The 72,089-nt window shown below is 42.3% G+C and overlaps 5 long non-coding RNA genes and 1 pseudogene across 5 annotated transcripts; all 6 read right to left on the bottom strand.

Moving 5' to 3' along the window:
• Window positions 1-3,411: 3,411 nt before the first annotated feature.
• On the bottom strand, window positions 3,412-6,410 carry LOC134126966 (uncharacterized; annotated as a pseudogene).
• Window positions 6,411-24,257: 17,847 nt separating this feature from the next.
• Window positions 24,258-26,162, bottom strand: LOC134126945 (uncharacterized). The gene is made up of 2 exons (XR_009955894.1): window positions 25,991-26,162; window positions 24,258-25,607 (listed from the first exon to the last, which is right to left on the bottom strand). It is a non-coding gene; the product is annotated as an uncharacterized LOC134126945 (long non-coding RNA).
• A 3,474-nt stretch (window positions 26,163-29,636) lies between these two features.
• On the bottom strand, window positions 29,637-31,405 carry LOC134124407 (uncharacterized). The gene is made up of 2 exons (XR_009955855.1): window positions 31,048-31,405; window positions 29,637-30,436 (listed from the first exon to the last, which is right to left on the bottom strand). It is a non-coding gene; the product is annotated as an uncharacterized LOC134124407 (long non-coding RNA).
• Window positions 31,406-40,454: 9,049 nt separating this feature from the next.
• LOC134126766 (uncharacterized) lies at window positions 40,455-43,319 on the bottom strand. Its single transcript, XR_009955884.1, has 4 exons — window positions 43,185-43,319; window positions 42,296-42,367; window positions 41,999-42,197; window positions 40,455-41,230 (listed from the first exon to the last, which is right to left on the bottom strand). It is a non-coding gene; the product is annotated as an uncharacterized LOC134126766 (long non-coding RNA).
• An 11,137-nt stretch (window positions 43,320-54,456) lies between these two features.
• On the bottom strand, window positions 54,457-56,225 carry LOC134124401 (uncharacterized). The gene is made up of 3 exons (XR_009955846.1): window positions 55,933-56,225; window positions 55,558-55,595; window positions 54,457-55,256 (listed from the first exon to the last, which is right to left on the bottom strand). It is a non-coding gene; the product is annotated as an uncharacterized LOC134124401 (long non-coding RNA).
• An 8,532-nt stretch (window positions 56,226-64,757) lies between these two features.
• On the bottom strand, window positions 64,758-65,610 carry LOC134126674 (uncharacterized). Its single transcript, XR_009955880.1, has 2 exons — window positions 65,475-65,610; window positions 64,758-65,293 (listed from the first exon to the last, which is right to left on the bottom strand). It is a non-coding gene; the product is annotated as an uncharacterized LOC134126674 (long non-coding RNA).
• Window positions 65,611-72,089: the final 6,479 nt, after the last annotated feature.

Genomic DNA, 72,089 nt, shown 5'->3' with positions numbered 1-72,089 from the left:
ACGTATGCTGGTTGTTATTGTTCAGTGCTAAATAAAAACCCTCTTGAATGTAGAACACAACTCACGTCTGGCCTCATACCATGACAGGCACATTAATGTTGACAATTAACTTCGTTAGCCTTGTGTTCACCTTTCCTGCCGGTCCGTCTCTGACCGTAGTCGGAGTTTGCAGGGGGAGGCGTTGCTGTCTGCTCCAGGGCCAAAGTACTGTCGGCTAAGTAAACTTTGGGGTTAATTCCCTTCGTCCCGGGGTTGGTGAATAAAAGTCCGCTTTACTTTCTTTGAGGATTTATTAATCTAACACTGAGTAACAAAGTTACAGTACAGACAATTCTCCGGCCGCTACATCCACTCCGTCATCACAACAACAACACAACTTCCTCATGCGCTCTCCCCCTCCGTAGCCCGTGCGTGTAGCTCTTAAAGGGGCCGCACCATTTTCTCTAGTAACATCACCATGACGTATGTTGCAGAATACGTCTATTTAAATCCAGATGTAAATATATTGAACTGTCCGTGTTATTTGTCCAGGTTAGATGTGTCGTAACTCGCAACCAGCTGCCCGGTCCGCCAGCTGAGTGCCTCAGTCTGCTGTTTCATTCTGTTCATGTGCCACGGAGCAGCTTCTGTCCTTAAACTGAAACGATTTTCACAAACCTGCTCTTAAGTGTAGTTGTTTAAGTCAAACACATCAGCAAGGAGCGTAAACTGAATCATTTTGTTCGTTAGATCAGACGACACGCGTTTAAAAAGAGGAGGAAAAAAAAATAATTTCGTCGGGAGTCGATCCCACGACCATAGCATCGGGGGGCCAACACCTTACTCACTGAGCTATTCTTTCAGATGGATTTGAGAATTCGAAAACTCACTGAAATAGGATTGGTCACTCTCCGCCAAAAATACAGGAAATATTCACACTAAAAAAATTATAACTGCCTTCCTGTTTGTTTTAGAGAAAATTCCTCAGAGACTTTTTTAAGTCTCCCTTTAATACATTTGGTAAAAAATCAGCGGACTTGTCGGTCAAACAGGATGCGGGCGGGGCTTCGTCAAAATCTTCCAGGGGGCGCAATGGAGGCAATTGTTCACTTTTGATCCAAAACTGCACATCAGGTCTGTAAAGGTCATCACGTAGGATACTCACAGAGGTTTTCAAGAGTTTTGGAGTGTGCCGAGGCTCAGAAGATGTGCTTGAACTTTCATGCGAATATGGCGACGTCACAGCCACAAAGTTGGTCCAAAACTCCCAATTCTCACTGTGAGCCATCGTCACAGTCTTACGTCTTATATTCCCAGATTTGAAGTTGATCAGATTAAAGGGCTAGGAAATGGACATGTAAATGTAGAAACTTTGCATTGACCTAAGCCAATAGGTGGCGCTATACTTTTTCGAAAATCACTGCATGGCATTACTTAAAGGCCTACACAGGCATCATGAATATACATTTCTAGCCAGAAATATCAATGTTCCTTGGAGTTATACCATTTTACATTTTGGAAAAAAATCTTCCAAAATTGTCCAAACTGCACGCAAGCTCACGCCCAGGTAGTTTTATGAAAACTCTTGATTTTAATAACTTTTGACCCCAAGGGTGTCAGGAACCAGTTGCCAGATTTTGAAATGGATCGGATTTAAACTCTCGGAGGAGTTCGTTCATTTGTAAATGCAAAAATTGAAGGAAATGGCCAAAAATACACAGAATCACCACAGCGCCCCCTAATGTTCAAATATTCTGGGAAAATTTGGGGATGTTCTAGGACTCATTGTGAACATGTCCTCAAAATTTGGTGAAAATGACGGTTAGAAAAAAAAAAAGTTATAGGCCTTTGAATTTTCAGGACACAAACCTATAAACTTCATTGGTCCATAACTTTATTGAAAAATGAGATATCAACATTCTTTCAATAACTTTTGATCGCATCGAGCCAACGATCATTTTGCCGAAGATTTCGTAAGAATCGGACCAAGCGTCTGGGAGGAGTTCGCAAAAACGTGTTTTTCACAAAATTCAAAATGGCGGCCATAAAACGGTAGGCGCATTTGCATACCATAATTTTTTTTGTGTACAGCACATCCAAGAGAACCTGTGTGAAAAGGTTCCAAGTCGATCGGTAAAAGTAAAAAAAAAAATTAACATTGCGGCCACTTTGGGGGGCGCTAGAGAGTTCTTTTTTCTCTCCTCTAATTGCGGGACCCGAATCATACGTCAATTTTGCGCACTTCTGATGCGCGTGCAAAAATTCAAGAGTTTTTGAACATGATAAAGTCCCCAAAAGTGCGTTCGAAGTGGCGAAATAATAACGAAGAAAAATAATAATTCTTGCAATTTCAATAGGGCTTTCGCCCGACTTGCAGTCGGCTCAGGCCCTAATTAAAGCTGCAAGCAGCGATGAACGGGCCTTCGCCTATTCTCGCGCGTCGGGGTGGGGCGGCGGTCGGCCGGGCTCGCGGGTCAAAAAAGACTAAAGAGACTAAACGAATCATTCTCGGGGCTGCCATTCAAACCCGAATCTGCGGCCTCGCGAACGGAATCCACCGACGCCGGGCTGTTGCCCCGCTGCAAAAGACCTGCGGAGTAATTGTTACGGGTCTCGGGCACGATGACCACAATAAGTATCACAGCAACACTTGTCTCGTTCTCCAGTTTGCGTCTGTATAATTGATTCAACACATATACACATCCAGTGCATTTTTATTGTCCTGTATATCTTAGATATCATAAATGCAGTCTCATTTAAGGTTAATTCCCAGAAATATCCACCTGTAATTACCTTAGCTGTTATTACGGCCTACTATAGTTCCCATTGACCAACTACATAAGGGATATTTCCACACCATGTTGACTATGATAAACGTATACAACTCTTATTCACATATGGACATTGCAATTTAGAATGTATATTCATTAACTCAGCATGTACCAAACCATATTGTCATGTAAAAAAACCAAAACATGACCAAACATGACTAAATAAATCACTGCCCTTGCATACTGAACAAATATTGCATTCTGGATTCATTTTAAGTCACATGAGGAGTCTTGTGCATGCCAAGAATCAAACCCTGGTTTACTGCGCCAGGGGCCAACGCTCTGCAGATGACCTATATGGTCCAATACAATTTCACAATCGAAACGTCACTCAAATAGGATTGGTGCCTCTCTTGCAAAAATACAGCGAATTTTAATACTTAAATGACAGCTAAAGGAGAAAATAAAACGCAGTAGGTCACATAAGTTCTGTCGGATGTTCAAGTTGCCCAGAAGGATGAGCGGCGAGCTGTCATCTGGAAGTTGTAACTCTTCCATTCGTTGTAGAAGTAAATAACTTCTTCTCTGGAAGGATAATTTTCCGCTGTGGTCCAGTCAACTTTGCCATGATTGTGACGCCAACCTGTGCCGTGTGCTGGAAGAAAAAAAGAAGGCCAAATTATTACATCGATATGTAATGGAATGCTGTTGTAAGAACACAGGAAGAAGGCTTTTACATTACATGTCATTTAGCTGACGCTTTTATCCAAAGCGACGTACAATAAGTGCATTTCCACATAGAGATACAAACTCAGAAGAACAAGTAACAAGAAAGTACATTTTTCATTAACTAAGCAGTTTCAAAACATGTTAAAGATAAGTGGCATTATAAGTACAATTTAAGTGCTACCATTTGTTAGTGCTACGGTTTGCTAGTGTTTTAGTCAAGGTAGAGTCTAAAAAGGTGTGTCTTGAGTTTTCGACGGAAGATGGAGAGGCTCTCTGCAGTCCTGATGTCATCAGAGAGCTCGTTCCACCATCTGGGAGCCAGGACAGCAAAGAGTCGCGATCTCGTCGAGTGCTTTTCTCTCAGTGAGGGAGGAACAAGCAGCGTGGCAGATGCAGATCGGAGTGTGTGGGTTGGGATGTAGGGTTTAACCATGTCCCGGATGTAGACTGGTCCCGATCCATTCACAGCGTGGTACGTCAGTACCAATGCTTTGAACTGGATGCGGGGAGCCACTAGTAACCAATGAAGAGAACGGAGAAGCGGTGTGGTGTGGGAGTATTTCAGAAGGTTGAAGACCAGTCGAGCTGCTGCATTCTGGATGAGCTGCAGTGGTCGTATGGCGGTAGCAGGGAGACCCGCCAGCAGAGAGTTACAGTAGTCGAGGCGAGAGATGACAAGAGCCTGAATCTGTACCTGCGCCGCCTTCTGAGTGAGAAGGGGTCGTATTCTCCTGATGTTAACGGTGTTCGCCAAAGTTAACAGTCAGGTCCTGAGTGGGCGAGTTTTTTCCAGGGAAGAGAAGTAGTTCAGTCTTGTCGGGGTTGATCTTCAGGTGATGGGCGGACATCCACTGGGAGATGTCAGTCAGACATGCAGAGATCCGTGCCGCCACCTGAGTGTCCGAGTCGGGGAAGGAGAGAATTAGTTGGGTGTCTGTGTTTTACAATTATGCAGACAGAACAAAATATACATAAAGAAATGCTTTCCCACCTCGCTGGAGTTGAAAGCCACGTGTCCAATGTGCCATTCCCATTGATGGTGGCATGACTTTGCACGTGGCATCTGAAAGTATTTGAGCACCAACATGTATTATCAGAATACGATTAGGGCTGTCAACAGATTATAGACAATTAACTAGTTAATCACACATTTTGTAAAACATTTATCTTGATAACAATATTTTTTTCTCTTATATTAACTGTTTACAGTTTAGTAATTTGTTGTTTCAACTCCATAATGAGCTTGACGTGTGTATATTATTTCATTGGAATGAGGGGCATATTAATCATATCATTTAATGTTAGATTCATGCTCATTGTGAAGGAAATGAATATATAACATATTGAAAAGCATTGAAGACGCACATTACATTACGTGTCATTTAGCTGACGCTTTTAAACAACAAAGTAGTTAGTTAGCTGCTGCGAGTAGTAGTGTGTAAATAAAGTGATTCAATCGGGCCAAGTTATTTAGGGCACACGGAAACGTAAACAAAGTGGCGCTAATAGCGTGAAGAGGTGTCTTTTATTCCCGTGAAGCTACCGTAGTTAGCTTTACAGGAACAAAATACGTATGCTAGTTGATGTTCTTCAAGCATAGCATAGGCTGCCCTGGGCTGTGCTAAATAGTGCACAGCAGCCACAGCCGGCAGTAAACTCAAATTAGTGTGACAAATCTGCTCTAAAGTGTAGTTATTTAAGTCAATAACCTCAGCAAATAGAGTAATCTGAACCACTTTGTTCGTTAGATCAGCCGGAGACGCGGAAAAAAAGAGATGTTTGTGACGGGACGTCCCTTAAGCAGCTGTTAGCATGTTTACAGTATCCCCGCTATTTAAGTGGGTAAGACTGAAGAACGCACAAGGAAAAAGTCATCACTCACCTACCAAAGCGTTTCCACTTGGTTTAGTCCGTTTGGATTTAAGCATAGGTGTGTAGTTAGCAAGCTGGCTGACTGGCTGCTCCATCCGGCAGCCGCTAGCTTCTCTCGCTACCCCAGTTAGCTCTCCGTGCCGTCGAACAGATATAACAAGCCCTTAAACAAAACGTACCTAAATGGCTGCACACATCCAAGAGGGAATGAGAACACTTTACTTCAGGAACTATTACTACTGTGAAAGCTACCTTAAAATGATGATCCCGTTGCTGAGTTTTACCGTAAATTAGGACTTCACACACATGGTGGATCTGTGACATGTGTCCGCGTAAAACATGTCCCCCCCGAAACTAACCACGTAAAATTAGTTCCTACCCAAAAAACGAAACAAATATGTCTGTGCACAAACCACACAACAAATAAACAAGTTCATGAAGATATGATACAAACGACACGAATTACATTCACCTCACCAAGGAAAGTAAACTAAATCCCTTTGTTCGTTAGTTCAGCTGAACACGCAGTTAAAAAGAAGAAGAAAAAAAACACTATGGCTCTAACGGGAAGCGAACCCGGATCAAAATATTGAAAGTCCTGTGTCTAACCAACGGAGCTACGTGTCGAGCCGTGATTACGAAATCGAAAAGTGACCTAAAAAAAGAAGATTCACACACATTGCGTCAGGTCAGGGAGGTCGATCTGTGGAGACAATATTTTGAAGCATTGTTCAATAAACACAATTTAAGTCACATCAGGAGTCTAATTAATTATGTTGGGGCGATGTACAAAGTGCAAGAACTGAATAAAGACCAGTCCGCCACCCGACTGCAAACGCCAGCTCACTGACGTCTCCCAGCAGCTCCACATACGGCAGCTGTGCCAGCCGTATGTGGCTGAAACGAGTGTGACACAGCTGCTCTAACGTGTACAGTTATTTAACCTCAGCAAGGAGAGTTACCTGAATCATTTTGTCCGTTAGATCAGCCGGACACGCGTTTAAAAAAAGAAGTAACAAAAAAAAAAGTATGATTTCGTCGGGACTCGATCTCACGACCATAGGATCGGGGGGCGGTCTCTTACCAGGAGAGCTAAATCCTCTGATGGCTTTGAGAATTCGAAAACTCACTCAAATAGGATTGGTCACTCTCCGCCAAAAATTCAGGTAATATTCACACTAAAAAAATTATAACTGCCTTCCTGTTTGTTTTAGAGAAAATTCCTCAGAGACTTTTTTAAGTCTCCCTTTAATACATTTGGTAAAAAATCAGCGGACTTGTCGGTCAAACAGGGTGCGGGCGGGGCTTCGTCAAAATCTTCCAGGGGGCGCAATGGAGGCAATTTTTCACTTTTGATCCAAAACTGCACATCAGGTCTGTAAAGGTCATCACGTAGGATACTCACAGAGGTTTTCAAGAGTTTTGGAGTGTGCCGAGGCTCAGAAGATGTGCTTGAACTTTCATGCGAATATGGCGACGTCACAGCCACAAAGTTGGTCCAAAACTCCCAATTCTCACTGTGAGCCATCGTCACAGTCTTACGTCTTATATTCCCAGATTTGAAGTTGATCAGATTAAAGGGCTGGGAAATGGACATGTAAATGTACAAACTTTGCATTGACCTAAGCCAATAGGTGGCGCTATACTTTTTCGAAAATCACTGCATGGCATTACTTAAAGGCTTACACAAGCATCATGAATATACATTTATAGCCAGAAATATCAATGTTCCTTGGAGTTATACCATTTTACATTTTGGAAAAAAATCGTCCAAAATTGTCCAAACTGCACGCAAGCTCACGCCCAGCTGGTTTTATGAAAACTCTTGATTTTAATAACTTTTGACCCCAAGGCTGTCAGGAACCAGTTGCCAGATTTTTAAATGGATCGGATTTAAACTCTCGGAGGAGTTCGTTCGTTTGTAAATGCAAAAATTGAAGGAAATGGCCAAAAATACACAGAATCACTACAGCGCCCCCTAATGTTCAAATATTCTGGGAAAATTTGGGGATGTTCTAGGACTCATTGTGAACATGTCCTCAAAATTTGGTGAAAATGGGGGTTGGAAAAAAAAAAGTTATAGGACTTTGAACTTTCAGGACACAAACCTACAAACTTCATTGGTCCATAACTTTATTCAAAAATGAGATATCAACATTCTTTCAATAACTTTTGATCGCATCGAGCCAACGATCATTTTGCCGAAGATTTCGTAAGAATCGGATCAAGCGTCTGGGAGGAGTTCGCAAAAACGTGTTTTTCACAAAATTCAAAATGGCGGCCATAAAACGGTAGGCGCATTTGCATACCATAATTTTTTTTGTGTACAGCACATCCAAGAGCACCTGTGTGAAAAGGTTCCAGGTCGATCGGTAAAAGTAAAAAAATCAATTAACATTGCGGCCACTTTGGGGGGCGCTAGAGAGTTCTTTTTTTTCTCCTCTAATTGCGGGACCCCAATCATACGTCAATTTTGCGCACTTCTGATGCGCGTGCAAAAATTCAAGAGTTTTTGAACATGATGAAGTCCCCAAAAGTGCGTTCGAAGTGGCGAAATAATAATAATTAAAGCTGCAAGCAGCGATGAACGGGCCTTCGCCTATTCTCGCACGTCGGGGTGGGGCGGCGGTCGGCCGGGCTCGCGGGTCAAAAAAGACTAAAGAGACTAAACAAATCACTCTCGGGGCTTCCATTCAAACCTGAATCTGCGGCCTCGCGAACGGAATCCACCGACGCCGGGCTGTTGCCCCGCTGCAAAAGACCTGCGGAGTAATTGTTACGGGTCTCGGGCACGATGACCACAATAAGTATCACAGCAACACTTGTCTCGTTCTCCAGTTTGCGTCTGTATAATTGATTCAACACATATACACATCCAGTGCATTTTTCTTGTCCTGTATATCTTAGATATCATAGATGCAGTCTCAATCAAGGTTAATTCCCAGAAATATCCACCTGTAATTACCTTAGCTGTTATTTCTGCCTACTATAGTTCCTATTGACCAACTACATAAGGGATATTTCCACACCATGTTGACTATGATAAACGTATACAACTCTTATTCACATATGGACGTTGCACTTTAGAATGTGTATTGATTAACTCGGCATGTACCAAACCATATTGACAAGTAAAAAAAACAAAATATGACTAAACATGACTGAATAAATCACCGCCCAAAACATGTTAAAGATAAGTGGCATTATAAGTACAATTTAAGTGCTACCATTTGTTAGTGCTACGGTTTGCTAGTGTTTTAGTCAAGGTAGAGTCTAAAAAGGTGTGTCTTGAGTTTTCGACGGAAGATGTAGAGGCTCTCTGCGGTCCTGATGTCATCAGAGAGCTCATTCCACCATCTGGGAGCAGGACAGCAAAGAGTCGCCATCTCGTCGAGTGCTTTTCTCTCAGTGAGGGAGGAACAAGCAGCTTGCCAGATGCAGATCGGAGTGCGTGGGTTGGGATGCAGGGTTTCACCATGTCCCGGATGTAGACTGCTCCCGATCCATTCACAGCGTGGTCCGTCAGTACCAATGCTTTGAACTGCATGCGGGCAGCCACTCGTATCCAAAGAAGAGAGCGGAGAAGTGGTGTGGGAGTATTTTGGAAGGTTGAAGACCAGTCGAGCTGCTGCATTCTGGATGAGCTGCAGTGGTCGAATGGCGGCAGCAGGGAGACCTGCCAGCAGAGAGTTACAGTAGTATTTGGTGTATTATCAGAATACGATTAGGGCTGTCAACAGATTATAGACAATTAACTAGTTAATCACACATTTTGAAAAACATTTATCTTGATTACAATATTTTTTTCTCTTATATTAACTGTTTACAGTTTAGTAATTTGTTGTTTCAACTCCATAATGAGCTTGACGTGTGTATATTATTTCATTGGAATGAGGGGCATATGAATCATATCATTTAATGTTAGATTCATGCTCATTGTGAAGGAAATGAATATATAACATATTGAAAAGCATTGAAGACGCACATTACATTACGTGTCATTTAGCTGACGCTTTTAAACAACAAAGTAGTTAGTTAGCTGCTGCGAGCACGGTTCTACTCAGTGTGTAAATAAAGTGATTCAATCGGGCCAAGTTATTTAGGGCACACGGAAACGTAAACAAAGTGGCGTTAATAGCGTGAAGAGGTGTCTTTTGACGCTGTAAAGCTACCGTAGTTAGCTTAGCTAAAAGACGTATGCTGGGTGAGACTGGAGAACGCACAAGGAAAACGTAATCACTCACCGTCAAAGGCGTTTCCACTTCGTTGAGTACATGTGGACGTAAGCACCGGTGTGTAGTTAGCAAGCTGGCTGACTGGCTGCTCCATCCGGCAGCCGCTAGCTCCACTCGCTATCCCAGTTAGCTGTCCGTGCCGTCGAGCAGATATAACAAGCCCTTAAACAAAACGTACCTCACTGGCTGCACACATCCAAGAGGGAATGAGAACACTTTGCTTACATCCACATAGTAGTAATAGTTCCTGAAGTATAGGTGTGTAGTTAGCAGTTTAAAATACGGAGCGGTGATACTTTGCCTGTTCAACACAAAACCGGAACATGCGCAGACTACGTGCGCGGCTGTGCGCACGTAGTCTGCGCATGTCCGTCAACCAAGAATAGGGAATTCTGGGTGATGAAGTTCTTTAACTTAAAATTTCCCCGTAACATCTATTTACATCACCAAACGTGTTTGCATCTCCACCCGTATGTTGCAGAATACGTGTATTTAAATCCAGATGTAAATATATTGAACTGTCCGTGTTATTTGTCTAGGTTAGATATGTCAAACCCGCGACACGCTGCCAAACGGCTGCGCCGTGAGCCAGCTGTCCTGCATCAGCCTTACCTTCTTCTGTCAGCTGTATGCGCGGCCACGGAGCAGTTTCTGGCCTTAAACTGAAACGAGTTTGACATACCTGCTCTTAAGTGTACAAAGTCCATAACCTCAGCAAGGAGAGTAAACTGAATCATTTTGTTCGTTAGATCAGAAGACACGCGTTTAAAAAGAGGAGGAAAAAAAAAAAATTGATTTCGCCGGGACACGATCTCACGACCATAGGATCGGGGGGGCGGTTTCTTACCAGGAGAGCTAAACCTTCTGATGGGTTTGAGAATTCGAAAACTCACTGAAATAGGATCGGTCACTCTCCGCCAAAAATACAGGAAATATTCACACTAAAAAAATTATAACTGCCTTCCTGTTTGTTTTAGAGAAAATTCCTCAGAGACTTTTTTAAGTCTCCCTTTAATACATTTGGTAAAAAATCAGCGGACTTGTCGGTCAAACAGGGTGCGGGCGGGGCTTCGTCAAAATCTTCCAGGGGGCGCAATGGAGGCAATTTTTCACTTTTGATCCAAAACTGCACATCAGGTCTGTAAAGGTCATCACGTAGGATACTCACAGAGGTTTTCAAGAGTTTTGGAGTGTGCCGAGGCTCAGAAGATGTGCTTGAACTTTCATGCGAATATGGCGACGTCACAGCCACAAAGTTGGTCCAAAACTCCCAATTCTCACTGTGAGCCATCGTCACAGTCTTACGTCTTATATTCCCAGATTTGAAGTTGATCAGATTAAAGGGCTGGGAAATGGACATGTAAATGTACAAACTTTGCATTGACCTAAGCCAATAGGTGGCGCTATACTTTTTCGAAAATCACTGCATGGCATTACTTAAAGGCCTACACAAGCATCATGAATATACATTTATAGCCAGAAATATCAATGTTCCTTGGAGTTATACCATTTTACATTTTGGAAAAAAATCGTCCAAAATTGTCCAAACTGCACGCAAGCTCACGCCCAGGTGGTTTTATGAAAACTCTTGATTTTAATAACTTTTGACCCCAAGGCTGTCAGGAACCAGTTGCCAAATTTTGAAATGGATCGGATTTAAACTCTCGGAGGAGTTCGTTCGTTTGTAAATGCAAAAATTGAAGGAAATGGCCAAAAATACACAGAATCACCACAGCGCCCCCTAATGTTCAAATATTCTGGGAAAATTTGGGGATGTTCTAGGACTCATTGTGAACATGTCCTCAAAATTTGGTGAAAATGACGGTTAGAAAAAAAAAAAGTTATAGGCCTTTGAACTTTCAGGACACAAACCTACAAACTTCATTGGTCCATAACTTTATTGAAAAATGAGATATCAACATTCTTTCAATAACTTTTGATCGCATCGAGCCAACGATCATTTTGCCGAAGATTTCGTAAGAATCGGACCAAGCGTCTGGGAGGAGTTCGCAAAAACGTGTTTTTCACAAAATTCAAAATGGCGGCCATAAAACGGTAGGCGCATTTGCATACCATAATTTTTTTTGTGTACAGCACATCCAAGAGAACCTGTGTGAAAAGGTTCCAAGTCGATCGGTAAAAGTAAAAAAAAAAATTAACATTGCGGCCACTTTGGGGGGCGCTAGAGAGTTCTTTTTTCTCTCCTCTAATTGCGGGACCCGAATCATACGTCAATTTTGCGCACTTCTGATGCGCGTGCAAAAATTCAAGAGTTTTTGAACATGATAAAGTCCCCAAAAGTGCGTTCGAAGTGGCGAAATAATAATAATGAATTCTTGCAATTTCAATAGGGCTTTCGCCCGACTTTCAGTCGGCTCAGGCCCTAATTAAAGCTGCAAGCAGCGATGAACGGGCCTTCGCCTATTCTCGCACGTCGGGGTGGGGCGGCGGTCGGCCGGGCTCGCGGGTCAAAAAAGACTAAAGAGACTAAACAAATCATTCTCGGGGCTGCCATTCAAACCCGAATCTTTGGCCTCGCGAACGGAATCCACCGACGCCGGGCTGTTGCCCCGCTGCAAAAGACCTGCAGAGTAATCATTACGGGTCTCGGGCACGATGACCACGATAACAAAAAGATGCATTCCTGTAAAATAAAGGTAGAGTCTGAAGCGCAAGAATCACAGCAAACGCTCGTCTCGTTCTCCAGTTTGCGTCCGTATAATTGATTCAACACACGTACAGTTTACATCCAGTGCATTTTTCTTGTCCTGTATATCTTATAGACGCAGTCTCAATCAAGGTTAATTCACACCTTGGTTTAGTCGAGGTAGAAGGACGACAGCTAACCCCACCTCTTTTGCTCCATCAAGATATGTTAACTTTTTAACCAAACCCGCTGGATGACGAAGTGGCTGTCTTCCTGAAGAGAGCTTTGCTGAATGAAATAATTAATAATACATTGACTAAGATACACTCTTCCTCCAGGGCTTAATATATTGGTAAGTTCAGTTTGAATCAGTTAAGCCATGTAGAAACTTTGCATTGACCCAAGTCATTAAAATTAAAAAAGTTCCAAGCCATCCAGGCCTATATGTCGTCAAGACAATTGAGTAGTTGTCCAACAGAGTTATCCTTTTTTGTTTTAAGATAAAAACCATAGCTGTTATTACTGCCTAATATAGTTCCAATTGACCAACTACATGAGACATTTCCACACCATATTGACCGTGCAATCTCTTCTTCAAACTCCGTTTGAAAGAAGACCACTGGCTGAAAAACAAAAAATAAAAGAAATGGGACCGGACCAGCCACAAATTAACATCAGACAGCAGGTGAAAGACAAGGAAGCGTCGTACACTAGAGGCTTTTCGCGGACATGGTACACTAGGAAGCCGTGGCTAACCGGCTGTGGAGTAACTAACTCGCTGTTTTGCTTCCCTTGTTTGCTTTTTAAAACCGCAGCGACCGATCGAGTCTGGTGTGAAAACGGTGTTCAGGACATGAAACATTTCATCTCATCTGCTCCTCCAAGCACTCACCATCTCATCTGCTCCTCCAAGCACTCAGCATCTTATCTGCTCCTCCAAGCACTCAGCATCTCCTCTGCTCCTCCAGGCACTCAGCATCTCCTCTGCTCCTCCAGAGATGCTGTTGTGTCCCTGGAGGAGCAGAGGAGATGCTGTTGTGTCTCTGGAGGAGCAGAGGAGATGCTGTTGTGTCCCTGGAGGTGCAGAGGAGATGCTGTTGTGTCCCTGGAGGAGCAGAGGAGATGCTGTTGTGTCTCTGGAGGAGTTTTATGTTTTTTTTGTGTGTCTGTCTTAGAGGTGGTTTGCTGTACGATTTATGTGAACACTGGAGACAATGTAAATAATTTTTATTGACTTGCTCACCATTACAATTGGTAATGCACAGTCTTCTTCATCTAGTGGTTACTCCATGTAATAACAGCGACTATTTGCCTCTTTGTGTATATTGAATATTGACGCAAATTACAGCAATTATAAGTTCACCTTGTATGACTTGGTTTCCTAATATGATGTGTATGACTTGGTATGACCTTGTCTTTGAAAGAACAATATTTGAAATCTACAAGGACATTCTAAATTCATAATAATTACATTAGATGCTATTTGTTTTTAAGTCGTTACTTTGGTGTTAATGTAATAAATAAACGGCAGAAATCTCCCTCAGCCCCCCCTACTTTTTCCATCACCAGCCGCCACTGCTTAACAGTAACCCGTAATATCACAAAACGTGTTTGCATCTCCACCCGTATGTTGCTTCCCAACGGAGCCACCAGCTCACTGTGATTACGCAATACAAAATGGCGGAGAGTGCGATCTTTGGGGACTATATTTTGCAGCATTGTTCAATAAACACAATTGAAGTCACATCAGGAGTCTAATTAATTAAGAAAGGGCGATGTACAAAGTGCAAAACATGAATAGCGGTTACTTTGAACAGAAATACATTACGTTAGAGCTGGCAAACGCCAGGTCACTCACGTCTCCCCCTCCAGCTCCACACATACGGCAGCTGTGCCCAGCAGCCGTATGTGGCTGAAACGAGTGTGACACAGCTGCTCTAAGTGTACAGTTATTTAAAAACCTCAGCAAGGAGAGTTACCTGAATCATTTTGTCCGTTAGATCAGCCGGACACGCGTTTAAAAAAAGAAGTAACAAAAAAAAATATGATTTCGTCGGGACTCGATCTCACGACCATAGGATCGGGGGGCGGTCTCTTACCAGGAGAGCTAAACCCTCTGATGGCTTTGAGAATTCGAAAACTCACTGAAATAGGATTGGTCACTCTCCGCCAAAAATTCAGGTAATATTCACACTAAAAAAATTATAACTGCCTTCCTGTTTGTTTTAGAGAAAATTCCTCAGAGACTTTTTTAAGTCTCCCTTTAATACATTTGGTAAAAAATCAGCGGACTTGTCGGTCAAACAGGGTGCGGGCGGGGCTTCGTCAAAATCTTCCAGGGGGCGCAATGGAGGCAATTTTTCACTTTTGATCCAAAACTGCACATCAGGTCTGTAAAGGTCATCACGTAGGATACTCACAGAGGTTTTCAAGAGTTTTGGAGTGTGCCGAGGCTCAGAAGATGTGCTTGAACTTTCATGCGAATATGGCGACGTCACAGCCACAAAGTTGGTCCAAAACTCCCAATTCTCACTGTGAGCCATCGTCACAGTCTTACGTCTTATATTCCCAGATTTGAAGTTGATCAGATTAAAGGGCTGGGAAATGGACATGTAAATGTACAAACTTTGCATTGACCTAAGCCAATAGGTGGCGCTATACTTTTTCGAAAATCACTGCATGGCATTACTTAAAGGCCTACACAAGCATCATGAATATACATTTATAGCCAGAAATATCAATGTTCCTTGGAGTTATACCATTTTACATTTTGGAAAAAAATCGTCCAAAATTGTCCAAACTGCACGCAAGCTCACGCCCAGGTGGTTTTATGAAAACTCTTGATTTTAATAACTTTTGACCCCAAGGCTGTCAGGAACCAGTTGCCAAATTTTGAAATGGATCGGATTTAAACTCTCGGAGGAGTTCGTTCGTTTGTAAATGCAAAAATTGAAGGAAATGGCCAAAAATACACAGAATCACCACAGCGCCCCCTAATGTTCAAATATTCTGGGAAAATTTGGGGATGTTCTAGGACTCATTGTGAACATGTCCTCAAAATTTGGTGAAAATGACGGTTAGAAAAAAAAAAAGTTATAGGCCTTTGAACTTTCAGGACACAAACCTACAAACTTCATTGGTCCATAACTTTATTGAAAAATGAGATATCAACATTCTTTCAATAACTTTTGATCGCATCGAGCCAACGATCATTTTGCCGAAGATTTCGTAAGAATCGGACCAAGCGTCTGGGAGGAGTTCGCAAAAACGTGTTTTTCACAAAATTCAAAATGGCGGCCATAAAACGGTAGGCGCATTTGCATACCATAATTTTTTTTGTGTACAGCACATCCAAGAGAACCTGTGTGAAAAGGTTCCAAGTCGATCGGTAAAAGTAAAAAAAAAAATTAACATTGCGGCCACTTTGGGGGGCGCTAGAGAGTTCTTTTTTCTCTCCTCTAATTGCGGGACCCGAATCATACGTCAATTTTGCGCACTTCTGATGCGCGTGCAAAAATTCAAGAGTTTTTGAACATGATGAAGTCCCCGAAAGTGCGTTCGAAGTGGCGAAATAATAATAATAATAATAATAATTAAAGCTGCAAGCAGCGATGAACGGGCCTTCGCCTATTCTCGCACGTCGGGGTGGGGCGGCGGTCGGCCGGGCTCGCGGGTCAAAAAAGACTAAAGAGACTAAACAAATCACTCTCGGGGCTTCCATTCAAACCCGAATCTGCGGCCTCGCGAACGGAATCCACCGACGCCGGGCTGTTGCCCCGCTGCAAAAGACCTGCGGAGTAATTGTTACGGGTCTCGGGCACGATGACCACAATAAGTATCACAGCAACACTTGTCTCGTTCTCCAGTTTGCGTCTGTATAATTGATTCAACACATATACACATCCAGTGCATTTTTCTTGTCCTGTATATCTTAGATATCATAGATGCAGTCTCAATCAAGGTTAATTCCCAGAAATATCCACCTGTAATTACCTTAGCTGTTATTTCTGCCTACTATAGTTCCTATTGACCAACTACATAAGGGATATTTCCACACCATGTTGACTATGATAAACGTATACAACTCTTATTCACATATGGACGTTGCACTTTAGAATGTGTATTGATTAACTCGGCATGTACCAAACCATATTGACAAGTAAAAAAAACAAAATATGACTAAACATGACTGAATAAATCACCGCCCAAAACATGTTAAAGATAAGTGGCATTATAAGTACAATTTAAGTGCTACCATTTGTTAGTGCTACGGTTTGCTAGTGTTTTAGTCAAGGTAGAGTCTAAAAAGGTGTGTCTTGAGTTTTCGACGGAAGATGTAGAGGCTCTCTGCGGTCCTGATGTCATCAGAGAGCTCATTCCACCATCTGGGAGCAGGACAGCAAAGAGTCGCCATCTCGTCGAGTGCTTTTCTCTCAGTGAGGGAGGAACAAGCAGCTTGCCAGATGCAGATCGGAGTGCGTGGGTTGGGATGCAGGGTTTCACCATGTCCCGGATGTAGACTGCTCCCGATCCATTCACAGCGTGGTCCGTCAGTACCAATGCTTTGAACTGCATGCGGGCAGCCACTCGTATCCAAAGAAGAGAGCGGAGAAGTGGTGTGGGAGTATTTTGGAAGGTTGAAGACCAGTCGAGCTGCTGCATTCTGGATGAGCTGCAGTGGTCGAATGGCGGCAGCAGGGAGACCTGCCAGCAGAGAGTTACAGTAGTATTTGGTGTATTATCAGAATACGATTAGGGCTGTCAACAGATTATAGACAATTAACTAGTTAATCACACATTTTGAAAAACATTTATCTTGATTACAATATTTTTTTCTCTTATATTAACTGTTTACAGTTTAGTAATTTGTTGTTTCAACTCCATAATGAGCTTGACGTGTGTATATTATTTCATTGGAATGAGGGGCATATGAATCATATCATTTAATGTTAGATTCATGCTCATTGTGAAGGAAATGAATATATAACATATTGAAAAGCATTGAAGACGCACATTACATTACGTGTCATTTAGCTGACGCTTTTAAACAACAAAGTAGTTAGTTAGCTGCTGCGAGCACGGTTCTACTCAGTGTGTAAATAAAGTGATTCAATCGGGCCAAGTTATTTAGGGCACACGGAAACGTAAACAAAGTGGCGTTAATAGCGTGAAGAGGTGTCTTTTGACGCTGTAAAGCTACCGTAGTTAGCTTAGCTAAAAGACGTATGCTGGGTGAGACTGGAGAACGCACAAGGAAAACGTAATCACTCACCGTCAAAGGCGTTTCCACTTCGTTGAGTACATGTGGATGTAAGCACCGGTGTGTAGTTAGCAAGCTGGCTGACTGGCTGCTCCATCCGGCAGCCGCTAGCTCCACTCGCTATCCCAGTTAGCTGTCCGTGCCGTCGAGCAGATATAACAAGCCCTTAAACAAAACGTACCTCACTGGCTGCACACATCCAAGAGGGAATGAGAACACTTTGCTTACATCCACATAGTAGTAATAGTTCCTGAAGTATAGGTGTGTAGTTAGCAGTTTAAAATACGGAGCGGTGATACTTTGCCTGTTCAACACAAAACCGGAACATGCGCAGACTACGTGCGCGGCTGTGCGCACGTAGTCTGCGCATGTCCGTCAACCAAGAATAGGGAATTCTGGGTGATGAAGTTCTTTAACTTAAAATTTCCCCGTAACATCTATTTACATCACCAAACGTGTTTGCATCTCCACCCGTATGTTGCAGAATACGTGTATTTAAATCCAGATGTAAATATATTGAACTGTCCGTGTTATTTGTCTAGGTTAGATATGTCAAACCCGCGACACGCTGCCAAACGGCTGCGCCGTGAGCCAGCTGTCCTGCATCAGCCTTACCTTCTTCTGTCAGCTGTATGCGCGGCCACGGAGCAGTTTCTGGCCTTAAACTGAAACGAGTTTGACATACCTGCTCTTAAGTGTACAAAGTCCATAACCTCAGCAAGGAGAGTAAACTGAATCATTTTGTTCGTTAGATCAGAAGACACGCGTTTAAAAAGAGGAGGAAAAAAAAAAAATTGATTTCGCCGGGACACGATCTCACGACCATAGGATCGGGGGGGCGGTTTCTTACCAGGAGAGCTAAACCTTCTGATGGGTTTGAGAATTCGAAAACTCACTGAAATAGGATCGGTCACTCTCCGCCAAAAATACAGGAAATATTCACACTAAAAAAATTATAACTGCCTTCCTGTTTGTTTTAGAGAAAATTCCTCAGAGACTTTTTTAAGTCTCCCTTTAATACATTTGGTAAAAAATCAGCGGACTTGTCGGTCAAACAGGGTGCGGGCGGGGCTTCGTCAAAATCTTCCAGGGGGCGCAATGGAGGCAATTTTTCACTTTTGATCCAAAACTGCACATCAGGTCTGTAAAGGTCATCACGTAGGATACTCACAGAGGTTTTCAAGAGTTTTGGAGTGTGCCGAGGCTCAGAAGATGTGCTTGAACTTTCATGCGAATATGGCGACGTCACAGCCACAAAGTTGGTCCAAAACTCCCAATTCTCACTGTGAGCCATCGTCACAGTCTTACGTCTTATATTCCCAGATTTGAAGTTGATCAGATTAAAGGGCTGGGAAATGGACATGTAAATGTACAAACTTTGCATTGACCTAAGCCAATAGGTGGCGCTATACTTTTTCGAAAATCACTGCATGGCATTACTTAAAGGCCTACACAAGCATCATGAATATACATTTATAGCCAGAAATATCAATGTTCCTTGGAGTTATACCATTTTACATTTTGGAAAAAAATCGTCCAAAATTGTCCAAACTGCACGCAAGCTCACGCCCAGGTGGTTTTATGAAAACTCTTGATTTTAATAACTTTTGACCCCAAGGCTGTCAGGAACCAGTTGCCAAATTTTGAAATGGATCGGATTTAAACTCTCGGAGGAGTTCGTTCGTTTGTAAATGCAAAAATTGAAGGAAATGGCCAAAAATACACAGAATCACCACAGCGCCCCCTAATGTTCAAATATTCTGGGAAAATTTGGGGATGTTCTAGGACTCATTGTGAACATGTCCTCAAAATTTGGTGAAAATGACGGTTAGAAAAAAAAAAAGTTATAGGCCTTTGAACTTTCAGGACACAAACCTACAAACTTCATTGGTCCATAACTTTATTGAAAAATGAGATATCAACATTCTTTCAATAACTTTTGATCGCATCGAGCCAACGATCATTTTGCCGAAGATTTCGTAAGAATCGGACCAAGCGTCTGGGAGGAGTTCGCAAAAACGTGTTTTTCACAAAATTCAAAATGGCGGCCATAAAACGGTAGGCGCATTTGCATACCATAATTTTTTTTGTGTACAGCACATCCAAGAGAACCTGTGTGAAAAGGTTCCAAGTCGATCGGTAAAAGTAAAAAAAAAAATTAACATTGCGGCCACTTTGGGGGGCGCTAGAGAGTTCTTTTTTCTCTCCTCTAATTGCGGGACCCGAATCATACGTCAATTTTGCGCACTTCTGATGCGCGTGCAAAAATTCAAGAGTTTTTGAACATGATAAAGTCCCCAAAAGTGCGTTCGAAGTGGCGAAATAATAAGAAAAAGAAAAATTCTTGCAATTTCAATAGGGCTTTCGCCCGACTTGCAGTCGGCTCAGGCCCTAATTAAAGCTGCAAGCAGCGATGAACGGGCCTTCGCCTATTCTCGCACGTCGGGGTGGGGCGGCGGTCGGCCGGGCTCGCGGGTCAAAAAAGACTAAAGAGACTAAACAAATCACTGTCGGGGCTGCCATTCAAACCTAAATCTGCGGCCTCGCGAACGGAATCCACCGACGCCGGGCTGTTGCCCCGCTGCAAAAGACCTGCGGAGTAATTGTTACGGGTCTCGGGCACGATGACCACAATAAGTATCACAGCAACACTTGTCTCGTTCTCCAGTTTGCGTCTGTATAATTGATTCAACACATATACACATCCAGTGCATTTTTCTTGTCCTGTATATCTTAGATATCATAGATGCAGTCTCAATCAAGGTTAATTCCCAGAAATATCCACCTGTAATTACCTTAGCTGTTATTACTGCCTACTATAGTTCCCATTGACCAACTACATAAGGGATATTTCCACACCATGTTGACTATGATAAACGTATACAACTCTTATTCAAATATGGACATTGCACTTTAGAATGTATATTCATTAACTCAGCATGTACCAAACCATATTGTCATGTAAAAAAACCAAAACATGACTAAATAAATCACTGCCCTTGCATACTGAACAAATATTGCATTCTGGATTCATTTTAAGTCACATGAGGAGTCTTGTGCATGCCAAGAATCAAACCCTGGTTTACTGCGCCAGGGGCCAACGCTCTGCAGATGACCTATATGGTCCAATACAATTTCACATTCGAAACATCACTCAAATAGGATTGGTGCCTCTCTTGCAAAAATACAGCGAATTTTAATACTTAAATGAGAGCTAAAGGAGAAAATAAACGCAGTAGGTCACATAAGTTCTGTCGGATGTTCAAGTTGCCCAGAAGGATGAGCGGAGAGCTGTCATCTGGAAGTTGTAACTCTTCCATTCGTTGTAGAAGTAAATAACTTCTTCTCTGGAAGGATCATTTTCCGCTGTGGTCCAGTCGACTTGGGTCTTTGCCACGATTGCCCGCGGTGAAGCCCACCTGTGCCGTGTGGTGGAAGAAAAAAAGAAGGCCAAATTATTACATCCATCGACAGTCACACGATATGGAATGCTGTTGTACGAATGCGGGAAGAAGTCTTTTACAATTATGCAGACAGAACAAAATATACATAAAGAAATGCTTTCCCACCTCGCTGGAGTTGAAAGCCACGTGTCCCATGTGCCATTCCCAGTGATGTCCTCAGACTGGTGGCATGACTTTGCACGGGCCATCTGAAAATATTTGAGCACCAACGTGTATTATCAGAATACGATTATGGCTGTCAACAGATTATAGACAATTGACTAGTTAATCACACGTTTTGAAAACATTTATCTTGATTACAATATTTTTTTCTCTTATATTAACTGTTTACAGTTTAGTAATTTGTTGTTTCAACTCCATAATGAGCTTGACGTGTGTATATTATTTCTTTGGAATGAGGGGCATATTAATCATATCATTTAATGTTAGATTCATGCTCATTGTGAAGGCAATAAATATATAACATATTGAAAAGCATTGAAGACGCACAATACATTACGTGTCATTTAGCTGCGCCCGGCTGCAGGCTGCGGGCCGATTATAGAAAGTTATTTAGGGCACACGGAAACGTAAACAAAGTGGCGCTGATAGCGTGAAGAGGGGTCTTTTATCCCTGTGAAGCTACCGTAGTTAGCTTAGCTAAAAGACGTATGCTGGTCGTTATGAGGTCATCGAATTTAGGTTGCTTTGGGCTGTGCTAAATAAAAACCCTCTTGAATGTAGAACACGACTCACGTCTGGCCTCATATGACAGGCTCTTAATGTTGGCAATTAAGTCCATAGCAAATACTAATACCGTTCTCCCTCAAACAGCTGTTAGAAACGAGCCATTGTTACCACGTTCCCCGCAGTATCCCCGCTATTTAAGTGGGTAAGACTGGAGAACGCACAAGGAAAAAGTCATCACTCACCGTCCAAAGCATCTCCACTTGGTTTAGTCCGTTTGGGTGTAAGCATAGGTGTGTAGTAAGCAGTTTAAAATATAAAATACGGACTGCATACAACTGGACCTGCAGCTGTTCAACGCAGAGGCTCCAATGGCGACCTCTCGCGATAACAGCATTAACTCACGCGACACTACGAGCCGCCCTCTACTCTGCGCATGTCCGTCAACAAAGACTGCTGGGTAATTGAGTTCTTTAACGTAACAGTTCCCCGTAACATCTAGTAAAATCCCAAAACGTGTTTGCATCTCCACCCGTATGTGGCAGAATACGTGTATTTAAATTCAGATGTAAATATATTGAACTGTCCGTGTTATTTGTCCAGGTTAGATGTGTCGTTACTCGCAACCAGCTGCCCGGTCCGCCAGCTGAGTGCCTCAGTCTGCTGTTTGATTCTGTTCATGTGCCACGGAGCAGCTTCTGTCCTTAAACTGAAACGATTTTCACAAACCTGCTCTTAAGTGTAGTTATTTAAGTCAAACACATCAGCAAGGAGCGTAAACTGAATCATTTTGTTCGTTAGATCAGACGACACGCGTTTAAAAAGAGGAGGAAAAAAAAATGATTTCGTCGGGGGTCGATCCCACGATCATAGCATCGGGGGGCCAACACCTTACTCACTGAGCTATTCTTTCAGATGGATTTGAGAATTCGAAAACTCACTGAAATAGGATTGGTCACTCTCCGCCAAAAATACAGGTAATATTCACACTAAAAAAATTATAACTGCCTTCCTGTTTGTTTTAGAGAAAATTCCTCAGAGACTTTTTTAAGTCTCCCTTTAATACATTTGGTAAAAAATCAGCGGACTTGTCGGTCAAACAGGGTGCGGGCGGGGCTTCGTCAAAATCTTCCAGGGGGCGCAATGGAGGCAATTTTTCACTTTTGATCCAAAACTGCACATCAGGTCTGTAAAGGTCATCACGTAGGATACTCACAGAGGTTTTCAAGAGTTTTGGAGTGTGCCGAGGCTCAGAAGATGTGCTTGAACTTTCATGCGAATATGTCGTCGCCACAGCAACAAAGTTGGTCCAAAACTCCCAATTCTCACTGTGAGCCATCGTCACAGTCTTACGTCTTATATTCCCAGATTTGAAGTTGATCAGATTAAAGGGCTAGGAAATGGACATGTAAATGTACAAACTTTGCATTGACCTAAGCCAATAGGTGGCGCTATACTTTTTCGAAAATCACTGCATGGCATTACTTAAAGGCCTACACAAGCATCATGAATATACATTTATAGCCAGAAATATCAATGTTCCTTGGAGTTATACCATTTTACATTTTGGAAAAAAATCTTCCAAAATTGTCCAAACTGCACGCAAGCTCACGCCCAGGTAGTTTTATGAAAACTCTTGATTTTAATAACTTTTGACCCCAAGGGTGTCAGGAACCAGTTGCCAGATTTTGAAATGGATCGGATTTAAACTCTCGGAGGAGTTCGTTCGTTTGTAAATGCAAAAATTGAAGGAAATGGCCAAAAATACACAGAATCACCACAGCGCCCCCTAATGTTCAAATATTCTGGGAAAATTTGGGGATGTTCTAGGACTCATTGTGAACATGTCCTCAAAATTTGGTGAAAATGACGGTTAGAAAAAAAAAAAGTTATAGGCCTTTGAACTTTCAGGACACAAACCTACAAACTTCATTGGTCCATAACTTTATTGAAAAATGAGATATCAACATTCTTTCAATAACTTTTGATCGCATCGAGCCAACGATCATTTTGCCGAAGATTTCGTAAGAATCGGACCAAGCGTCTGGGAGGAGTTCGCAAAAACGTGTTTTTCACAAAATTCAAAATGGCGGCCATAAAACGGTAGGCGCATTTGCATACCATAATTTTTTTTGTGTACAGCACATCCAAGAGAACCTGTGTGAAAAGGTTCCAAGTCGATCGGTAAAAGTAAAAAAAAAAATTAACATTGCGGCCACTTTGGGGGGCGCTAGAGAGTTCTTTTTTCTCTCCTCTAATTGCGGGACCCGAATCATACGTCAATTTTGCGCACTTCTGATGCGCGTGCAAAAATTCAAGAGTTTTTGAACATGATAAAGTCCCCAAAAGTGCGTTCGAAGTGGCGAAATAATAATAATTAAAGCTGCAAGCAGCGATGAACGGGCCTTCGCCTATTCTCGCGCGTCGGGGTGGGGCGGCGGTCGGCCGGGCTCGCGGGTCAAAAAAGACTAAAGAGACTAAACAAATCACTCTCGGGGCTGCCATTCAAACCTGAATCTGCGGCCTCGCGAACGGAATCCACCGACGCCGGGCTGTTGCCCCGCTGCAAAAGACCTGCGGAGTAATTGTTACGGGTCTCGGGCACGATGACCACAATAAGTATCACAGCAACACTTGTCTCGTTCTCCAGTTTGCGTCTGTATAATTGATTCAACACATATACACATCCAGTGCATTTTTCTTGTCCTGTATATCTTAGATATCATAGATGCAGTCTCATTTAAGGTTAATTCACAGAAATATCCACCTGTAATTACCTTAGCTGTTATTACGGCCTACTATAGTTCCCATTGACCAACTACATAAGGGATATTTCCACACCATGTTGACTATGATAAACGTATACAACTCTTATTCACATATGGACATTGCACTTTAGAATGTATATTCATTAACTCAGCATGTACCAAACCATATTGTCATGTAAAAAAACCAAAACATGACCAAACATGACTAAATAAATCACTGCCCTTGCATACTGAACAAATATTGCATTCTGGATTCATTTTAAGTCACATGAGGAGTCTTGTGCATGCCAAGAATCAAACCCTGGTTTACTGCGCCAGGGGCCAACGCTCTGCAGATGACCTATATGGTCCAATACAATTTCACAATCGAAACGTCACTCAAATAGGATTGGTGCCTCTCTTGCAAAAATACAGCGAATTTTAATACTTAAATGAGAGCTAAAGGAGAAAATAAACGCAGTAGGGTCACATAAGTTCTGTCGGATGTTCAAGTTGCCCAGAAGGATGAGCGGCGAGCTGTCATCTGGAAGTTGTAACTCTTCCATTCGTTGTAGAAGTAAATAACTTCTTCTCTGGAAGGATCATTTTCCGCTGTGGTCCAGTCGACTTGGGTCTTTGCCACGATTGCCCGCGGTGAAGCCCACCCGTGCCGTGTGGTGGAAGAAAAAAAGAAGGCCAAATTATTACATCCATCGACAGTCACACGATATGGAATGCTGTTGTACGAATGCGGGAAGAAGTCTTTTACAATTATGCAGACAGAACAAAATATACATAAAGAAATGCTTTCCCACCTCGCTGGAGTTGAAAGCCACGTGTCCCATGTGCCATTCCCAGTGATGTCCTCAGACTGGTGGCATGACTTTGCACGGGCCATCTGAAAATATTTGAGCACCAACGTGTATTATCAGAATACGATTATGGCTGTCAACAGATTATAGACAATTGACTAGTTAATCACACGTTTTGAAAACATTTATCTTGATTACAATATTTTTTTCTCTTATATTAACTGTTTACAGTTTAGTAATTTGTTGTTTCAACTCCATAATGAGCTTGACGTGTGTATATTATTTCTTTGGAATGAGGGGCATATTAATCATATCATTTAATGTTAGATTCATGCTCATTGTGAAGGCAATAAATATATAACATATTGAAAAGCATTGAAGACGCACAATACATTACGTGTCATTTAGCTGCGCCCGGCTGCAGGCTGCGGGCCGATTATAGAAAGTTATTTAGGGCACACGGAAACGTAAACAAAGTGGCGCTGATAGCGTGAAGAGGGGTCTTTTATCCCCGTGAAGCTACCGTAGTTAGCTTAGCTAAAAGACGTATGCTGGTCGTTATGAGGTCATCGAATTTAGGTTGCTTTGGGCTGTGCTAAATAAAAACCCTCTTGAATGTAGAACACGACTCACGTCTGGCCTCATATGACAGGCTCTTATGTTGGCAATTAAGTCCATAGCAAATACTAATACCATTCTCCCTCAAACAGCTGTTAGAAACGAGCCATTGTTACCACGTTCCCCGCAGTATCCCCGCTATTTAAGTGGGTAAGACTGGAGAACGCACAAGGAAAAAGTCATCACTCACCGTCCAAAGCATCTCCACTTGGTTTAGTCCGTTTGGGTGTAAGCATAGGTGTGTAGTAAGCAGTTTAAAATATAAAATACGGACTGAATACAACTGGACCTGCAGCTGTTCAACGCAGAGGCTCCAATGGCGACCTCTCGCGATAACAGCATTAACTCACGCGACACTACGAGCCGCCCTCTACTCTGCGCATGTCCGTCAACAAAGACTGCTGGGTAATTGAGTTCTTTAACGTAACAGTTCCCCGTAACATCTAGTAAAATCCCAAAACGTGTTTGCATCTCCACCCGTATGTGGCAGAATACGTGTATTTAAATTCAGATGTAAATATATTGAACTGTCCGTGTTATTTTTCTAGGTTAGATGTGTCAAACTCGCGACACGCTGGCGAACGGCTGCACCGTCCAGACCGTACCGGGCTGCAACGCCAGCTCCTCCCTCCAGCTCCACACATACGGCAGCTGTGCCCAGCAGCCGTATGTGGCTGAAACGAGTGTGACACAGCTGCTCTAACGTGTACAGTTATTTAATAACCTCAGCAAGGAGAGTTAACTGAATCATTTTGTTCGTTAGATCAGAAGACACGCGTTTAAAAAGAGGAGGAAAAAAAAAAAAAATTGATTTCACCGGGACACGATCTCACGACCATTGCATTGGGGGGGCAACAGCTTAGTGACTGAGCTATTCTTCCAGATGGCTTTGAGAATTCGAAAACTCAGTCAAATAGGATTGGTCACTCTCCGCCAAAAATACAGGGAATATTCACACTAAAAAAATTGTAACTGCCTTCCTGTTTGTTTTAGAGAAAATTCCTCAGAGACTTTTTTAAGGCTCCCTTTAATACATTTGGTAAAAAATCAGCGGACTTGTCGGTCAAACAGGGTGCGGGCGGGGCTTCGTCAAAATCTTCCAGGGGGCGCAATGGAGGCAATTTTTCACTTTTGATCCAAAACTCAACATCAGGTCTGTAAAGGTCATCACGTAGAATACTCACAGAGGTTTTCAAGAGTTTTGGAGTGTGCCGAGGCTCAGAAGATGTGCTTGAACTTTCATGCGGAGATAGCGTCGTCACAGCAACAAAGTTGGTCCAAAACTCCCAATTCTCACTGTGAGCCATCGTCACAGTCTTACGTCTTATATTCCCAGATTTGAAGTTGATCAGATATAAGGGCTAGGAAATGGACATGTAAATGTAGAAACTTTGCATTGACCTAAGCCAATAGGTGGCGCTATACTTTTTTGAAAATCACTGCATGGCATTACTTAAAGGCCTACACAAGCATCATGAATATACATTTATAGCCAGAAATATCAATGTTCCTTGGAGTTATACCATTTTACATTTTGGAAAAAAATCTTCCAAAATTGTCCAAACTGCACGCAAGCTCACGCCCAGGTAGTTTTATGAAAACTCTTGATTTTAATAACTTTTGACCCCAAGGGTGTCAGGAACCAGTTGCCAAATTTTGAAATGGATCGGATTTAAACTCTCGGAGGAGTTCGTTCGTTTGTAAATGCAAAAATTGAAGGAAATGGCCAAAAATACACAGAATCACCACAGCGCCCCCTAATGTTCAAATATTCTGGGAAAATTTGGGGATGTTCTAGGACTCAATGTGAACATGTCCTCAAAATTTGGTGAAAATGACTGTTAGAAAAAAAAAAAGTTATAGGCCTTTGAATTTTCAGGACACAAACCTACAAACTTCATTGGTCCATAACTTTATTGAAAAATGAGATATCAACATTCTTTCAATAACTTTTGATCGCATCGAGCCAACGATCATTTTGCCGAAGATTTCGTAAGAATCGGACCAAGCGTCTGGGAGGAGTTCGCAAAAACGTGTTTTTCACAAAATTCAAAATGGCGGCCATAAAACGGTAGGCGCATTTGCATACCATAATTTTTTTTGTGTACAGCACATCCAAGAGAACTTGTGTGAAAAGGTTTCAAGTCGATCGGTAAAAGTAAAAAAAAAAATTAACATTGCGGCCACTTTGGGGGGCGCTAGAGAGATCTTTTTTTTCTCCTCTAATTGCGGGACCCCAATCATACGTCAATTTTGCGCACTTCTGATGCGCGTGCAAAAATTCAAGAGTTTTTGAACATGATGAAGTCCCCGAAAGTGCGTTCGAAGTGGCGAAATAATAAAAAGAAGAAGAAGAATTCTTGCAATTTCAATAGGGCTTTCGCCCGACTTGCAGTCGGCTCAGGCCCTAATGAATTCTTGCAATTTCAATAGGGCTTTCGCCCGACTTGCAGTCGGCTCAGGCCCTAATTAAAGCTGCAAGCAGCGATGAACGGGCCTTCGCCACTTCTCGCACGTTGGGGTGGGGCGGCGGTCGGCCGGGCTCGCAGTTAAAAAGAAGAAAAAAAACGATGGCTCTAACGGGAAGCGAACCCGGGTCAAAATATTGAAAGTCCTGTGAATAAGCAACGGAGCTACGTGCTGACTTGTGATTGCAAAATCAAAAAGTGACCTAAAAAAAAGGCGATTCACCCACATTGCGTCAGGGCAGAGGGATCAATATTTTGCAGCATTATTCAATAAACACAATTTAAGTCACATCAGTAGTGTAATTAAATAACTTGGGACGATGTACAAAGTGCAAGACCTGGATAGTGGTTACTTTGAACAGAAATACATTACGTTAGAGCTGGCGTACTCTCACAGCATGAACTGACGCAAGACTACGAGCGCGTCTGTGGCTCCGCTATTTATATCAGTCAGTCAGCTGTGTCATTCTGTTCATGTGCCACGGAGCAGTTTCTGGCCCCAACCTGAAAATAGTTTAACACCCCTGCTCTAAGTGTACAGTTATTTAAAAACCTCAGCAAGGAGAGTTACCTGAATCATTTTGTCCGTTAGATCAGCCGGACACGCGTTTAAAAAAAGGAGGAACACGGACGGGAAATCAGAAGGTCGACCTGGGGCGTCGCGTGAACCGGGCCCCTACATGTGACGACCCTCGATCAGCCAGTTGTCACAGACCTTGTCGTACGGAAAGTCATTCGTTTATTGAAGATCACATTTTCATACAGTCAAGTCACACCCGTGAGTCTCTGTAAAACACGGGAGCTGTGGATTCAGTGTGTGGCTTCAGGCGATAACATGACCATGTTTGAAGTGCTCTGTAAGAAGTGGAGAGCGCGTAACGGTTAGCTGTTGGATCTTAAATGTTATTGTTTGATTCTTTAGCTTGATGCAATATTGAAACGTAGGATCACCTTGGATTAGTCGAGGTACAATGACGACAGCTAACCCCACCTCTTTTGCTCCATCAAGATGTGTAAACTTTTTAACCAAACCCGCTGGATGACGACGTGGCTGTCTTCCTGAAGTGAGCTTTGCTTAATGAATTAATGAATACATTTAGTAAGATCCGCTTCTCCCCCGGGGCATTATATATTGGTGAATTCAAATTGAATCAGTGGAGCCATGTACTTTCAGCTAAAAGTAATATTGCAGTCTTAAGGGAGAGGAGATTCCAGCAATGTTGTCAATGGATTGTCAATTCAGGTTGATAACAAATCCAGGTCTACAGATTCCAAAGCATCAAGCAAACCTATACAACACAGGACTTGTTGTGAATCAATGATCAAAACGTCACCAAAATAACTTTGATCGCCCCCATTCAGTCAAGGCAAGATTATATATATTATTTTATTATAAATGAGCTTATGAGCTTTTTCATATGTGGCATTACAAGCTCTTTACCCAGTTGCTTAATGAACAGCACCATGCATTGTTAGCACTCCTTGCAGAGAAGGGCTGCAATGAGCAAAAAAAAGATCAAGGTACACACTTGACACCGTGAGAGAGAATTAATCACAACAGGTGCTGGGGCAAGTTAGATAAAATAACAAGCAAAATTCAATTGTGGAAGCGCTAGAATAAATCACAACAGGTGCTGGGGCAAGTTAGATGAAATACCAAGCAAAATTCAATTGTGGAAGCGCTAGAATAAATCACAACAGGTGCTGGGGCAAGTTAGAGTTAGTGAGAGCTAAAGGAGAAAATAAACGCAGTAGGTCACATAAGTTCTGTCGGATGTTCAAGTTGCCCAGAAGGATGAGCGGCGAGCTGTCATCTGGAAGTTGTAACTCTTCCATTCGTTGTAGAAGTAAATAACTTCTTCTCTGGAAGGATCATTTTCCGCTGTGGTCCAGTCGACTTGGGTCTTTGCCACGATTGCCCGCGGTTAAGCCCACCCGTGCCGTGTGGTGGAAGAAAAAAAGAAGGCCAAATTATTACATCCATCGACAGTCACACGATATGGAATGCTGTTGTACGAATGCGGGAAGAAGTCTTTTACAATTATGCAGACAGAACAAAATATACATAAAGAAATGCTTTCCCACCTCGCTGGAGTTGAAAGCCACGTGTCCCATGTGCCATTCCCAGTGATGTCCTCAGACTGGTGGCATGACTTTGCACGGGCCATCTGAAAATATTTGAGCACCAACGTGTATTATCAGAATACGATTATGGCTGTCAACAGATTATAGACAATTAACTAGTTAATCACACGTTTTGAAAACATTTATCTTGATTACAATATTTTTTTCTCTTATATTAACTGTTTACAGTTTAGTAATTTGTTGTTTCAACTCCATAATGAGCTTGACGTGTGTATATTATTTCTTTGGAATGAGGGGCATATTAATCATATCATTTAATGTTAGATTCATGCTCATTGTGAAGGCAATAAATATATAACATATTGAAAAGCATTGAAGACGCACAATACATTACGTGTCATTTAGCTGCGCCCGGCTGCACGCTGCGGGGAGATTATAGACAATGAAGTTAAACAACAAAGTAGTTAAGTTAGCTGCTGCGAGCACGGTTCTACTCAAAGTGTGTAAATAAAGTGATTCAATCGGGCCAAGTTATTTAGGGCACACGGAAACGTAAACAAAGTGGCGCTGATAGAGTGAAGAGGGGTCTTTTATCCCCGTGAAGCTACCGTAGTTAGCTTAGCTAAAAGACGTATGCTGGTTGTTATTGTTCAGTGCTAAATAAAAACCCTCTTGAATGTAGAACACAACTCACGTCTGGCCTCATACCATGACAGGCACATTAATGTTGACAATTAACTTCGTTAGCCTTGTGTTCACCTTTCCTGCCGGTCCGTCTCTGACCGTAGTCGGAGTTTGCAGGGGGAGGCGTTGCTGTCTGCTCCAGGGCCAAAGTACTGTCGGCTAAGTAAACTTTGGGGTTAATTCCCTTCGTCCCGGGGTTGGTGAATAAAAGTCCGCTTTACTTTCTTTGAGGATTTATTAATCTAACACTGAGTAACAAAGTTACAGTACAGACAATTCTCCGGCCGCTACATCCACTCCGTCATCACAACAACAACACAACTTCCTCATGCGCTCTCCCCCTCCGTAGCCCGTGCGTGTAGCTCTTAAAGGGGCCGCACCATTTTCTCTAGTAACATCACCATGACGTATGTTGCAGAATACGTCTATTTAAATCCAGATGTAAATATATTGAACTGTCCGTGTTATTTGTCCAGGTTAGATGTCTCGTAACTCGCAACCAGCTGCCCGGTCCGCCAGCTGAGTGCCTCAGTCTGCTGTTTCATTCTGTTCATGTGCCACGGAGCAGCTTCTGTCCTTAAACTGAAACGATTTTCACAAACCTGCTCTTAAGTGTAGTTGTTTAAGTCAAACACATCAGCAAGGAGCGTAAACTGAATCATTTTGTTCGTTAGATCAGACGACACGCGTTTAAAAAGAGGAGGAAAAAAAAATAATTTCGTCGGGAGTCGATCCCACGACCATAGCATCGGGGGGCCAACACCTTACTCACTGAGCTATTCTTTCAGATGGATTTGAGAATTCGAAAACTCACTGAAATAGGATTGGTCACTCTCCGCCAAAAATACAGGAAATATTCACACTAAAAAAATTATAACTGCCTTCCTGTTTGTTTTAGAGAAAATTCCTCAGAGACTTTTTTAAGTCTCCCTTTAATACATTTGGTAAAAAATCAGCGGACTTGTCGGTCAAACAGGATGCGGGCGGGGCTTCGTCAAAATCTTCCAGGGGGCGCAATGGAGGCAATTGTTCACTTTTGATCCAAAACTGCACATCAGGTCTGTAAAGGTCATCACGTAGGATACTCACAGAGGTTTTCAAGAGTTTTGGAGTGTGCCGAGGCTCAGAAGATGTGCTTGAACTTTCATGCGAATATGGCGACGTCACAGCCACAAAGTTGGTCCAAAACTCCCAATTCTCACTGTGAGCCATCGTCACAGTCTTACGTCTTATATTCCCAGATTTGAAGTTGATCAGATTAAAGGGCTAGGAAATGGACATGTAAATGTAGAAACTTTGCATTGACCTAAGCCAATAGGTGGCGCTATACTTTTTCGAAAATCACTGCATGGCATTACTTAAAGGCCTACACAAGCATCATGAATATACATTTCTAGCCAGAAATATCAATGTTCCTTGGAGTTATACCATTTTACATTTTGGAAAAAAATCTTCCAAAATTGTCCAAACTGCACGCAAGCTCACGCCCAGGTAGTTTTATGAAAACTCTTGATTTTAATAACTTTTGACCCCAAGGGTGTCAGGAACCAGTTGCCAGATTTTGAAATGGATCGGATTTAAACTCTCGGAGGAGTTCGTTCATTTGTAAATGCAAAAATTGAAGGAAATGGCCAAAAATACACAGAATCACCACAGCGCCCCCTAATGTTCAAATATTCTGAGAAAATTTGGGGATGTTCTAGGACTCATTGTGAACATGTCCTCAAAATTTGGTGAAAATGACGGTTAGAAAAAAAAAAAGTTATAGGCCTTTGAATTTTCAGGACACAAACCTATAAACTTCATTGGTCCATAACTTTATTGAAAAATGAGATATCAACATTCTTTCAATAACTTTTGATCGCATCGAGCCAACGATCATTTTGCCGAAGATTTCGTAAGAATCGGACCAAGCGTCTGGGAGGAGTTCGCAAAAACGTGTTTTTCACAAAATTCAAAATGGCGGCCATAAAACGGTAGGCGCATTTGCATACCATAATTTTTTTTGTGTACAGCACATCCAAGAGAACCTGTGTGAAAAGGTTCCAAGTCGATCGGTAAAAGTAAAAAAAAAAATTAACATTGCGGCCACTTTGGGGGGCGCTAGAGAGTTCTTTTTTCTCTCCTCTAATTGCGGGACCCGAATCATACGTCAATTTTGCGCACTTCTGATGCGCGTGCAAAAATTCAAGAGTTTTTGAACATGATAAAGTCCCCAAAAGTGCGTTCGAAGTGGCGAAATAATAACGAAGAAAAATAATAATTCTTGCAATTTCAATAGGGCTTTCGCCCGACTTGCAGTCGGCTCAGGCCCTAATAATAATTCTTGCAATTTCAATAGGGCTTTCGCCCGACTTTCAGTCGGCTCAGGCCCTAATTAAAGCTGCAAGCAGCGATGAACGGGCCTTCGCCTCTCCTCGCACGTCGGGGTGGCAGCGGTCGGCCGGACTCACGGGTCAAAAAGAGACTAAAGAGACTAAATAAATCACTCTTGGAGCTGGCATTCAAACCTGAGTCTTTGGTCTCATGAACAGAATCCACCAAGACAAGGCTATTGCCGAGCTGCAAAAAGTTGACAAGTCACATCAGGAGTCTTAATAAATAGGTTGAGGCGATGTACAAAGTGCAAAACCGAAATAGAGGTGAAAAAAAAAGATCTTCCGCACCTGGAATCGAACCCGCATCTCCAGCGCCGGGGGCCAAGTGCTCTACAGATGTGCTATCTGCTCTGATACAATGTAGTAATTCGAAACGTCCCTCAAATAGGATTGGTGACTCTCTTGCAAAATTACAGGGAATGTTCACACTAAAAAAATTATAGCTGACTTCCTGTTTGTTTTAGAGCATAGTCGTCAGAGACTTTTGCTTCAGTGAGCAGAGCAGAGACAGTTTATGGAGATCGCAGAGTAAACGTGTTTGCATCTCCACCAGTATGTGGCAGAATACGAGTATTTAAACCATAGATGTAATTATATTAAAGTGTCTGTTAGCTGCCCCGCTACCACAAGCGCCCCACGTCAGCTGTTCGCATTAACTCAGCATGTACCGAACCATATTCTCATGTAAAAAAACTAAACATGACAAATTAAATCACTGCTCCTGCATACTGAACAAATATTACATCCTGGATTCATTAAATACATTTTAAGTCACATCAGGAGTCTTATTAAATAAGTTGTGGCGATGTACAAAGTGCAAAACCGAAATAGAGGTGAAAATAAAAAGATCTGCCGTGCTGGGAATCGAACCCACATCTCCAGCGCTGGGGGCCGAGCGCTCTGCAGATGAGCTATCTGCTCTGATACAATTTAGTGGTTTGAAACGTCCTTCAAATAGGATTGGTGACTCTCTTGCAATACTACAGGGAATATTCACACTAATATGGTTATAACTGACTTCCTGTTTGTTTTAGAGCATAGTCGTCAGAGACTTTATTTGAAGTCTCCCTTTAATACAATTGTTAAAAAAATCACCACAATTGTAGGTCAAACATGGTGCCGGCGCTGCTTCGTCGAAAACTTCCAGGGGGCGCAATGGAGGGAATTTTTAACTTTTGATCCAAAACTCTACATCGGGTCTGTAAAGGTCATCACCTAGGACACTCAGTGAGCTTTCAAAGAGTTTTGGAGTTTGCCAAGGCTCAGAAGATGTGCTCGAACTTTCATGCGAGGATGGTGTCATCACGGCAACAAAGTTTGTCCAAAACTCACAATATTCACAGTGACATACCATCTCAGTCTTAAGGCTTATATTCCCAGATTTGAAGTGGATCAGATTAAAGGGCTATGAAATGGACATCTGAGTGTAGAAATTTCGCATTGACCTAGGCCAATAGGTGGCGCTATACTTTTTCGAAAATCTTTTCATGGCAATACTTATAGGCCTACACAAGCATCATGAATTAAAATTTCTAGCCAGAAATATCAATGTTCCTTGGAGTTATACCATTTTACATTTTTGAGAAAAATCGTCAAAAATCGTCCAAACTGCACGCAAGCTCACGGCCAGGTAGTTTTATGAAAACTCTTGATTTTAATAACTTTTGACCCCAAGGGGGTCAGGATCAACTTGCCCGATTTTGAAATCGATCGGATTTAAACTCTCGGAGGAGTTCGTTCGTTTGTAAAACCAAAATACGGTGGAAATTGCGAAAAAAAGGCCAAAATACAGTAAATCACCATAGCGCCCCCTAATGTTCGATTTTTTTTTAATTCTCAGGGGAAGTTCTAGGACCCAATGTGAACATGTCCTAAAGATTTGGTGGCGACAGGCCTTTTACTTTTTAAGTTATTGGTCTTTCCTTTTTAGGCCACACCCCCGACAACTTGATTGGTCCATCAATTAAAAACTAAATGAGATATCAACAAGCTTTTGATAACTTTTGATGGCATTGAGCCAATGATCATTTTGGTGAAGATTTCGTCAAAATCGGACCAAGCGTCTGGGAGGAGTTCGCAAAAACGTGTTTTTCACAAAATTCAAAATGGCGGCCATAAAACGGTAGGCGCATTTGCATACCATGATTGACTTTTTTGTAGAGCACATCCAAGAGCACCTGTGTGCAAAATTTCAAGTCAATCCGTAAAAGTGGACAAAAATGTCCCCAGAGGCAGCACTTTAGGGGGCGCTAGAGAGCACTTTTTTTCATCGCCAAATTGCGCGACCCCAAGAATATATAAATTTTTCGCACTTCTGAAGCGCACGCAAAAATTCAAGAGTTTTTGAACATGGCAAAGGCCCCAAAAGTGCGATTGAAGTGGTGAAATAATAAGAATAATAATAAGAAGAATTCTTGCAATTTCAATAGGGCTTTCGCCCGACTTTCAGTCGGCTCAGGCCCTAATAATAATTAAAGCTGCAAGCAGCGATGAACGGGCCTTCGCCTATTCTCGCACGTCGGGGTGGGGCGGCGGTCGGCCGGGCTCGCGGGTCAAAAAAGACTAAAGAGACTAAACAAATCACTCTCGGGGCTTCCATTCAAACCTGAATCTGCGGCCTCGCGAACGGAATCCACCGACGCCGGGCTGTTGCCCCGCTGCAAAAGACCTGCGGAGTAATTGTTACGGGTCTCGGGCACGATGACCACAATAAGTATCACAGCAACACTTGTCTCGTTCTCCAGTTTGCGTCTGTATAATTGATTCAACACATATACACATCCAGTGCATTTTTCTTGTCCTGTATATCTTAGATATCATAGATGCAGTCTCAATCAAGGTTAATTCCCAGAAATATCCACCTGTAATTACCTTAGCTGTTATTTCTGCCTACTATAGTTCCTATTGACCAACTACATAAGGGATATTTCCACACCATGTTGACTATGATAAACGTATACAACTCTTATTCACATATGGACGTTGCACTTTAGAATGTGTATTGATTAACTCGGCATGTACCAAACCATATTGACAAGTAAAAAAAACAAAATATGACTAAACATGACTGAATAAATCACCGCCCAAAACATGTTAAAGATAAGTGGCATTATAAGTACAATTTAAGTGCTACCATTTGTTAGTGCTACGGTTTGCTAGTGTTTTAGTCAAGGTAGAGTCTAAAAAGGTGTGTCTTGAGTTTTCGACGGAAGATGTAGAGGCTCTCTGCGGTCCTGATGTCATCAGAGAGCTCATTCCACCATCTGGGAGCAGGACAGCAAAGAGTCGCCATCTCGTCGAGTGCTTTTCTCTCAGTGAGGGAGGAACAAGCAGCTTGCCAGATGCAGATCGGAGTGCGTGGGTTGGGATGCAGGGTTTCACCATGTCCCGGATGTAGACTGCTCCCGATCCATTCACAGCGTGGTCCGTCAGTACCAATGCTTTGAACTGCATGCGGGCAGCCACTCGTATCCAAAGAAGAGAGCGGAGAAGTGGTGTGGGAGTATTTTGGAAGGTTGAAGACCAGTCGAGCTGCTGCATTCTGGATGAGCTGCAGTGGTCGAATGGCGGCAGCAGGGAGACCTGCCAGCAGAGAGTTACAGTAGTATTTGGTGTATTATCAGAATACGATTAGGGCTGTCAACAGATTATAGACAATTAACTAGTTAATCACACATTTTGAAAAACATTTATCTTGATTACAATATTTTTTTCTCTTATATTAACTGTTTACAGTTTAGTAATTTGTTGTTTCAACTCCATAATGAGCTTGACGTGTGTATATTATTTCATTGGAATGAGGGGCATATGAATCATATCATTTAATGTTAGATTCATGCTCATTGTGAAGGAAATGAATATATAACATATTGAAAAGCATTGAAGACGCACATTACATTACGTGTCATTTAGCTGACGCTTTTAAACAACAAAGTAGTTAGTTAGCTGCTGCGAGCACGGTTCTACTCAGTGTGTAAATAAAGTGATTCAATCGGGCCAAGTTATTTAGGGCACACGGAAACGTAAACAAAGTGGCGTTAATAGCGTGAAGAGGTGTCTTTTGACGCTGTAAAGCTACCGTAGTTAGCTTAGCTAAAAGACGTATGCTGGGTGAGACTGGAGAACGCACAAGGAAAACGTAATCACTCACCGTCAAAGGCGTTTCCACTTCGTTGAGTACATGTGGACGTAAGCACCGGTGTGTAGTTAGCAAGCTGGCTGACTGGCTGCTCCATCCGGCAGCCGCTAGCTCCACTCGCTATCCCAGTTAGCTGTCCGTGCCGTCGAGCAGATATAACAAGCCCTTAAACAAAACGTACCTCACTGGCTGCACACATCCAAGAGGGAATGAGAACACTTTGCTTACATCCACATAGTAGTAATAGTTCCTGAAGTATAGGTGTGTAGTTAGCAGTTTAAAATACGGAGCGGTGATACTTTGCCTGTTCAACACAAAACCGGAACATGCGCAGACTACGTGCGCGGCTGTGCGCACGTAGTCTGCGCATGTCCGTCAACCAAGAATAGGGAATTCTGGGTGATGAAGTTCTTTAACTTAAAATTTCCCCGTAACATCTATTTACATCACCAAACGTGTTTGCATCTCCACCCGTATGTTGCAGAATACGTGTATTTAAATCCAGATGTAAATATATTGAACTGTCCGTGTTATTTGTCTAGGTTAGATATGTCAAACCCGCGACACGCTGCCAAACGGCTGCGCCGTGAGCCAGCTGTCCTGCATCAGCCTTACCTTCTTCTGTCAGCTGTATGCGCGGCCACGGAGCAGTTTCTGGCCTTAAACTGAAACGAGTTTGACATACCTGCTCTTAAGTGTACAAAGTCCATAACCTCAGCAAGGAGAGTAAACTGAATCATTTTGTCCGTTAGATCAGCCGGACACACGTTTAAAAAAAGAAGAAAAAAAAATAATTTCGCCGGGAGTCGATCCCACGACCATAGCGTCGGGGGGCCAACACCTTACTCACTGAGCTATTCTTCCAGATGGATTTTAGAATTCGAAAAGTCATTGAAATAGGATTGGTCACTCTCCGCCAAAAATACAGGTAATATTCACACTATAAAAATTATAACTGCCTTCCTGTTTGTTTTAGAGAAAATTCCTCAGAGACTTTTTTAAGTCTCCCTTTAATACATTTGGTAAAAAATCAGCGGACTTGTCAGTCAAACAGGGTGCGGGCGGGGCGTCGTCAAAATCTTCCAGGGGGCGCAATGGAGGCAATTTTTCACTTTTGATCCAAAACTGCACATCAGGTCTGTAAAGGTCATCACGTAGGATACTCACAGAGGTTTTCAAGAGTTTTGGAGTGTGCCGAGGCTCAGAAGATGTGCTTGAACTTTCATGCGAATATGGCGACGTCACAGCCACAAAGTTGGTCCAAAACTCCCAATTCTCACTGTGAGCCATCGTCACAGTCTTACGTCTTATATTCCCAGATTTGAAGTTGATGGGATTAAAGGGCTAGGAAATGGACATGTAAATGTAGAAACTTTGCATTGACCTAAGCCAATAGGTGGCGCTATACTTTTTCGAAAATCACTGCATGGCATTACTTAAAGGCCTACACAAGCATCATGAATATACATTTATAGCCAGAAATATCAATGTTCCTTGGAGTTATACCATTTTACATTTTGGAAAAAAATCTTCCAAAATTGTCCAAACTGCACGCAAGCTCACGCCCAGGTAGTTTTATGAAAACTCTTGATTTTAATAACTTTTGACCCCAAGGGTGTCAGGAACCAGTTGCCAGATTTTTAAATGGATCGGATTTAAACTCTCGGAGGAGTTCGTTCGTTTGTAAATGCAAAAATTGAAGGAAATGGCCAAAAATACACAGAATCACTACAGCGCCCCCTAATGTTCAAATATTCTGGGAAAATTTGGGGATGTTCTAGGACTCATTGTGAACATGTCCTCAAAATTTGGTGAAAATGGGGGTTGGAAAAAAAAAAGTTATAGGACTTTGAACTTTCAGGACACAAACCTACAAACTTCATTGGTCCATAACTTTATTGAAAAATGAGATATCAACATTCTTTCAATAACTTTTGATCGCATCGAGCCAACGATCATTTTGCCGAAGATTTCGTAAGAATCGGATCAAGCGTCTGGGAGGAGTTCGCAAAAACGTGTTTTTCACAAAATTCAAAATGGCGGCCATAAAACGGTAGGCGCATTTGCATACCATAATTTTTTTTGTGTACAGCACATCCAAGAGCACCTGTGTGAAAAGGTTCCAGGTCGATCGGTAAAAGTAAAAAAATCAATTAACATTGCGGCCACTTTGGGGGGCGCTAGAGAGTTCTTTTTTTTCTCCTCTAATTGCGGGACCCCAATCATACATCAATTTTGCGCACTTCTGATGCGCGTGCAAAAATTCAAGAGTTTTTGAACATGATGAAGTCCCCAAAAGTGCGTTCGAAGTGGCGAAATAATAATAATAATAATTCTTGCAATTTCAATAGGGCTTTCGCCCGACTTTCAGTCGGCTCAGGCCCTAATAATTCTTGCAATTTCAATAGGGCTTTCGCCCGACTTTCAGTCGGCTCAGGCCCTAATTAAAGTCCACATATTGACTCCTTGTGATGAGACTTCTGTCTCCATCCAAAAGACAAAAATAGTAGTTACTTTTTTATAGTTTTTTTCTCATCAAACTATTCTGATTAATGATGCTCTCTATTATTTTCTGTTTTACAATAGTGAAGACACCATATATCAGTACATCATTATTTTTAACTACTGGCAAACATACAAAAAATTAAAGCTGCAAGCAGCGATGAACGGGCCTTCGCCTATTCTCGCACGTTGGGGTGGGGCGGCGGTCGGCCGGGCTCGCGGGTCAAAAAAGACTAAAGAGACTAAACAAATCACTCTCGGGGCTGCCATTCAAACCTGAATCTGCGGCCTCGCGAACGGAATCCACCGACGCCGGGCTGTTGCCCCGCTGCAAAAGACCTGCGGAGTAATTGTTACGGGTCTCGGGCACGATGACCACAATAAGTATCACAGCAACACTTGTCTCGTTCTCCAGTTTGCGTCTGTATAATTGATTCAACACATATACACATCCAGTGCATTTTTCTTGTCCTGTATATCTTAGATATCATAAATGCAGTCTCATTTAAGGTTAATTCCCAGAAATATCCACCTGTAATTACCTTAGCTGTTATTACGGCCTACTATAGTTCCCATTGACCAACTACATAAGGGATATTTCCACACCATGTTGACTATGATAAACGTATACAACTCTTATTCACATATGGACATTGCACTTTAGAATGTATATTCATTAACTCAGCATGTACCAAACCATATTGTCATGTAAAAAAACCAAAACATGACCAAACATGACTAAATAAATCACTGCCCTGGCATACTGAACAAATATTGCATTCTGGATTCATTTTAAGTCACATGAGGAGTCTTGTGCATGCCAAGAATCAAACCCTGGTTTACTGCGCCAGGGGCCAACGCTCTGCAGATGACCTATATGGTCCAATACAATTTCACAATCGAAACGTCACTCAAATAGGATTGGTGCCTCTCTTGCAAAAATACAGCGAATTTTAATACTTAAATGACAGCTAAAGGAGAAAATAAAACGCAGTAGGTCACATAAGTTCTGTCGGATGTTCAAGTTGCCCAGAAGGATGAGCGGAGAGCTGTCATCTGGAAGTTGTAACTTTTCCATTCATTGTAGAAGTAAATAACTTCTTCTCTGGAAGGATAATTTTCCGCTGTGGTCCAGTCAACTTTGCCATGATTGTGACGCCAACCTGTGCCGTGTGCTGGAAGAAAAAAAGAAGGCCAAATTATTACATCGATATGTAATGGAATGCTGTTGTAAGAACACAGGAAGAAGGCTTTTACATTACATGTCATTTAGCTGACGCTTTTATCCAAAGCGACGTACAATAAGTGCATTTCCACATAGAGATACAAACTCAGAAGAACAAGTAACAAGAAAGTACATTTTTCATTAACTAAGCAGTTTCAAAACATGTTAAAGATAAGTGGCATTATAAGTACAATTTAAGTGCTACCATTTGTTAGTGCTACGGTTTGCTAGTGTTTTAGTCAAGGTAGAGTCTAAAAAGGTGTGTCTTGAGTTTTCGACGGAAGATGGAGAGGCTCTCTGCAGTCCTGATGTCATCAGAGAGCTCGTTCCACCATCTGGGAGCCAGGACAGCAAAGAGTCGCGATCTCGTCGAGTGCTTTTCTCTCAGTGAGGGAGGAACAAGCAGCGTGGCAGATGCAGATCGGAGTGTGTGGGTTGGGATGTAGGGTTTAACCATGTCCCGGATGTAGACTGGTCCCGATCCATTCACAGCGTGGTACGTCAGTACCAATGCTTTGAACTGGATGCGGGGAGCCACTGGTAACCAATGAAGAGAACGGAGAAGCGGTGTGGTGTGGGAGTATTTCAGAAGGTTGAAGACCAGTCGAGCTGCTGCATTCTGGATGAGCTGCAGTGGTCGTATGGCGGTAGCAGGGAGACCCGCCAGCAGAGAGTTACAGTAGTCGAGGCGAGAGATGACAAGAGCCTGAATCTGTACCTGCGCCGCCATCTGAGTGAGAAGGGGTCGTATTCTCCTGATGTTAACGGTGTTCGCCAAAGTTAACAGTCAGGTCCTGAGTGGGCGAGTTTTTTCCAGGGAAGAGAAGTAGTTCAGTCTTGTCGGGGTTGATCTTCAGGTGATGGGCGGACATCCACTGGGAGATGTCAGTCAGACATGCAGAGATCCGTGCCGCCACCTGAGTGTCCGAGTCGGGGAAGGAGAGAATTAGTTGGGTGTCTGTGTTTTACAATTATGCAGACAGAACAAAATATACATAAAGAAATGCTTTCCCACCTCGCTGGAGTTGAAAGCCACGTGTCCCATGTGCCATTCCCATTGATGGTGGCATGACTTTGCACGTGGCATCTGAAAGTATTTGAGCACCAACATGTATTATCAGAATACGATTAGGGCTGTCAACAGATTATAGACAATTAACTAGTTAATCACACATTTTGTAAAACATTTATCTTGATAACAATATTTTTTTCTCTTATATTAACTGTTTACAGTTTAGTAATTTGTTGTTTCAACTCCATAATGAGCTTGACGTGTGTATATTATTTCATTGGAATGAGGGGCATATTAATCATATCATTTAATGTTAGATTCATGCTCATTGTGAAGGAAATAAATATATAACATTGAAAAGCATTGAAGACGCACATTACATTACGTGTCATTTAGCTGACGCTTTTAAACAACAAAGTAGTTAGTTAGCTGCTGCGAGTAGTAGTGTGTAAATAAAGTGATTCAATCGGGCCAAGTTATTTAGGGCACACGGAAACGTAAACAAAGTGGCGCTAATAGCGTGAAGAGGGGTCTTTTATTCCCGTGAAGCTACCGTGGTTAGCTTTACAGGAACAAAATACGTATGCTAGTTGATGTTCTTCAAGCATAGCATAGGCTGCCCTGGGCTGTGCTAAATAGTGCACAGCAGCCACAGCCGGCAGTAAACTCAAATTAGTGTGACAAATCTGCTCTAAAGTGTAGTTATTTAAGTCAATAACCTCAGCAAATAGAGTAATCTGAACCACTTTGTTCGTTAGATCAGCCGGAGACGCGGAAAAAAAGAGATGTTTGTGACGGGACGTCCCTTAAGCAGCTGTTAGCATGTTTACAGTATCCCCGCTATTTAAGTGGGTAAGACTGAAGAACGCACAAGGAAAAAGTCATCACTCACCTACCAAAGCGTTTCCACTTGGTTTAGTCCGTTTGGATTTAAGCATAGGTGTGTAGCTAGCAGTTTAAAATATAAAATACGGACTTGATACGAGCTGCAGCTGTTCAACGCCGGGGCTTCAATGGCGACCTCTCGCGATAACAGCATTAACTCACGCGACACTACGAGCCGCCCTCTACTCTGCGCATGTCCGTCAACAAAGACTGCTGGGTAATTGAGTTCTTTAACGTAACAGTTCCCCGTAACATCTAGTAAAATCCCAAAACGTGTTTGCATCTCCACCCGTATGTGGCAGAATACGTGTATTTAAATTCAGATGTAAATATATTGAACTGTCCGTGTTATTTTTCTAGGTTAGATGTGTCAAACTCGCGACACGCTGGCGAACGGCTGCACCGTCCAGACCGTACCGGGCTGCAACGCCAGCTCCTCCCTCCAGCTCCACACATACGGCAGCTGTGCCCAGCAGCCGTATGTGGCTGAAACGAGTGTGACACAGCTGCTCTAACGTGTACAGTTATTTAATAACCTCAGCAAGGAGAGTAAACTGAATCATTTTGTCCGTTAGATCAGCCGGACACACGTTTAAAAAAAGAAGAAAAAAAAAAAAAGTATGATTTCGTCGGGAGTCGATCTCACGACCATTGCATCGGGGGGCCAACACCTTACTCACTGAGCTATTCTTCCAGATGGATGTGAGAATTCGAAAAGTCACTGAAATAGGATTGGTCACTCTCCGCCAAAAATTGAGGTAATATTCACACTAAAAAAATTATAACTGCCTTCCTGTTTGTTTTAGAGAAAATTCCTCAGAGACTTTTTTAAGTCTCCCTTTAATACATTTGGTAAAAAATCAGCGGACTTGTCGGTCAAACAGGGTGCGGGCGGGGCTTCGTCAAAATCTTCCAGGGGGCGCAATGGAGGCAATTTTTCACTTTTGATCCAAAACTGCACATCAGGTCTGTAAAGGTCATCACGTAGGATACTCACAGAGGTTTTCAAGAGTTTTGGAGTGTGCCGAGGCTCAGAAGATGTGCTTGAACTTTCATGCGAATATGGCGACGTCACAGCCACAAAGTTGGTCCAAAACTCCCAATTCTCACTGTGAGCCATCGTCACAGTCTTACGTCTTATATTCCCAGATTTGAAGTTGATCAGATTAAAGGGCTGGGAAATGGACATGTAAATGTACAAACTTTGCATTGACCTAAGCCAATAGGTGGCGCTATACTTTTTCGAAAATCACTGCATGGCATTACTTAAAGGCCTACACAAGCATCATGAATATACATTTATAGCCAGAAATATCAATGTTCCTTGGAGTTATACCATTTTACATTTTGGAAAAAAATCTTCCAAAATTGTCCAAACTGCACGCAAGCTCACGCCCAGGTAGTTTTATGAAAACTCTTGATTTTAATAACTTTTGACCCCAAGGGTGTCAGGAACCAGTTGCCAGATTTTGAAATGGATCGGATTTAAACTCTCGGAGGAGTTCGTTCGTTTGTAAATGCAAAAATTGAAGGAAATGGCCAAAAATACACAGAATCACCACAGCGCCCCCTAATGTTCAAATATTCAGGGAAAATTTGGGGATGTTCTAGGACTCATTGTGAACATGTCCTCAAAATTTGGTGAAAATGACGGTTAGAAAAAAAAAAAGTTATAGGCCTTTGAACTTTCAGGACACATACCTACAAACTTCATTGGTCCATAACTTTATTGAAAAATGAGATATCAACATTCTTTCAATAACTTTTGATCGCATCGAGCCAACGATCATTTTGCCGAAGATTTCGTAAGAATCGGACCAAGCGTCTGGGAGGAGTTCGCAAAAACGTGTTTTTCACAAAATTCAAAATGGCGGCCATAAAACGGTAGGCGCATTTGCATACCATAATTTTTTTTGTGTACAGCACATCCAAGAGAACCTGTGTGAAAAGGTTCCAAGTCGATCGGTAAAAGTAAAAAAAAAAATTAACATTGCGGCCACTTTGGGGGGCGCTAGAGAGTTCTATTTTCTCTCCTCTAATTGCGGGACCCGAATCATACGTCAATTTTGCGCACTTCTGATGCGCGTGCAAAAATTCAAGAGTTTTTGAACATGATAAAGTCCCCAAAAGTGCGTTCGAAGTGGCGAAATAATAACGAAGAAAAATAATAATTCTTGCAATTTCAATAGGGCTTTCGCCCGACTTGCAGTCGGCTCAGGCCCTAATTAAAGCTGCAAGCAGCGATGAACGGGCCTTCGCCTATTCTCGCACGTCGGGGTGGGGCGGCGGTCGGCCGGGCTCGCGGGTCAAAAAAGACTAAAGAGACTAAACAAATCATTCTCGGGGCTGCCATTCAAACCCGAATCTGCGGCCTCGCGAACGGAATCCACCGACGCCGGGCTGTTGCCCCGCTGCAAAAGACCTGCAGAGTAATCATTACGGGTCTCGGGCACGATGACCACGATAACAAAAAGATGCATTCCTGTAAAATAAAGGTAGAGTCTGAAGCGCAAGAATCACAGCAAACGCTCGTCTCGTTCTCCAGTTTGCGTCCGTATAATTGATTCAACACACGTACAGTTTACATCCAGTGCATTTTTCTTGTCCTGTATATCTTATAGACGCAGTCTCAATCAAGGTTAATTCACACCTTGGTTTAGTCGAGGTAGAAGGACGACAGCTAACCCCACCTCTTTTGCTCCATCAAGATATGTTAACTTTTTAACCAAACCCGCTGGATGACGAAGTGGCTGTCTTCCTGAAGAGAGCTTTGCTGAATGAAATAATTAATAATACATTGACTAAGATACACTCTTCCTCCAGGGCTTAATATATCGGTAAGTTCAGTTTGAATCAGTTAAGCCATGTAGAAACTTTGCATTGACCCAAGTCATTAAAATTAAAAAAGTTCCAAGCCATCCAGGCCTATATGTCGTCAAGACAATTGAGTAGTTGTCCAACAGAGTTATCCTTTTTTGTTTTAAGATAAAAACCATAGCTGTTATTACTGCCTAATATAGTTCCAATTGACCAACTACATGAGACATTTCCACACCATATTGACCGTGCAATCTCTTCTTCAAACTCCGTTTGAAAGAAGACCACTGGCTGAAAAACAAAAAATAAAAGAAATGGGACCGGACCAGCCACAAATTAACATCAGACAGTAGGTGAAAGACAAGGAAGCGTCGTACACTAGAGGCTTTTCGCGGACATGGTACACTAGGAAGCCGTGGCTAACCGGCTGTGGAGTAACTAACTCGCTGTTTTGCTTCCCTTGTTTGCTTTTTAAAACCGCAGCGACCGATCGAGTCTGGTGTGAAAACGGTGTTCAGGACATGAAACATTTCATCTCATCTGCTACTCCAAGCACTCACCATCTCATCTGCTCCTCCAAGCACTCAGCATCTCCTCTGCTCCTCCAGGCACTCAGCATCTCCTCTGCTCCTCCAGAGATGCTGTTGTGTCCCTGGAGGAGCAGAGGAGATGCTGTTGTGTCCCTGGAGGTGCAGAGGAGATGCTGTTGTGTCCCTGGAGGAGCAGAGGAGATGCTGTTGTGTCTCTGGAGGAGTTTTATGTTTTTTTTGTGTGTCTGTCTTAGAGGTGGTTTGCTGTACGATTTATGTGAACACTGGAGACAATGTAAATAATTTTTATTGACTTGCTCACCATTACAATTGGTAATGCACAGTCTTCTTCATCTAGTGGTTACTCCATGTAATAACAGCGACTATTTGCCTCTTTGTGTATATTGAATATTGACGCAAATTACAGCAATTATAAGTTCACCTTGTATGACTTGGTTTCCTAATATGATGTGTATGACTTGGTATGACCTTGTCTTTGAAAGAACAATATTTGAAATCTACAAGGACATTCTAAATTCATAATAATTACATTAGATGCTATTTGTTTTTAAGTCGTTACTTTGGTGTTAATGTAATAAATAAACGGCAGAAATCTCCCTCAGCCCCCCCTACTTTTTCCATCACCAGCCGCCACTGCTTAACAGTAACCCGTAATATCACAAAACGTGTTTGCATCTCCACCCGTATGTTGCTTCCCAACGGAGCCACCAGCTCACTGTGATTACGCAATACAAAATGGCGGAGAGTGCGATCTTTGGGGACTATATTTTGCAGCATTGTTCAATAAACACAATTGAAGTCACATCAGGAGTCTAATTAATTAAGAAAGGGCGATGTACAAAGTGCAAAACATGAATAGCGGTTACTTTGAACAGAAATACATTACGTTAGAGCTGGCAAACGCCAGGTCACTCACGTCTCCCCCTCCAGCTCCACACATACGGCAGCTGTGCCCAGCAGCCGTATGTGGCTGAAACGAGTGTGACACAGCTGCTCTAAGTGTACAGTTATTTAAAAACCTCAGCAAGGAGAGTTACCTGAATCATTTTGTCCGTTAGATCAGCCGGACACGCGTTTAAAAAAAGAAGAAAAAAAATGATTTCGTCGGGAGTTGATCCCACGACCATAGAATCGGGGGACCATCACCTTACTCACTGAGCTATTCTTCCAGATGGATTTGAGAATTCGAAAAGTCACTGAAATAGGATTGGTCACTCTCCGCCAAAAATACAGGTAATATTTACATTAAAAAAATTAAAACTGCCTTCCTGTTTGTTTTAGAGAAAATTCCTCAGAGACTTTTTTAAGTCTCCCTTTAATACATTTGGTAAAAAATCAGCGGACTTGTCGGTCAAAGAGGGTGCGGGCGAGCCTTCGTCAAAATCTTCCAGGGGGCGCAATGGAGGCAATTTTTCACTTTTGATCCAAAACTGCACATCAGGTCTGTAAAGGTCATCACGTAGAATACTCACAGAGGTTTTCAAGAGTTTTGGAGTGTGCCGAGGCTCAGAAGATGTGCTTGAACTTTCATGCGGAGATAGCGTCGTCACAGCCACAAAGTTGGTCCAAAACTCCCAATTCTCACTGTGAGCCATCGTCACAGTCTTACGTCTTATATTCCCAGATTTGAAGTTGATCAGATTAAAGGGCTAGGAAATGGACATGTAAATGTAGAAACTTTGCATTGACCTAAGCCAATAGGTGGCGCTATACTTTTTCGAAAATCACTGCATGGCATTACTTAAAGGCCTACACAAGCATCATGAATATACATTTATAGCCAGAAATATCAATGTTCCTTGGAGTTATACCATTTTACATTTTGGAAAAAAATCTTCCAAAATTGTCCAAACTGCACGCAAGCTCACGCCCAGGTAGTTTTATGAAAACTCTTGATTTTAATAACTTTTGACCCCAAGGGTGTCAGGAACCAGTTGCCAAATTTTGAAATGGATCGGATTTAAACTCTCGGAGGAGTTCGTTCGTTTGTAAATGCAAAAATTGAAGGAAATTGCCAAAAATACACAGAATCACCACAGCGCCCCCTAATGTTCAAATATTCTGGGAAAATTTGGGGATGTTCTAGGACTCATTGTGAACATGTCCTCAAAATTTGGTGAAAATGACGGTTAGAAAAAAAAAAAAGTTATAGGCCTTTGAATTTTCAGGACACAAACCTATAAACTTCATTGGTCCATAACTTTATTGAAAAATGAGATATCAACATTCTTTCAATAACTTTTGATCGCATCGAGCCAACGATCATTTTGCCGAAGATTTCGTAAGAATCGGACCAAGCGTCTGGGAGGAGTTCGCGAAAACGTGTTTTTCACAAAATTCAAAATGGCGGCCATAAAACGGTAGGCGCATTTGCATACCATAATTTTTTTTGTGTACAGCACATCCAAGAGAACCTGTGTGAAAAGGTTCCAAGTCGATCGGTAAAAGTAAAAAAAATTAAAGCTGCAAGCAGCGATGAACGGGCCTTCGCCTATTCTCGCACGTCGGGGTGGGGCGGCGGTCGGCCGGGCTCGCGGGTCAAAAAAGACTAAAGAGACTAAACAAATCACTCTCGGGGCTGCCATTCAAACCTGAATCTGCGGCCTCGCGAACGGAATCCACCGACGCCGGGCTGTTGCCCCGCTGCAAAAGACCTGCGGAGTAATTGTTACGGGTCTCGGGCACGATGACCACAATAAGTATCACAGCAACACTTGTCTCGTTCTCCAGTTTGCGTCTGTATAATTGATTCAACACATATACACATCCAGTGCATTTTTCTTGTCCTGTATATCTTAGATATCATAGATGCAGTCTCAATCAAGGTTAATTCCCAGAAATATCCACCTGTAATTACCTTAGCTGTTATTTCTGCCTACTATAGTTCCTATTGACCAACTACATAAGGGATATTTCCACACCATGTTGACTATGATAAACGTATACAACTCTTATTCACATATGGACGTTGCACTTTAGAATGTGTATTGATTAACTCGGCATGTACCAAACCATATTGACAAGTAAAAAAAACAAAATATGACTAAACATGACTGAATAAATCACCGCCCAAAACATGTTAAAGATAAGTGGCATTATAAGTACAATTTAAGTGCTACCATTTGTTAGTGCTACGGTTTGCTAGTGTTTTAGTCAAGGTAGAGTCTAAAAAGGTGTGTCTTGAGTTTTCGACGGAAGATGTAGAGGCTCTCTGCGGTCCTGATGTCATCAGAGAGCTCATTCCACCATCTGGGAGCAGGACAGCAAAGAGTCGCCATCTCGTCGAGTGCTTTTCTCTCAGTGAGGGAGGAACAAGCAGCTTGCCAGATGCAGATCGGAGTGCGTGGGTTGGGATGCAGGGTTTCACCATGTCCCGGATGTAGACTGGTCCCGATCCATTCACAGCGTGGTCCGTCAGTACCAATGCTTTGAACTGCATGCGGGCAGCCACTCGTATCCAAAGAAGAGAGCGGAGAAGTGGTGTGGGAGTATTTTGGAAGGTTGAAGACCAGTCGAGCTGCTGCATTCTGGATGAGCTGCAGTGGTCGAATGGCGGCAGCAGGGAGACCTGCCAGCAGAGAGTTACAGTAGTATTTGGTGTATTATCAGAATACGATTAGGGCTGTCAACAGATTATAGACAATTAACTAGTTAATCACACATTTTGAAAAACATTTATCTTGATAACAATATTTTTTTCTCTTATATTAACTGTTTACAGTTTAGTAATTTGTTGTTTCAACTCCATAATGAGCTTGACGTGTGTATATTATTTCATTGGAATGAGGGGCATATTAATCATATCATTTAATGTTAGATTCATGCTCATTGTGAAGGAAATAAATATATAACATTGAAAAGCATTGAAGACGCACATTACATTACGTGTCATTTAGCTGACGCTTTTAAACAACAAAGTAGTTAGTTAGCTGCTGCGAGTAGTAGTGTGTAAATAAAGTGATTCAATCGGGCCAAGTTATTTAGGGCACACGGAAACGTAAACAAAGTGGCGCTAATAGCGTGAAGAGGGGTCTTTTATTCCCGTGAAGCTACCGTAGTTAGCTTTACAGGAACAAAATACGTATGCTAGTTGATGTTCTTCAAGCATAGCATAGGCTGCCCTGGGCTGTGCTAAATAGTGCACAGCAGCCACAGCCGGCAGTAAACTCAAATTAGTGTGACAAATCTGCTCTAAAGTGTAGTTATTTAAGTCAATAACCTCAGCAAATAGAGTAATCTGAACCACTTTGTTCGTTAGATCAGCCGGAGACGCGGAAAAAAAGATGTTTGTGACGGGACGTCCCTTAAGCAGCTAATAGCACCGAATTAGTGTTAGCATGTTTACAGTATCCCCGCTATTTAAGTGGGTAAGACTGAAGAACGCAGAAGGAAAAAGTCATCACTCACCTACCAAAGCGTTTCCACTTGGTTTAGTCCGTTTGGATTTAAGCATAGGTGTGTAGCTAGCAGTTTAAAATATAAAATACGGACTTGATACGAGCTGCAGCTGTTCAACGCCGGGGCTTCAATGGCGACCTCTCGCGATAACAGCATTAACTCACGCGACACTACGAGCCGCCCTCTACTCTGCGCATGTCCGTCAACAAAGACTGCTGGGTAATTGAGTTCTTTAACGTAACAGTTCCCCGTAACATCTAGTAAAATCCCAAAACGTGTTTGCATCTCCACCCGTATGTGGCAGAATACGTGTATTTAAATTCAGATGTAAATATATTGAACTGTCCGTGTTATTTTTCTAGGTTAGATGTGTCAAACTCGCGACACGCTGGCGAACGGCTGCACCGTCCAGACCGTACCGGGCTGCAACGCCAGCTCCACACATACGGCAGCTGTGCCCAGCAGCCGTATGTGGCTGAAACGAGTGTGACACAGCTGCTCTAACGTGTACAGTTATTTAATAACCTCAGCAAGGAGAGTAAACTAATTCATTTTGTCCGTTAGATCAGCCGGACACACGTTTAAAAAAAGAAGAAAAAAAAAAAAGTATGATTTCGTCGGGAGTCGATCTCACGACCATTGCATCGGGGGGCCAACACCTTACTCACTGAGCTATTCTTCCAGATGGATTTGAGAATTCGAAAACTCACTGAAATAGGATTGGTCACTCTCCGCCAAAAATACAGGTAATATTCACACTAAAAAAATTATAACTGCCTTCCTGTTTGTTTTAGAGAAAATTCCTCAGAGACTTTTTTAAGTCTCCCTTTAATACATTTGGTAAAAAATCAGCGGACTTGTCGGTCAAACAGGATGCGGGCGGGGCTTCGTCAAAATCTTCCAGGGGGCGCAATGGAGGCAATTTTTCACTTTTGATCCAAAACTGCACATCAGGTCTGTAAAGGTCATCACGTAGGATACTCACAGAGGTTTTCAAGAGTTTTGGAGTGTGACGAGGCTCAGAAGATGTGCTTGAACTTTCATGCGAATATGTCGTCGCCACAGCAACAAAGTTGGTCCAAAACTCCCAATTCTCACTGTGAGCCATCGTCACAGTCTTACGTCTTATATTCCCAGATTTGAAGTTGATCAGATTAAAGGGCTAGGAAATGGACATGTAAATGTAGAAACTTTGCATTGACCTAAGCCAATAGGTGGCGCTATACTTTTTCTAAAATCACTGCATGGCATTACTTAAAGGCCTACACAAGCATCATGAATATACATTTATAGCCAGAAATATCAATGTTCCTTGGAGTTATACCATTTTACATTTTGGAAAAAAATCTTCCAAAATTGTCCAAACTGCACGCAAGCTCACGCCCAGGTAGTTTTATGAAAACTCTTGATTTTAATAACTTTTGACCCCAAGGGTGTCAGGAACCAGTTGCCAAATTTTGAAATGGATCGGATTTAAACTCTCGGAGGAGTTCGTTCGTTTGTAAATGCAAAAATTGAAGGAAATGGCCAAAAATACACAGAATCACCACAGCGCCCCCTAATGTTCAAATATTCTGGGAAAATTTGGGGATGTTCTAGGACTCATTGTGAACATGTCCTCAAAATTTGGTGAAAATGACGGTTAGAAAAAAAAAAAGTTATAGGCCTTTGAACTTTCAGGACACAAACCTACAAACTTCATTGGTCCATAACTTTATTGAAAAATGAGATATCAACATTCTTTCAATAACTTTTGATCGCATCGAGCCAACGATCATTTTGCCGAAGATTTCGTAAGAATCGGACCAAGCGTCTGGGAGGAGTTCGCAAAAACGTGTTTTTCACAAAATTCAAAATGGCGGCCATAAAACGGTAGGCGCATTTGCATACCATAATTTTTTTTGTGTACAGCACATCCAAGAGAACCTGTGTGAAAAGGTTCCAAGTCGATCGGTAAAAGTAAAAAAAAAAATTAACATTGCGGCCACTTTGGGGGGCGCTAGAGAGTTCTTTTTTCTCTCCTCTAATTGCGGGACCCGAATCATACGTCAATTTTGCGCACTTCTGATGCGCGTGCAAAAATTCAAGAGTTTTTGAACATGATGAAGTCCCCAAAAGTGCGTTCGAAGTGGCGAAATAATAATAATTAAAGCTGCAAGCAGCGATGAACGGGCCTTCGCCACTTCTCGCACGTTGGGGTGGGGCGGCGGTCGGCCGGGCTCGCAGTTAAAAAGAAGAAAAAAAACGATGGCTCTAACGGGAAGCGAACCCGGGTCAAAATATTGAAAGTCCTGTGAATAAGCAACGGAGCTACGTGCTGACTTGTGATTGCAAAATCGAAAAGTGACCTAAAAAAAAGGCGATTCACCCACATTGCGTCAGGGCAGAGGGATCAATATTTTGCAGCATTCTTCAATAAACACAATTTAAGTCACATCAGTAGTGTAATTAAATAACTTGGGACGATGTACAAAGTGCAAGACCTGGATAGTGGTTACTTTGAACAGAAATACATTACGTTAGAGCTGGCGTACTCTCACAGCATGAACTGACGCAAGACTACGAGCGCGTCTGTGGCTCCGCTATTTATATCAGTCAGTCAGCTGTGTCATTCTGTTCATGTGCCACGGAGCAGTTTCTGGCCCCAACCTGAAAATAGTTTAACACCCCTGCTCTAAGTGTACAGTTATTTAAAAACCTCAGCAAGGAGAGTTACCTGAATCATTTTGTCCGTTAGATCAGCCGGACACGCGTTTAAAAAAAGGAGGAACACGGACGGGAAATCAGAAGGTCGACCTGGGGCGTCGCGTGAACCGGGCCCCTACATGTGACGACCCTCGATCAGCCAGTTGTCACAGACCTTGTCGTACGGAAAGTCATTTGTTTATTGAAGATCACATTTTCATACAGTCAAGTCACACCCGTGAGTCTCTGTAAAACACGGGAGCTGTGGATTCAGTGTGTGGCTTCAGGCGATAACATGACCATGTTTGAAGTGCTCTGTAAGAAGTGGAGAGCGCGTAACGGTTAGCTGTTGGATCTTAAATGTTATTGTTTGATTCTTTAGCTTGATGCAATATTGAAACGTAGGATCACCTTGGATTAGTCGAGGTACAATGACGACAGCTAACCCCACCTCTTTTGCTCCATCAAGATGTGTAAACTTTTTAACCAAACCCGCTGGATGACGACGTGGCTGTCTTCCTGAAGTGAGCTTTGCTTAATGAATTAATGAATACATTTAGTAAGATCCGCTTCTCCCCCGGGGCATTATATATTGGTGAATTCAAATTGAATCAGTGGAGCCATGTACTTTCAGCTAAAAGTAATATTGCAGTCTTAAGGGAGAGGAGATTCCAGCAATGTTGTCAATGGATTGTCAATTCAGGTTGATAACAAATCCAGGTCTACAGATTCCAAAGCATCAAGCAAACCTATACAACACAGGACTTGTTGTGAATCAATGATCAAAACGTCACCAAAATAACTTTGATCGCCCCCATTCAGTCAAGGCAAGATTATATATATTATTTTATTATAAATGAGCTTATGAGCTTTTTCATATGTGGCATTACAAGCTCTTTACCCAGTTGCTTAATGAACAGCACCATGCATTGTTAGCACTCCTTGCAGAGAAGGGCTGCAATGAGCAAAAAAAAGATCAAGGTACACACTTGACACCGTGAGAGAGAATTAATCACAACAGGTGCTGGGGCAAGTTAGATAAAATAACAAGCAAAATTCAATTGTGGAAGCGCTAGAATAAATCACAACAGGTGCTGGGGCAAGTTAGATGAAATACCAAGCAAAATTCAATTGTGGAAGCGCTAGAATAAATCACAACAGGTGCTGGGGCAAGTTAGAGTTAGTGAGAGCTAAAGGAGAAAATAAACGCAGTAGGTCACATAAGTTCTGTCGGATGTTCAAGTTGCCCAGAAGGATGAGCGGCGAGCTGTCATCTGGAAGTTGTAACTCTTCCATTCGTTGTAGAAGTAAATAACTTCTTCTCTGGAAGGATCATTTTCCGCTGTGGTCCAGTCGACTTGGGTCTTTGCCACGATTGCCCGCGGTTAAGCCCACCCGTGCCGTGTGGTGGAAGAAAAAAAGAAGGCCAAATTATTACATCCATCGACAGTCACACGATATGGAATGCTGTTGTACGAATGCGGGAAGAAGTCTTTTACAATTATGCAGACAGAACAAAATATACATAAAGAAATGCTTTCCCACCTCGCTGGAGTTGAAAGCCACGTGTCCCATGTGCCATTCCCAGTGATGTCCTCAGACTGGTGGCATGACTTTGCACGGGCCATCTGAAAATATTTGAGCACCAACGTGTATTATCAGAATACGATTATGGCTGTCAACAGATTATAGACAATTAACTAGTTAATCACACGTTTTGAAAACATTTATCTTGATTACAATATTTTTTTCTCTTATATTAACTGTTTACAGTTTAGTAATTTGTTGTTTCAACTCCATAATGAGCTTGACGTGTGTATATTATTTCTTTGGAATGAGGGGCATATTAATCATATCATTTAATGTTAGATTCATGCTCATTGTGAAGGCAATAAATATATAACATATTGAAAAGCATTGAAGACGCACAATACATTACGTGTCATTTAGCTGCGCCCGGCTGCACGCTGCGGGGAGATTATAGACAATGAAGTTAAACAACAAAGTAGTTAAGTTAGCTGCTGCGAGCACGGTTCTACTCAAAGTGTGTAAATAAAGTGATTCAATCGGGCCAAGTTATTTAGGGCACACGGAAACGTAAACAAAGTGGCGCTGATAGAGTGAAGAGGGGTCTTTTATCCCCGTGAAGCTACCGTAGTTAGCTTAGCTAAAAGACGTATGCTGGTTGTTATTGTTCAGTGCTAAATAAAAACCCTCTTGAATGTAGAACACAACTCACGTCTGGCCTCATACCATGACAGGCACATTAATGTTGACAATTAACTTCGTTAGCCTTGTGTTCACCTTTCCTGCCGGTCCGTCTCTGACCGTAGTCGGAGTTTGCAGGGGGAGGCGTTGCTGTCTGCTCCAGGGCCAAAGTACTGTCGGCTAAGTAAACTTTGGGGTTAATTCCCTTCGTCCCGGGGTTGGTGAATAAAAGTCCGCTTTACTTTCTTTGAGGATTTATTAATCTAACACTGAGTAACAAAGTTACAGTACAGACAATTCTCCGGCCGCTACATCCACTCCGTCATCACAACAACAACACAACTTCCTCATGCGCTCTCCCCCTCCGTAGCCCGTGCGTGTAGCTCTTAAAGGGGCCGCACCATTTTCTCTAGTAACATCACCATGACGTATGTTGCAGAATACGTCTATTTAAATCCAGATGTAAATATATTGAACTGTCCGTGTTATTTGTCCAGGTTAGATGTGTCGTAACTCGCAACCAGCTGCCCGGTCCGCCAGCTGAGTGCCTCAGTCTGCTGTTTCATTCTGTTCATGTGCCACGGAGCAGCTTCTGTCCTTAAACTGAAACGATTTTCACAAACCTGCTCTTAAGTGTAGTTGTTTAAGTCAAACACATCAGCAAGGAGCGTAAACTGAATCATTTTGTTCGTTAGATCAGACGACACGCGTTTAAAAAGAGGAGGAAAAAAAAATAATTTCGTCGGGAGTCGATCCCACGACCATAGCATCGGGGGGCCAACACCTTACTCACTGAGCTATTCTTTCAGATGGATTTGAGAATTCGAAAACTCACTGAAATAGGATTGGTCACTCTCCGCCAAAAATACAGGAAATATTCACACTAAAAAAATTATAACTGCCTTCCTGTTTGTTTTAGAGAAAATTCCTCAGAGACTTTTTTAAGTCTCCCTTTAATACATTTGGTAAAAAATCAGCGGACTTGTCGGTCAAACAGGATGCGGGCGGGGCTTCGTCAAAATCTTCCAGGGGGCGCAATGGAGGCAATTGTTCACTTTTGATCCAAAACTGCACATCAGGTCTGTAAAGGTCATCACGTAGGATACTCACAGAGGTTTTCAAGAGTTTTGGAGTGTGCCGAGGCTCAGAAGATGTGCTTGAACTTTCATGCGAATATGGCGACGTCACAGCCACAAAGTTGGTCCAAAACTCCCAATTCTCACTGTGAGCCATCGTCACAGTCTTACGTCTTATATTCCCAGATTTGAAGTTGATCAGATTAAAGGGCTAGGAAATGGACATGTAAATGTAGAAACTTTGCATTGACCTAAGCCAATAGGTGGCGCTATACTTTTTCGAAAATCACTGCATGGCATTACTTAAAGGCCTACACAAGCATCATGAATATACATTTCTAGCCAGAAATATCAATGTTCCTTGGAGTTATACCATTTTACATTTTGGAAAAAAATCTTCCAAAATTGTCCAAACTGCACGCAAGCTCACGCCCAGGTAGTTTTATGAAAACTCTTGATTTTAATAACTTTTGACCCCAAGGGTGTCAGGAACCAGTTGCCAGATTTTGAAATGGATCGGATTTAAACTCTCGGAGGAGTTCGTTCATTTGTAAATGCAAAAATTGAAGGAAATGGCCAAAAATACACAGAATCACCACAGCGCCCCCTAATGTTCAAATATTCTGGGAAAATTTGGGGATGTTCTAGGACTCATTGTGAACATGTCCTCAAAATTTGGTGAAAATGACGGTTAGAAAAAAAAAAAGTTATAGGCCTTTGAATTTTCAGGACACAAACCTATAAACTTCATTGGTCCATAACTTTATTGAAAAATGAGATATCAACATTCTTTCAATAACTTTTGATCGCATCGAGCCAACGATCATTTTGCCGAAGATTTCGTAAGAATCGGACCAAGCGTCTGGGAGGAGTTCGCAAAAACGTGTTTTTCACAAAATTCAAAATGGCGGCCATAAAACGGTAGGCGCATTTGCATACCATAATTTTTTTTGTGTACAGCACATCCAAGAGAACCTGTGTGAAAAGGTTCCAAGTCGATCGGTAAAAGTAAAAAAAAAAATTAACATTGCGGCCACTTTGGGGGGCGCTAGAGAGTTCTTTTTTCTCTCCTCTAATTGCGGGACCCGAATCATACGTCAATTTTGCGCACTTCTGATGCGCGTGCAAAAATTCAAGAGTTTTTGAACATGATAAAGTCCCCAAAAGTGCGTTCGAAGTGGCGAAATAATAACGAAGAAAAATAATAATTCTTGCAATTTCAATAGGGCTTTCGCCCGACTTGCAGTCGGCTCAGGCCCTAATTAAAGCTGCAAGCAGCGATGAACGGGCCTTCGCCTATTCTCGCGCGTCGGGGTGGGGCGGCGGTCGGCCGGGCTCGCGGGTCAAAAAAGACTAAAGAGACTAAACAAATCACTCTCGGGGCTGCCATTCAAACCTGAGTCTGCGGCCTCGCGAACGGAATCCACCGACGCCGGGCTGTTGCCCCGCTGCAAAAGACCTGCGGAGTAATTGTTACGGGTCTCGGGCACGATGACCACAATAAGTATCACAGCAACACTTGTCTCGTTCTCCAGTTTGCGTCTGTATAATTGATTCAACACATATACACATCCAGTGCATTTTTCTTGTCCTGTATATCTTAGATATCATAAATGCAGTCTCATTTAAGGTTAATTCACAGAAATATCCACCTGTAATTACCTTAGCTGTTATTACGGCCTACTATAGTTCCCATTGACCAACTACATAAGGGATATTTCCACACCATGTTGACTATGATAAACATATACAACTCTTATTCACATATGGACATTGCAATTTAGAATGTATATTCATTAACTCAGCATGTACCAAACCATATTGTCATGTAAAAAAAACCAAAACATGACCAAACATGACTAAATAAATCACTGCCCTTGCATACTGAACAAATATTGCATTCTGGATTCATTTTAAGTCACATGAGGAGTCTTGTGCATGCCAAGAATCAAACCCTGGTTTACTGCGCCAGGGGCCAACGCTCTGCAGATGACCTATATGGTCCAATACAATTTCACAATCGAAACGTCACTCAAATAGGATTGGTGCCTCTCTTGCAAAAATACAGCGAATTTTAATACTTAAATGACAGCTAAAGGAGAAAATAAAACGCAGTAGGTCACATAAGTTCTGTCGGATGTTCAAGTTGCCCAGAAGGATGAGCGGCGAGCTGTCATCTGGAAGTTGTAACTCTTCCATTCGTTGTAGAAGTAAATAACTTCTTCTCTGGAAGGATAATTTTCCGCTGTGGTCCAGTCAACTTTGCCATGATTGTGACGCCAACCTGTGCCGTGTGCTGGAAGAAAAAAAGAAGGCCAAATTATTACATCGATATGTAATGGAATGCTGTTGTAAGAACACAGGAAGAAGGCTTTTACATTACATGTCATTTAGCTGACGCTTTTATCCAAAGCGACGTACAATAAGTGCATTTCCACATAGAGATACAAACTCAGAAGAACAAGTAACAAGAAAGTACATTTTTCATTAACTAAGCAGTTTCAAAACATGTTAAAGATAAGTGGCATTATAAGTACAATTTAAGTGCTACCATTTGTTAGTGCTACGGTTTGCTAGTGTTTTAGTCAAGGTAGAGTCTAAAAAGGTGTGTCTTGAGTTTTCGACGGAAGATGGAGAGGCTCTCTGCGGTCCTGATGTCATCAGAGAGCTCATTCCACCATCTGGGAGCCAGGACAGCAAAGAGTCGCGATCTCGTCGAGTGCTTTTCTCTCAGTGAGGGAGGAACAAGCAGCGTGGCAGATGCAGATCGGAGTGTGTGGGTTGGGATGTAGGGTTTAACCATGTCCCGGATGTAGACTGGTCCCGATCCATTCACAGCGTGGTACGTCAGTACCAATGCTTTGAACTGGATGCGGGGAGCCACTAGTAACCAATGAAGAGAACGGAGAAGCGGTGTGGTGTGGGAGTATTTCAGAAGGTTGAAGACCAGTCGAGCTGCTGCATTCTGGATGAGCTGCAGTGGTCGTATGGCGGTAGCAGGGAGACCCGCCAGCAGAGAGTTACAGTAGTCGAGGCGAGAGATGACAAGAGCCTGAATCTGTACCTGCGCCGCCTTCTGAGTGAGAAGGGGTCGTATTCTCCTGATGTTAACGGTGTTCGCCAAAGTTAACAGTCAGGTCCTGAGTGGGCGAGTTTTTTCCAGGGAAGAGAAGTAGTTCAGTCTTGTCGGGGTTGATCTTCAGGTGATGGGCGGACATCCACTGGGAGATGTCAGTCAGACATGCAGAGATCCGTGCCGCCACCTGAGTGTCCGAGTCGGGGAAGGAGAGAATTAGTTGGGTGTCTGTGTTTTACAATTATGCAGACAGAACAAAATATACATAAAGAAATGCTTTCCCACCTCGCTGGAGTTGAAAGCCACGTGTCCCATGTGCCATTCCCAGTGATGTCCTCAGACTGGTGGCATGACTTTGCACGGGCCATCTGAAAATATTTGAGCACCAACGTGTATTATCAGAATACGATTAGGGCTGTCAACAGATTATAGACAATTAACTAGTTAATCACACATTTTGTAAAACATTTATCTTGATAACAATATTTTTTTCTCTTATATTAACTGTTTACAGTTTAGTAATTTGTTGTTTCAACTCCATAATGAGCTTGACGTGTGTATATTATTTCATTGGAATGAGGGGCATATTAATCATATCATTTAATGTTAGATTCATGCTCATTGTGAAGGAAATAAATATATAACATTGAAAAGCATTGAAGACGCACATTACATTACGTGTCATTTAGCTGACGCTTTTAAACAACAAAGTAGTTAGTTAGCTGCTGCGAGTAGTAGTGTGTAAATAAAGTGATTCAATCGGGCCAAGTTATTTAGGGCACACGGAAACGTAAACAAAGTGGCGCTAATAGCGTGAAGAGGGGTCTTTTATTCCCGTGAAGCTACCGTAGTTAGCTTTACAGGAACAAAATACGTATGCTAGTTGATGTTCTTCAAGCATAGCATAGGCTGCCCTGGGCTGTGCTAAATAGTGCACAGCAGCCACAGCCGGCAGTAAACTCAAATTAGTGTGACAAATCTGCTCTAAAGTGTAGTTATTTAAGTCAATAACCTCAGCAAATAGAGTAATCTGAACCACTTTGTTCGTTAGATCAGCCGGAGACGCGGAAAAAAAGAGATGTTTGTGACGGGACGTCCCTTAAGCAGCTAATAGCACCGAATTAGTGTTAGCATGTTTACAGTATCCCCGCTATTTAAGTGGGTAAGACTGAAGAACGCACAAGGAAAAAGTCATCACTCACCTACCAAAGCGTTTCCACTTGGTTTAGTCCGTTTGGATTTAAGCATAGGTGTGTAGCTAGCAGTTTAAAATATAAAATACGGACTTGATACGAGCTGCAGCTGTTCAACGCCGGGGCTTCAATGGCGACCTCTCGCGATAACAGCATTAACTCACGCGACACTACGAGCCGCCCTCTACTCTGCGCATGTCCGTCAACAAAGACTGCTGGGTAATTGAGTTCTTTAACGTAACAGTTCCCCGTAACATCTAGTAAAATCCCAAAACGTGTTTGCATCTCCACCCGTATGTGGCAGAATACGTGTATTTAAATTCAGATGTAAATATATTGAACTGTCCGTGTTATTTTTCTAGGTTAGATGTGTCAAACTCGCGACACGCTGGCGAACGGCTGCACCGTCCAGACCGTACCGGGCTGCAACGCCAGCTCCACACATACGGCAGCTGTGCCCAGCAGCCGTATGTGGCTGAAACGAGTGTGACACAGCTGCTCTAACGTGTACAGTTATTTAATAACCTCAGCAAGGAGAGTAAACTGAATCATTTTGTCCGTTAGATCAGCCGGACACACGTTTAAAAAAAGAAGAAAAAAAAAAAAGTATGATTTCGTCGGGAGTCGATCTCACGACCATTGCATCGGGGGGCCAACACCTTACTCACTGAGCTATTCTTTCAGATGGATTTGAGAATTCGAAAACTCACTCAAATAGGATTGGTCACTCTCCGCCAAAAATACAGGTAATATTCACACTAAAAAAATTATAACTGCCTTCCTGTTTGTTTTAAAAAAAATTCCTCAGAGACTTTTTTAAGTCTCCCTTTAATACATTTGGTAAAAAATCAGCGGACTTGTCGGTCAAACAGGATGCGGGCGGGGCTTCGTCAAAATCTTCCAGGGGGCGCAATGGAGGCAATTTTTCAATTTTGATCCAAAACTGCACATCAGGTCTGTAAAGGTCATCACGTAGGATACTCACAGAGGTTTTCAAGAGTTTTGGAGTGTGCCGAGGCGCAGAAGATGTGCTTGAACTTTCATGCGAATATGTCATCGCCACAGCAACAAAGTTGGTCCAAAACTCCCAATTCTCACTGTGAGCCATCGTCACAGTCTTACGTCTTATATTCCCAGATTTGAAGTTGATCAGATTAAAGGGCTAGGAAATGGACATGTAAATGTAGAAACTTTGCATTGACCTAAGCCAATAGGTGGCGCTATACTTTTTCGAAAATCACTGCATGGCATTACTTAAAGGCCTACACAAGCATCATGAATATACATTTATAGCCAGAAATATCAATGTTCCTTGGAGTTATACCATTTTACATTTTGGAAAAAAATCTTCCAAAATTGTCCAAACTGCACGCAAGCTCACGCCCAGGTAGTTTTATGAAAACTCTTGATTTTAATAACTTTTGACCCCAAGGGTGTCAGGAACCAGTTGCCAAATTTTGAAATGGATCGGATTTAAACTCTCGGAGGAGTTCGTTCGTTTGTAAATGCAAAAATTGAAGGAAATTGCCAAAAATACACAGAATCACCACAGCGCCCCCTAATGTTCAAATATTCTGGGAAAATTTGGGGATGTTCTAGGACTCATTGTGAACATGTCCTCAAAATTTGGTGAAAATGACGGTTAGAAAAAAAAAAAGTTATAGGCCTTTGAATTTTCAGGACACAAACCTATAAATTTCATTGGTCCATAACTTTATTGAAAAATGAGATATCAACATTCTTTCAATAACTTTTGATCGCATCGAGCCAACGATCATTTTGCCGAAGATTTCGTAAGAATCGGACCAAGCGTCTGGGAGGAGTTCGCGAAAACGTGTTTTTCACAAAATTCAAAATGGCGGCCATAAAACGGTAGGCGCATTTGCATACCATAATTTTTTTTGTGTACAGCACATCCAAGAGAACCTGTGTGAAAAGGTTCCAAGTCGATCGGTAAAAGTAAAAAAAAAAATTAACATTGCGGCCACTTTGGGGGGCGCTAGAGAGTTCTTTTTTCTCTCCTCTAATTGCGGGACCCGAATCATACGTCAATTTTGCGCACTTCTGATGCGCGTGCAAAAATTCAAGAGTTTTTGAACATGATAAAGTCCCCAAAAGTGCGTTCGAAGTGGCGAAATAATAAGAAAAAGAAAAATTCTTGCAATTTCAATAGGGCTTTCGCCCGACTTGCAGTCGGCTCAGGCCCTAATTAAAGCTGCAAGCAGCGATGAACGGGCCTTCGCCACTTCTCGCACGTTGGGGTGGGGCGGCGGTCGGCCGGGCTCGCAGTTAAAAAGAAGAAAAAAAACGATGGCTCTAACGGGAAGCGAACCCGGGTCAAAATATTGAAAGTCCTGTAAATAAGCAACGGAGCTACGTGCTGACTTGTGATTGCAAAATCGAAAAGTGACCTAAAAAAAAGGCGATTCACCCACATTGCGTCAGGGCAGAGGGATCAATATTTTGCAGCATTCTTCAATAAACACAATTTAAGTCACATCAGTAGTGTAATTAAATAACTTGGGACGATGTACAAAGTGCAAGACCTGGATAGTGGTTACTTTGAACAGAAATACATTACGTTAGAGCTGGCGTACTCTCACAGCATGAACTGACGCAAGACTACGAGCGCGTCTGTGGCTCCGCTATTTATATCAGTCAGTCAGCTGTGTCATTCTGTTCATGTGCCACGGAGCAGTTTCTGGCCCCAACCTGAAAATAGTTTAACACCCCTGCTCTAAGTGTACAGTTATTTAAAAACCTCAGCAAGGAGAGTTACCTGAATCATTTTGTCCGTTAGATCAGCCGGACACGCGTTTAAAAAAAGGAGGAACACGGACGGGAAATCAGAAGGTCGACCTGGGGCGTCGCGTGAACCGGGCCCCTACATGTGACGACCCTCGATCAGCCAGTTGTCACAGACCTTGTCGTACGGAAAGTCATTCGTTTATTGAAGATCACATTTTCATACAGTCAAGTCACACCCGTGAGTCTCTGTAAAACACGGGAGCTGTGGATTCAGTGTGTGGCTTCAGGCGATAACATGACCATGTTTGAAGTGCTCTGTAAGAAGTGGAGAGCGCGTAACGGTTAGCTGTTGGATCTTAAATGTTATTGTTTGATTCTTTAGCTTGATGCAATATTGAAACGTAGGATCACCTTGGATTAGTCGAGGTACAATGACGACAGCTAACCCCACCTCTTTTGCTCCATCAAGATGTGTAAACTTTTTAACCAAACCCGCTAGATGACGACGTGGCTGTCTTCCTGAAGTGAGCTTTGCTTAATGAATTAATGAATACATTTAGTAAGATCCGCTTCTCCCCCGGGGCATTATATATTGGTGAATTCAAATTGAATGAGTGGAGCCATGTACTTTCAGCTAAAAGTAATATTGCAGTCTTAAGGGAGAGGAGATTCCAGCAATGTTGTCAATGGATTGTCAATTCAGGTTGATAACAAATCCAGGTCTACAGATTCCAAAGCATCAAGCAAACCTATACAACACAGGACTTGTTGTGAATCAATGATCAAAACGTCACCAAAATAACTTTGATCGCCCCCATTCAGTCAAGGCAAGATTATATATATTATTTTATTATAAATGAGCTTATGAGCTTTTTCATATGTGGCATTACAAGCTCTTTACCCAGTTGCTTAATGAACAGCACCATGCATTGTTAGCACTCCTTGCAGAGAAGGGCTGCAATGAGCAAAAAAAAGATCAAGGTACACACTTGACACCGTGAGAGAGAATTAATCACAACAGGTGCTGGGGCAAGTTAGATAAAATAACAAGCAAAATTCAATTGTGGAAGCGCTAGAATAAATCACAACAGGTGCTGGGGCAAGTTAGATGAAATACCAAGCAAAATTCAATTGTGGAAGCGCTAGAATAAATCACAACAGGTGCTGGGGCAAGTTAGAGTTAGTGAGAGCTAAAGGAGAAAATAAACGCAGTAGGTCACATAAGTTCTGTCGGATGTTCAAGTTGCCCAGAAGGATGAGCGGCGAGCTGTCATCTGGAAGTTGTAACTCTTCCATTCGTTGTAGAAGTAAATAACTTCTTCTCTGGAAGGATCATTTTCCGCTGTGGTCCAGTCGACTTGGGTCTTTGCCACGATTGCCCGCGGTTAAGCCCACCCGTGCCGTGTGGTGGAAGAAAAAAAGAAGGCCAAATTATTACATCCATCGACAGTCACACGATATGGAATGCTGTTGTACGAATGCGGGAAGAAGTCTTTTACAATTATGCAGACAGAACAAAATATACATAAAGAAATGCTTTCCCACCTCGCTGGAGTTGAAAGCCACGTGTCCCATGTGCCATTCCCAGTGATGTCCTCAGACTGGTGGCATGACTTTGCACGGGCCATCTGAAAATATTTGAGCACCAACGTGTATTATCAGAATACGATTATGGCTGTCAACAGATTATAGACAATTAACTAGTTAATCACACGTTTTGAAAACATTTATCTTGATTACAATATTTTTTTCTCTTATATTAACTGTTTACAGTTTAGTAATTTGTTGTTTCAACTCCATAATGAGCTTGACGTGTGTATATTATTTCTTTGGAATGAGGGGCATATTAATCATATCATTTAATGTTAGATTCATGCTCATTGTGAAGGCAATAAATATATAACATATTGAAAAGCATTGAAGACGCACAATACATTACGTGTCATTTAGCTGCGCCCGGCTGCACGCTGCGGGCAGATTATAGACAATGAAGTTAAACAACAAAGTAGTTAAGTTAGCTGCTGCGAGCACGGTTCTACTCAAAGTGTGTAAATAAAGTGATTCAATCGGGCCAAGTTATTTAGGGCACACGGAAACGTAAACAAAGTGGCGCTGATAGAGTGAAGAGGGGTCTTTTATCCCCGTGAAGCTACCGTAGTTAGCTTAGCTAAAAGACGTATGCTGGTCGTTATTGTTCAGTGCTAAATAAAAACCCTCTTGAATGTAGAACACAACTCACGTCTGGCCTCATACCATGACAGGCACATTAATGTTGACAATTAACTTCGTTAGCCTTGTGTTCACCTTTCCTGCCGGTCCGTCTCTGACCGTAGTCGGAGTTTGCAGGGGGAGGCGTTGCTGTCTGCTCCAGGGCCAAAGTACTGTCGGCTAAGTAAACTTTGGGGTTAATTCCCTTCGTCCCGGGGTTGGTGAATAAAAGTCCGCTTTACTTTCTTTGAGGATTTATTAATCTAACACTGAGTAACACAGTTACAGTACAGACAATTCTCCGGCCGCTACATCCACTCCGTCATCACAACAACAACACAACTTCCTCATGCGCTCTCCCCCTCCGTAGCCCGTGCGTGTAGCTCTTAAAGGGGCCGCACCATTTTCTCTAGTAACATCACCATGACGTATGTTGCAGAATACGTCTATTTAAATCCAGATGTAAATATATTATACTGTCCGTGTTATTTGTCCAGGTTAGATGTGTCGTTACTCGCCACCAGCTGCCCGGTCCGCCAGCTGAGTGCCTCAGTCTGCTGTTTGATTCTGTTCATGTGCCACGGAGCAGCTTCTGTCCTTAAACTGAAACGATTTTCACAAACCTGCTCTTAAGTGTAGTTATTTAAGTCAAACACATCAGCAAGGAGCGTAAACTGAATCATTTTGTTCGTTAGATCAGACGACACGCGTTTAAAAAGAGGAGGGAAAAAAAATGATTTCGTCGGGAGTCGATCCCACGACCATAGCATCGGGGGGCCAACACCTTACTCACTGAGCTATTCTTTCAGATGGAATTGAGAATTCGAAAACTCAATGAAATAGGATTGGTCACTCTCCGCCAAAAATACAGGTAATATTCACACTAAAAAAATTATAACTGCCTTCCTGTTTGTTATAGAGAAAATTCCTCAGAGACTTTTTTAAGTCTCCCTTTAATACATTTGGTAAAAAATCAGCGGACTTGTCGGTCAAACAGGGTGCGGGCGGGGCTTCGTCAAAATCTTCCAGGGGGCGCAATGGAGGCAATTTTTCACTTTTGATCCAAAACTGCACATCAGGTCTGTAAAGGTCATCACGTAGAATACTCACAGAGGTTTTCAAGAGTTTTGGAGTGTGCCGAGGCTCAGAAGATGTGCTTGAACTTTCATGCGGAGATAGCGTCGTCACAGCCACAAAGTTGGTCCAAAACTCCCAATTCTCACTGTGAGCCATCGTCACAGTCTTACGTCTTATATTCCCAGATTTGAAGTTGATCAGATTAAAGGGCTAGGAAATGGACATGTAAATGTAGAAACTTTGCATTGACCTAAGCCAATAGGTGGCGCTATACTTTTTCGAAAATCACTGCATGGCATTACTTAAAGGCCTACACAAGCATCATGAATATACATTTATAGCCAGAAATATCAATGTTCCTTGGAGTTATACCATTTTACATTTTGGAAAAAAATCTTCCAAAATTGTCCAAACTGCACGCAAGCTCACGCCCAGGTAGTTTTATGAAAACTCTTGATTTTAATAACTTTTGACCCCAAGGGTGTCAGGAACCAGTTGCCAAATTTTGAAATGGATCGGATTTAAACTCTCGGAGGAGTTCGTTCGTTTGTAAATGCAAAAATTGAAGGAAATTGCCAAAAATACACAGAATCACCACAGCGCCCCCTAATGTTCAAATATTCTGGGAAAATTTGGGGATGTTCTAGGACTCAATGTGAACATGTCCTCAAAATTTGGTGAAAATGGGGGTTGGAAAAAAAAAAGTTATAGGCCTTTGAACTTTCAGGACACAAACCTACAAACTTCATTGGTCCATAACTTTATTGAAAAATGAGATATCAACATTCTTTCAATAACTTTTGATCGCATCGAGCCAACGATCATTTTGCCGAAGATTTCGTAAGAATCGGACCAAGCGTCTGGGAGGAGTTCGCAAAAACGTGTTTTTCACAAAATTCAAAATGGCGGCCATAAAACGGTAGGCGCATTTGCATACCATAATTTTTTTTGTGTACAGCACATCCAAGAGAACCTGTGTGAAAAGGTTCCAAGTCGATCGGTAAAAGTAAAAAAAAAAATTAACATTGCGGCCACTTTGGGGGGCGCTAGAGAGTTCTTTTTTCTCTCCTCTAAATGCGGGACCCGAATCATACGTCAATTTTGTGCACTTCTGATGCGCGTGCAAAAATTCAAGAGTTTTTGAACATGATAAAGTCCCCAAAAGTGCGTTCGAAGTGGCGAAATAATAAGAAAAAGAAAAAGAAAAATTCTTGCAATTTCAATAGGGCTTTCGCCCGACTTGCAGTCGGCTCAGGCCCTAATTAAAGCTGCAAGCAGCGATGAACGGGCCTTCGCCCCCTTGCACGTTGTGGTGGGGCGGCGGTCGGCCGGACTCGCAGTTAAAAAGAAGAAAAAAACGATGGCTCTAACGGGAAGCGAACCCGGATCAAAATATTGAAAGTCCTGTGTCTAACCAACAGAGCTACGTGTTGAGCCGTGATTACATAATCGAAAAGTGACCTAAAAAAAGCGGATTCACCCACATTGCGTCAGGGCAGGGAGATCGATCTGTGGAGACAATATTTTGCAGCATTGTTCAATAAACACAATTTAAGTCACATCAGGAGTCTAATTAATTATGTTGGGGCGATGTACAAAGTACGTACTGCAAGCTGTCCCGCGTCTGCATTTCCTTCGTCAGCTGTTAGTTCCGTTCCTGCTGATCCCACGCAGCAGTTTCTGACAGTAAACTCAAATGAGTTTGACAAACGTCCTCTAAAGTGTACAAAGTCAATAAGCTCAGCAAGGAGAGTAAACTGAATCATTTCGTTCGTTAGATCAGAAGACACGCGTTTAAAAAGAGGAGGAAAAAAAAAGGGATTTCACCGGGACACGAACTCCCGACCATAGCATCGGGGGGCGGGTACTTACCAGGAGAGCTAAACCCTCTGATGGGTTGAGAATTCGAAAAGTCACTCAAATAGGATTGGTCACTCTCCGCCAAAAATACAGGAAATATTCACACTAAAAAAATTATAACTGCCTTCCTGTTTGTTTTAGAGAAAATTCCTCAGAGACTTTTTTAAGTCTCCCTTTAATACATTTGGTAAAAAATCAGCGGACTTGTCGGTCAAACAGGGTGCGGGCGGGGCTTCGTCAAAATCTTCCAGGGGGCGCAATGGAGGCAATTTTTCACTTTTGATCCAAAACTGCACATCAGGTCTGTAAAGGTCATCACGTAGGATACTCACAGAGGTTTTCAAGAGTTTTGGAGTGTGCCGAGGCTCAGAAGATGTGCTTGAACTTTCATGCGAATATGGCGACGTCACAGCCACAAAGTTGGTCCAAAACTCCCAATTCTCACTGTGAGCCATCGTCACAGTCTTAAGTCTTATATTCCCAGATTTGAAGTTGATCAGATTAAAGGGCTAGGAAATGGACATGTAAATGTAGAAACTTTGCATTGACCTAAGCCAATAGGTGGCGCTATACTTTTTCGAAAATCACTGCATGGCATTACTTAAAGGCCTACACAAGCATCATGAATATACATTTATAGCCAGAAATATCAATGTTCCTTGGAGTTATACCATTTTCCGTTCTGGAAAAAAATCTTCCAAAATTGTCCAAACTGCACGCACGCTCACGCCCAGGTAGTTTTATGAAAACTCTTGATTTTAATAACTTTTGACCCCAAGGGTGTCAGGAACCAGTTGCCAGATTTTGAAATGGATCGGATTTAAACTCTCGGAGGAGTTCGTTCGTTTGTAAATGCAAAAATTGAAGGAAATGGCCAAAAATACACAGAATCACCACAGCGCCCCCTAATGTTCAAATATTCTGGGAAAATTTGGGGATGTTCTAGGACTCATTGTGAACATGTCCTCAAAATTTGGTGAAAATGACGGTTAGAAAAAAAAAAAGTTATAGGCCTTTGAACTTTCAGGACACAAACCTACAAACTTCATTGCTCCATAACTTTATTGAAAAATGAGATATCAACATTCTTTCAATAACTTTTGATCGCATCGAGCCAACGATCATTTTGCCGAAGATTTCGTAAGAATCGGACCAAGCGTCTGGGAGGAGTTCGCAAAAACGTGTTTTTCACAAAATTCAAAATGGCGGCCATAAAACGGTAGGCGCATTTGCATACCATAATTTTTTTTGTGTACAGCACATCCAAGAGAACCTGTGTGAAAAGGTTCCAAGTCGATCGGTAAAACTAAAAAAAAAAATTAACATTGCGGCCACTTTGGGGGGCGCTAGAGAGTTCTTTTTTCTCTCCTCTAATTGCGGGACCCGAATCATACGTCAATTTTGCGCACTTCTGATGCGCGTGCAAAAATTCAAGAGTTTTTGAACATGATAAAGTCCCCAAAAGTGCGTTCGAAGTGGCGAAATAATAACGAAGAAAAATAATAATTCTTGCAATTTCAATAGGGCTTTCGCCCGACTTGCAGTCGGCTCAGGCCCTAATTAAAGCTGCAAGCAGCGATGAACGGGCCTTCGCCCCCTTGCACGTTGTGGTGGGGCGGCGGTCGGCCGGACTCGCAGTTAAAAAGAAGAAAAAAACGATGGCTCTAACAGGAAGCGAACCCGGGTCAAAATATTGAAAGTCCTGTGGCTAACCAACGGAGCTACGTGCTGAGTTGTGATTACATAATCGAAAAGTGACCTAAAAAAAGAAAATTCACCTACATTGCGTCAGGGCAGAGAAATCGATCTGTGGGGACTATATTTTGAAGCATTGTTCAATAAACACAATTTAAGTCACATCAGGAGTCTAATTAATTATGTTGGGGCGATGTACAAAGTGCAAAACATGAATAGCGGTTACTTTGAACAGAAATACATTACGTTAGAGCTGGCGAACTCTCGCGATAACAGCATAAACTCACGCGAGACTACGAGCTGTGGCTCCGCTCTGGGCAGAATACGTCAATTTATTAATTAAATTAAAAATGTAATTATATTGAACTGTTCGTGTTATTTGTCTAGTTTAGATATGTCAAACTTGCGACACGCTGCCGAACGGCTGCGCCGTCCAGACCAGTCCGCCACTGGACTGCGTACTGCAAGCTGCCCCGCGTCTGCCTTTCCTTCAGTCAGCTGTTAGTTCCGTTCCTGCTGATCCTACACCGCAGCCGACAGTAAACTCAAATGAGTTTGACAAACGTCCTCTAAAGTGTACAAAGTCAATAACCTCAGCAAGGAGAGTAAACTGACTCATTTCGTTTGTTAGATCAGAAGACACGTGTTTAAAAAGAGGAGGAAAAAAAAGTGATTTCACCGGGACTCGATCTCACGACCATAGCATCGGGGGGCGGGCGCTTACCAGGAGCGCTAAACTCTCTGATGGTTTTGAGAAGTCGAAATGTCACTGATATAGGATTCGTCACTTCCCTGCAAAAATACCGGGAATTGTCAGACTAAAAAAATTATAACTGCTTTTCTGTTTGTTCTAGAGCAAATTCGTCAGAGACTTTTTTAAGTCTCCATTTAATGAATTTGGTAAAAAATCAGTGGACTTGTCGGTCAAACAGGATGGCGGCGCCGCTTCGTCAAAATCTTCCAGGGGGCGCAATGGAGTCAATTCTTCACTTTTGATCCAAAACTCCACATCAGGTCTGTAAAGGTCATCGCGTAGGATACTCACAGAGGTTTTCAAGAGTTTTGGAGTGTGCCGAGGCTCAGAAGATGTGCTTGAACTTTCATGCGAAGATGACGTCGTCACAGCAACAAAGTTGGTCCAAAACTCCCAATTCTCACTGTGAGTCATCGTCACAGTCTTACGTCTTATATTCCCAGATTTGAAGTTGATCACATTAAAGGGCTAGGAAATGGACATCTAAATGTAGAAACTTTGCATTGACCTAAGCCAATAGGTGGCGCTATACTTTTTCGAAAATCACTGCATGGCATTACTTAAAG

Source organism: Pungitius pungitius, chromosome 1 (assembly GCF_949316345.1).
Source record: "Pungitius pungitius chromosome 1, fPunPun2.1, whole genome shotgun sequence".
Taxonomy (NCBI): domain Eukaryota; kingdom Metazoa; phylum Chordata; class Actinopteri; order Perciformes; family Gasterosteidae; genus Pungitius; species Pungitius pungitius.
Note: the sequence above shows the minus strand (reverse complement) of the source record. Positions and strands in the feature narration are given on the sequence as shown.